A 72,089-nucleotide genomic window follows, 5' to 3' on the forward strand; every position below is an offset into this window, starting at 1 on the left:
TGAAGTCCAATGAAGTCTCGGTAGACCTCCACAACTGAATTGTGGTGAGGCATAAATCAAAGCAAATTTATAAAACTTTGAGTATTCCCAGCAGCAACATGCTCTCAGTAAATGTGAAATGGAAGACTTTTGGAACCACCAGGGGCCTCATGTATAAACGGTGCGTACGCACAGAAATGTTGCTTAAGAATGTTTCCACGTTCAAATCACGATGTATAAAACCTACACTTGGCGTAAAGCCAGCAACTTTTCCACGGTACCTCATACCCTGTCGTACGCAAGTTTTCTGTTAGGTTTTGAAGACTGGCAGCACCCAGCGTCAAAGCAGTGCTACTGTTCCTGTGTGGTTACCCTTTCTTAGATCCATATCTACGACGGCGGTTCAAGTGCTCTTTGTAGAACTGTTTGTATTCGCAAGTTACCGTGAGGTAATTGTACTTATGATAGTTATAATATTGCACATCCTGAGCCACTTTATAAAGCGCGTATTTACATATGATGACGATATCATTTTTAAGACGAAGTGCAGCAAAATATATTTATTATATTATACAGATAAAACTTTAACTTTAACTACACGGTGCCGCAGCTCTAGCGAGCTTGAGCTTCGTTCACGGTTTGTTCCTGCCTAGCGCTGTTTTCATGCTGTGGCTGGCGCGACACTGGAAGGATAGATGGATAGAATAATTAAACATTATGAAGATATTTCGATGTTCCTTAAGCATTTTGAAGAATCGGCGTTCTAAGCTTACAGATGGCTTAACGTCTATTACAGAGCTGATTGTGTGGCGATTGGGTATTTGGAGAAAGAAAAATAAGGACAGGAATTGGGGGTTAGTACGTTTGAAAAAGACAGTACTTCTGTAATAAAGCATTTCATTGAAGGTCGCGGATGGCGCAGCAAACATCTTGCTGTAAGACATGAACAATCACTGCGCCACCGTGTTCCCATGTTTAATAACATGCTTTAACTCATATCATCATGAAAATGATATCATGTATACTTCTCAGTATTTTAATTACTCAGAGAGCTGTAATATTACGAACATAATGGATTCTGTGTCCTGTCGGAGGAAGAGCACGTAGTGATTCGGGCACGTAGAGCACATAGAAGATGAAATACAAAACAAAGCATTTAACATGCTACTTTAGCTACGATGGGATTTGAAAAACTAGTAAATTAAACGATTTTAAGATGAAGTTTATGATGTTCTACTTTAATGACAAAATAAACTACGTGATTAAAGTGGAAATTTCGAGATTAAAGTTGACATTTCATGCTTTTTTCACACTGTGTGCCTTTTTTTTCTCTGTACCCTAATAAGCTTTCATATGACACTCAGATGGTGGGCTACGACTCGCCTTTTCACGTCGACTTTGATATGTGACAACTTTTTTATTTCAGGCACTGTGCAACTTTGTGAACTTGAGCTTTCGAGTTTCTCCGACACACTATGTCACTCAATCAAGTTCCTTTTGTTGCTTATATAACTGTTTAAACCAACAAATAGTACGTTTTTCTTTGCCTCCATTTGGTATTCGCTGAAATTCTTCTATTTTTCCTCATACTTTTGCCATTGCCTTTTCACAGAACGCTGGGCTTAAGGGCTATTTATATTGATTTGCGTATTCAAAGAAGCGTAATTCTGGGAGGAGTTGGGGCGGGACAGCAGGCGCGTGCACGTGTGTTTATTTCCACGCTGAACGGGATTTATGTAGCTGAAGAACGCGGAAGTTGGCGAACGCACAGATTCCTGCATCTGGATTTTTCTGTGCATAAGCACATTTCGGCTTTTGTGCTTACGTCATGTTATAGTGCAAATTCTACGCACGGCATTATGCATGAGGCCCCAGGACTCTCTCTAAAGTTGGTTTTGCCAAGCTAAGTAATCAGGCAAGAAAGGCCTTAATCAAAGAGATGACTAAGTACCCAACGGTCATTCTAAGGGCTGGTTTGTACTTCACGCTCAGAATGCGTACACGCACGCATCATGGCTGCCACACATTCCCAGCGTTCATTTGACGCGTCCTCTGAGCACATCCTCAGAAAGTGACGTGATGCGTGTGCAAGTTGCAGTACCAGCAAAAAGTCATTGTGTTCAAGTCGGAACGGGACATCAGAGTCTCTGTTTACTATCTACATGTGACAGAAAGCCACTTTGCAGATCCTACAGGATCTATGTGCGTGCATCGATGTTTGATGAATGGTTCGATGTGGTGAGGCAAAATGTCGATATACAAATGCATTCATGGTGCTTTTATATTCAAGTGACGCATATTCCCCAACGTAATAAAACGATACATTTTACTGCCTCATGGATGATATCTCGCACTGCCACCTAGCAGAATCTTACAGAATTACGTAAAGTACGAGTGCAAGTATAAACAGTACAACGCTTGTGTAGCAGTAACGTCCACTGGAGCATGAGTCGCATCGCATATAAACCCTTCCTTACAGAGCGTCAGGAGTTCTCTGCTGTGATGAGAGAAACCAGGAGGACAACCATCTCAGTAGAACTCCAGCAGTCAGTTACTGGATTATGGCAAAACTTGTGGGATAATGTAGTAAGGGGAGTCATCTGTATAGAATACATAAAAATGTTGGAGTTGTGGGTGAAGGTGGAATAATTCTGAAAACATTAAGAATCGTACACGCAATTCTTTATTATTCGTTGTATCTAACTGTTAGGGTTGTGTGGTCAAAATGAATCTGTAGAACATGCTGCGGTTTCCAAATGATTTTAAAATGCAGCTCTCGGATAGACATTCAGACACTACAACGACTTGTTGTGCAAAAAAAAAATACTCCACAGTCCATGTATCTTGGTTTTAAAAGATTTTTGTGAAATTCAAAGCCAACAGTTTACACAAAAAATAGGGAAAAATGTTAATAATACACAAAAAATAAAAGAAAAAAAGAGGAACTTATGATATTCTGCTTAAATATCTAGATTACGTTTTGTGACCGATAGAGGGCGCTACAACCGCCCAACCCGACATGCGCAGGAAGCACAAGTCTAGTGGTGCCTACAGACCCCAACAGGGCTGTATCCAACTCCAACTCCCATGGAGCCCTGCAGGAGTCCAAGGCACCGCTGTCATCCAGGCCGGCTACCACCTAGTGTTCCGGGGGAGGTAATATTCTGGCCACATCTCCTCCCCTGCTCCTTACGGAGTGCAGGTGTCCTGGCCAGGCAAGGGCCTCAGCCGTCCACAACAATCTCTTAAGATTTCTATGCAGCAGACAGTCAGAAAGCCATATGTCCTTAATATCTATCTGACCATTTCTTTCTAGCTGTTGTGGAAACCGGGGTGTTCCAGCTGCCCCAACCCCGACACAAACAGACAGAGAGATGAGTTTGCCACACAACACACATTTATTCACGTGGGAAATGCTTTTCCCTTTTTCTTCACAGCAGCACCGAAATAGCACAGTCCCTTCTTCTTCTTCTCTCCTTGTCATCCGCCTTCACTTCTCCTCTTGGCAAGCTCTTGTCTCTCTTCCTCCCGACTCTAGCTCTCCAATTGGAGTGAGGCGGCTCCCTCTAAAGCTGACCTTGGGGGTGTTCCAGGTAGCTTGTTTATCAGACCTGGAATCACTCCCAGGCGTGGTGAAAACCCCCTGTTGGGCTCTGTAGCTCCCCCTGGCAGCCCCCACGGATCCCACCAAGGCTGTATCAAACTCCAACTCCCAGCATGCCTTGCGGGAATCCATGGTGCCACAGCCGCCTAAGAAGGCTGCCCTCTAATGTCTCAGGGAAGATAGTGCGCTGCTAATACTCTCTCCCTTGGTTCCAGGAAATGGCCATAGCCGCCCATCACGCTGTCTAACTAATCTAATCTATGGGCCATTCTACTGTCACACAGACTTAAAATTATGAACATTCCATTTTCTTTATCTTATAGGGGGTCAAATTGAACCTTCCATTATTTATGTTAAGCTGTATTATATCCAAGTTCAAGTTAAGCAGACCAAAGAAAATTTACCATTTTCATTAACTTAAAGGATTTGGCTGTTGCGTGTAATATTTTGATGTGAAGCATACGACAAAAAAATAAGGATTCAACTTCAGGCACCAATACAAGCATTGGGGCGTAATAGTTCTACTTTGAAAAATATGAATAGCTAGGGGAATATCCATCCATTATCCAACCCGCTATATCCTAACTACAGGGTCACAGAGGTCTGCTGGAGCCAATCCCAGTCAACACAGGGCTCAAGGCAGGAAACAAATCCCGGGCAGGGCGCCAGCCCACCGCAGGGCAGATACACCCACACACCAAGCACACATTAGGGACAATTTAGGATCGCCCATGCACCTAACCTGCATGTCTTTGGACTGTGGGAGGAAACCGGAGCACCCGTAGAAAAGCCACGCTGACACGGGAAGAACATGCAAACTCCACGCAGGGAGGACCCAGGGAGTGAATCCGGGTCTCCTAACTGCGAGGCAGCAGTGCTACCACTGCGACACCATGCTGCCCTGCTATGGGAATAACTTTAGCTTATATCCATTGGGTATTTTTTCATTATTTGCAATCTATAAGGCTGCTGGATTCATTTAGTTTGAGTCTAAAAAAATAAATTTTTTTCTACTCCCTCCTTCATGCTCTGCAGCACACTCCCGTGCAGCTGGTGGTAGGATTGGGTCTGCCAGCCGCCATGAAAAGTCAAAAGAAAAAGAAGGTCCAGCTTGTGGGGAGTCAGCATGCTGCTCGAACCTACACAATGAAGACAAAAGACCAGTCCTGGTAACTTTCTGAAAAGCGGACAGAAAAGCCAAAGTCAGAGGACAAAAAAAATATTAAAGTCAGTAAATGCCCCTTAGAATCCAGTTAAATGGCAAAGCTGTAAATGTGCCTAAAGCAGGCTGTCCGCAAAATAAGTGATTGCGCAAAAAGAAGACGAGTGAGGGAGGCCACCAAAAAACTGAGGACTGCGAAGGAGTTGCAAGTTTCAGTGTGAAAAACTGACGAGTCTGTGCAGACCACAGCCATTGCATACAGCTTATCTGCAGCCAGCCCTGAAAAGCTTTTGTGGGTAAAATAAATTTGAAAAAATTACAAGGAAACCTGATGCAGTGTGCAAGAAGCCTGCACCTTGGGAGAAAAGTTGTCTTCCAGTAATTCAGTGACCCCCAAGAGAAAAGCCAAAGCTACACAGGAATGGATTCAAAACAATAATATTAATATGCTGGAATGTTCAAGTCCATCCATCCATCCATCCATCCATTATCCAACCTGCTATATCCTACCGACAGGGTCACGGGGTTCTGCTGGAGCCAATCCCAGCCAACACAGGGCACAAGGCAGGAAACAAACCCCAGGCAGGGTGCCAGCCCACTGCAGAGTCTTCAAGTCAAACTTTATATTTCAATCCGGTTGATAATTTGTGGATGGGCTTGAGAAAACCTTATACACAGATCTCCATGTACCCTGACAGAACTGGAGCAGAAGAATGGGGAGAAAATGGCAGCAGATGTGCAAAACTGATAGAGAGAGAGAGAGAGAGAGACAGACAGACCTGTGCACACAGGCTAAAGGCTGCCATGTCTGCCAAAGGTGCATCTACTAAATACTGACTTGAAGGGAGTGACTATTAATACTAACTCATCAATTATTCTCTGTTTTGTATTTATAATTAATTTAGATCACTTTGCAGAGATCCGTTTTCGCTTTGACGTTAAAATGTCTTTTTCTGTTGCTCAGTGTCAAAAAAACGCAAACTGAAATCTATCGAGATTTGTGTTGTGTAACAATGAAATGTAAAAACTTCCAAGGGGGTCAATATTTTTATAGGCAGCGTAAATAAATATTTTTAAGCAATGATCTGTGAATTTTATAACATTTATAGATCAGTATTTATTAATGGAATTTGTACAGTGGATCCTACTTCCTACTTTAAAATAAATTCTGTATGGGGACACAGCTGGAAACTTGCTTAGTATAGATTTCGCACAACTGTAAGAAAGGTTTTCTTCATACGGAGAACCATAGACACATAAATTACCAAATAGTGAGGAATTTAGGGACCTTCAAATCTTGACTTGATGTTATTTTGGACAAGCTCGATAAATAGGTTGGCCAAGCTTGTTGGACTGAATCGCCTGTTGTCATCAGAATTGTTTCTAATGTGAAAGTACTGTTGATAACCATTTCTTCTAAATCATATAACAAATAACATTTGGTATAGAGGATGGCCGTTTTGATGCACAGGTTTACGTTTTGTGGATCAAACTATTTGTCATCAATATTTAAGTGGAAATGATTTTGCGAGCTGTCATGGAAAATCACAGACAATGCTGTAGTAGCACTACTTAAATGGACTGCAAATACCAGCATCCTTGCATCAATGGGCAACTTAGGCGGTTGCTGCAAGGGCTGCTGAGAGAAATATGAGGGCAGTAGCTTTAATTTGTGTCATAAGCAGCTGACAGGACTGCAGTTGGTGGTGTTTTACATGCACAACTGGATTACAATTACACACATTGGACTACAGCTTTCTCCGAATTTATGTTCTTGTCCTCTGCCCACTTGTTCATGTGGTTTTGACTGGGTTATAAAAAGTCTCCATTTGGGAGTGCTCACAATTTCTATGAATCTTCATATACTTTGCCATCACGGTAGGACAAAACTTAACTTTCAGGAGGTCGTTCGCAGGGGACTTCATTTTATAATTACACCACCATTACCTGCATATGTGAAACTGGACTGTGCCGTACGTGATTATCTTTTTGTGCTTAGTGCTTTGTTGGATTTTTTTTTTTATCAGTAATATTAATCATTTTTGTCATTTACTACTATAAATATACACCCAAGGTTATTATAATAAGTTACATTTTGTAAAAAGTTACGCTTCACTAAAGAACATTTGAACTGCACGATTTATCTGGGGGATGCTACATATGTTTGTGTCAGCAGCCAGCCATGTACATGTGATTTGCTTGTGCAGTGATCATTGTATCTCGTGTTTCTTGGAACTTTTTGCACCTTATTTAGTGCAATAAATGTAGAATATACAGTAATCATAGGTCTAAAACGTATTCCTGGATTTTCCCAGGGGTACTGCACCTGTAACCCCAGCAAATCACAATGGATAACTGTATTTTTTTTAATTCATTATGATATCTATCTATCTATCTATCTATCTATCTATCTATCTATCTATCTATCTATCTATCTATCTATCTATCTATCTATCTATCTATCTATCTATCTATAAAAAAATGTGGGCCCCCTTGTAATTTTGCTGATTTAAATGCATGTAACTGCTCAATGCTGATTACTTACAACACCAAATTGGTGGATTAGCTCATTAAGCCTTGAACTTCATGGACAGGTGTGTCCAATCATGAGATATAAAGGTATTTAAGGTGGTCAATCGCAAGTTGTCCTTCCCTTTGACTCTCCTTTGAAGAGTGACAGCATGGGATCCTCAAAGCAACTCTCCAAAGATCTGAAAACAAAGATTGTTGAGTATCATGGTTTAGGGGAAGGCTACAAAAAGCTATCTCAGATGTTTAAACTGTCAGTTTCAAATGTAAGGAATGGAATCAGGAAATGGAAGGCCACAAGCACAGTTGCTGTTAAACCCAGCAGGTCTGGTAGGCCAAGAAAAATAGAAGAACAGCATATGCAGAGGATTGTGAGAATGGTTACAGACAACCCACAGATCACCTCCAAAGACCTGCAAGAACATCTTGCTGCAGATGGTGTATCTGTATATCGTTCTACAATTCAGCGCAATTTGTACAAAGAACATCTGTATGGCAGGGTGATGAGAAAGAAGCCCTTTCTGCACTCACACCACAAACAAAGTCGCTTGTTTTATGCAAATGCTCATTTAGACAAGCCAGATTCATTTTGGAACAAAGTGCTTTGAACTGATGAGACAAAACTTGAGTTATATGGTCAGAACAAAAAGCTCTTTGCATGGCGGAAGAAGAACACTGCATTCCAAGAAAAACTCCTGCTACCTACTGTCAAATTTGGTGGAGGTTCCATCATGCTGTGGGGCTGTGTAACTAGTTCAGGGACCGGGGCCCTTGTGAAAGTCGAGGGTCGGATGAATTCAACCCAAAATCAACAAATTCTTCAGGATAATGTTCAAGCATCAGTCACAAAGTTGGAGTTACGCAGGGGTTGGTTATTTCAGCAAGACAATGACCCAAAACACAGTTGGAAATCTACAAAGGCATTCATGCAGAGGGAGAAGTACAATGTTCTGGAATGGCCGTCACAGTCCCCTGACTTGAATATCATCACAAATCTATGGGATGATTTGAAGCAGGCTGTCCATGCTCGGCAGCCATCACATTTAACTGAACTGGAGAGATTTTGTATTGGAAGAATGGTCAACAATACCTCCATCCAGAATCCAGACACTCATCAAAGGCTATAGGAGGACAGCGTCTAGAGGCTGTTAGATTTGCAAAAGGAGGCTCAACTAAGTATTGATGTAATATCTCTGTTGGGGTGCCCAAATTTATGCACCTGTCTAATTTTGTTATGATGCATATTTCATATTTTCTATCAAATCAATAAATTTAATGTCATTGCTGAAATACTGGTGTTTTCATAAGGCATGTCATATATTAAAAGGAAGTTGTTACTTTGAAAGCTCAGCCAATGATAATCAAAAATCCAAAGAATTAAGAGGGGTACCCAAACTTTTTCATGTGACTGTATAGTGACTTTCATATATCTATCTATCTATCTATCTATCTATCTATCTATCTATCTATCTATCTATCTATCTATCTATCTATCTATCTATCTATCTATCTATCTATCTATCTATCTATCTATCTATCTATCTATCTATCTATCTATCTATCTATCTATCTATCTATCTATCTATCTATCAGTTGGTTAATAGTATGAGAGTGGTTATGTCTGTGAGTGACCCCTATGATGGACTGATACACCATCCAGGGTTGTTTCTTACCGAGCAGCCAATGCCACTGAAACACCCTTGAACCTAAACTGAATTAAATATGTTAAAGAATGTTATTTTAACTTTATGTTTGTTGTTTTACATGCATTAACTGAATGAACCACATTGTTTGAATATTTCTTCAGAACATCTGCAGGTGGTGCTCAATGGCTCAAGTAAAAACCAAAAGGTCATACGTTCCAATTTGTGACTTTGTAACCTTAAACAAGTCACCTACTGTAGCCTCCAAATGTAAGGTTGTAGCGTACGTTTAATTTATATCTGTTGTTTTTTCCTCACTTTGTATATTATGTTCTTTTTTCAAACATGAAATGAAAGTCATTTTTAACAACTCATTACATCCACTTAAGCAATGAAAATTAGTTCTTTTTTTTTCTTCTTTTTTAACGAAAAGGCACCTGGCACACAAGAATGTGGCATGTTATTTCACCAAAGGCTGCACTTTCTTCTTTATCTCATAATTCAATTTATAGGAAACTTCACATCTTAAAATCTGTCTCTCATTATTCTCACAGGTGCACAAATGCTATTAGCAGCTCCCCTGGAGTAACAAGACAGCAGCCTGGGTTCATAGCTTATTTCTACTGTAGTTTACACACATTAAATATAAGCATATTTAACATTCCAGACACAAGCATATTTACCGTGGTTCACTTAATGAAGCTAAAGCATATACACATCTGGTAAGCTGCTGGTGCTTTAATAGACCTTTCTTTTGTACTCATTTTATTTTTAAAGCATCACTTGCACTTATAAATAACTACCAAAATCTGATTACACTAAGTTATACCTGATTATTCACAGATCTGCAAAAAATAAAAAAAAATCCACTAATAACCCAAATGGTCTTTTGTGAAGATTTTAACAGGCACAGATTCAATCCTCATTAATGTTAAAGTTAGCTTATATATCTTATTTAATCCATATTTACACTTCGCTTCCATAAACAGGGGAATGGCCCCCATTTACTAGAGGGTGCTGTCATGGGTCCGCCTGCGACTCTTTTATTTTTCCTTGTTATGTCTTTGGACAGGGTTTCTTAAACTTTTTTTTGTTGTTGCAACCAAATCTTGCCCTTTTTAGTGTCTTCTAGACCCATTGCTTATGGAATGCACGGATGATCGTCATCATGATGTTGCATGCAGTAGGACCTCCTTGGGGAATCGTGGACGATCGACTAGGGGGAGTAATCAAGGACGATATTCAGAGGAATGTCAATTGCTTAATGAACCCATGGAAACTCACCATGACCGATTCCACAACCCATCCATGTCCCATTAACATTAAATACATTAGCAGTTTGTGACCCAATGGCAACAACCATAGATGAAGAAAATCTGTCTTAGAAGATCTTCACCATGTGACGTGGTGTTACCGGCCCAGCACGCCACACCAAAGAAAATCACACTGTCCATGAAAGAGTGTTAGAATATGGGAAGGATGTCACTACCCTCATTAAAGGAATGCAATCTCTTAAAAAAATAGAGTCTGCTCTTCCCTTTATTTGTACCGTTCCTCTCTGTTGCATCTGTAATCCCAGGCAATTAACTCTTTGAGGGCTGAATATTTTTTCCAAAAAACCTAGTTTCTGAAAAGCAATGTTTTCACACAGAAATCAACATAAAACATCTGTTGCTGCATGCTGTGGCTGCCAGTTTGCCAAAAATGTGCGGCAGGTTTGCTGCCAGACTGTCTTCGTGAGGCTGGGGCGGCAGCAGCGGTCACAGTCGCAGTGCATTGCAATGTTGTTTCTACCTCTGATAATTAAGTGGCAGTCATCCCTGGCAATCATTGTCAGTACCATGAGTAGCTGGGGACCAATCAGCTGAATCTGGAACCTCACATTCATTTTTAATCACTTATATCAAAATCGGAGTCGGACAAGTCATAGTCTAGTTCAGAGATAATAGGCAAAATGTCGTCCACTGAGTATTTTGCTTTACGCATTCGCTTTGGTCTCTTGCCAGATGTCAGTGCCATTTTTGCCGTTGTTTCCCCTTTGCTACTCACGCGAGTGCAGGAAATCTCAGTCAAACCAATGAAGCTAACTTTCCTTCTAGGAACGAGAGTCTAAACATAACGGTGGGTTTTGTCACAGTTTACACTTGCTTACCATCGTCAACTCCTCCTTTTGACAAAAGTCAACATTAGCCCTGAAAGAGTTAAACAAGTGCCAGAAAAGACAAGAGAGAAATTTGCACATGTCTTATATATAAAGAAGACTGGACTCCTTTGGTACTGTAGCTGCTGAAATATAAGGTGTCATCAGGCACGGGTAAGACGCATGTCAAAAGAATTCTCAGAGTCCAAGAGTTCGTTTTAAAGGTATTTAGTGAAAAGCCAAGCAAAATGACACCTTTTATTGGCTAATCAATCATTACATCTTGCCTGAAGAAGGGGCCTGAGTTGCCTCGAAAGCTTGCATATTGTAATCTTTCTAGTTAGCCAATAAAAGGTGTCATTTTGCTTGGCTTTTCTCTACATTCATAATGGCTAACACGGTACAACACCCTAGTACTAAAGGTATTTAGTGAAAGTTAAAAGCAAACAATCCACACAAGAATAAAAGAAAAAATAGTTTCACATGTAGAATAAAAGGCAAAAAAAAAAAAGGGAAAAATGTATCTTCTTTAAACTTAGCTTTTCTTGAAAGACTTTAGTTATTTCTATACTTAAAGGTTCTTAGTTTCTTCTTCTGTACGCCTTAGCGTACGGTGCGGTACTTAAGTAAACAAGTTTTCTTTACTTGTTATTTCTCACATTCAAAGAGCCCGTAGGCCATCGAGCACTGTTACGTGCGGTCACGTTTCTTCTTCTCTACTTAAAGGTTCTTAGCTTCTTCTTCTGTACGCTTTACGTATGGCACAACACATAAATTAAGTGCTGTTTTCTTACATATTTACTTCACACACTCAAAAGGCTCGTAAACCGGTTGGCACATTGGCAAGTGCCCAGGCACGGTCACGTGCAATCACGGTTAAAAACCGTATGCCTCTACACCTTATACAAGGCAAGGCTGTCACTAACTAACTGAAGAATAATGTTTACTCCAAGCTGTTAGAAATGGTAAGAATATACCAATACGATTCTATTTATGGGGGTTATAGGAACCTCCCATTATTTATGCATTGTCATCTAAGAAATATTCATGAATCTTATAGAACAAGGAAAATGGCTCTTACAGGTACTGTGTCTCTCCGAAAAATCCTTGGGAACCGCTGGCTTGACTTTGTGTTGCTCATGGAGTCCCGAATGAGGAACATTACCTGCATTATGAGGGAGCGTTCATTATGGCACTACGGCCATGTGGTGTGTTTCCCCGAGGGTGAACCGGCTCATAAGATCCTCATTGTTGGGGACCCAAGTGGTTGGACCAGACCAAGGGGTCACCCACATAACACCTGGATAGACAGTGGGTCATTTCCGGAGGATGGGACTAGACCTCATGTCTGCCTGGGGGGTTGCCAACCAGGATCCCAAGCTGATTCGTCATGTGGTGGGTGCGGAAACGTGTTCTACCAGTGCATGCTCCCCAACTTGACTTGACTTTATATATATATATCTACACGTGGAAGTGTGTGTGTCTTTCTGTCTAGCCTAGAAGAAGTGTGAGGCTACAGCATGAAGCTCAAAGAGCTGGCAACGTGGCCCCAAGTTAACGAGTCAGAAAAAGAAAGAAGTACGAGACTACAGGATGAAGCTGAAAGGAAGCGACTCCATCGCCAAAATGAAACTGTCGACGAAAGACAAACTCGTTTAGCTGCTGATACACAAGCGAGGAAGCACATTGGCAAAACGAAACCTCCGACCCTCCATTTCAATTTTTTTTCTGACGATTTCAAAAGTTTCGAGGAGCCCGGGCTTTTTATAGCACGGGCTTACCCGGCTAGTATTCTTATAATATTTCTAACCTTTCCAAAATATAAGCACAGAACAATGATTATGACAAAATAATGCAACCAGGATAATAGGTAACCAGATGGCTCTCGGTCTAAGTATGTTAATTGGTCTCTGGTCTGGCATGGCCTTCGGATGGAATGGTAGAAACCGAATGAACATGTCCATGTGCATAAGTTAGCAGCAAGAGAGGGAGAGCGCCAGTGTTAGCCAGACCAGTGGGATGGCGTAGTGCAGGGCTGACTCTCATGGTTCATTCCAGTCCTGTTTAGGCCCAATTCATTCCCTGTTCCACTCTATGCTTTCTTCCTGGGGGAAAATCTAAAAGCTAAAGAAGTTAGAGCTCATACAAACTAAAATAATGCTTCTGATGTGTCCGCAGAAGTTATAGCAAAGCACCCTTGTGAAACGAGTTAGAAGTAGACCTCTCACTCATTGGGGGTTTGTAGTGAAAGCCTTCAAACCATAAAGTTTAATGACAGGTCTTATTAGTTACTCCCAGAAGGCTGCTTTTTTCTTTTTGAGCAACCAATAAAAAATGATTCTTAAATAACATTATAAAATACAATTATCATAATGCTAGATATTGCAGATATACAGCAAAGTGAAGCAAAAGCAAAATAACAATAACAAAGAAATGCTTCAAAAAACAAATGCAGATTTCTGAAATACTCTGCTGAATATATTCATGTCTAAGCATATTTTAACTCTTTCAGAGCGGATGTCGACTTTTGTCGATGTTCAGGTGTAGAGTACAGTAATCAGCTGTAAACGGTGACAAAACTCGCTGTTACATTTTAGTTTGAAAAGAAAGTTAGCTTTGTTGATTTAACCTCGATTCTCAGTTCATGCATGATTAGCGAAGAGTAGACAACCTCTGCAGTAAAATGGCATCAACATCAGGTGAGAGACCAAAGCGAATGCGCAAAGCCACATGCTCTGTGGATGACGTTTTGCGTATTATCACTGAAACGGACTGACTTGTCGGACTTTTCATTGAGATCGGAAACAAAAGTGAGGTACCAGCATCAGCTGATTGGTCCCCAGCTGACTGTGGTGTCGGACACGTTTAAGCAGCTGATTCACTTTGTGGGAACGCCACTTACGATGACAAGAGGTGCAAACCAGATTGCGCTGCACTGCCACTGCCACACAAAGACAGACAAGTTGTCGGCCCGCTGTGCATTACTTCTGGCCATCAAGCCAACCCCGTACGGCCGCTGCTGCCAGAAACAGTGAATAGGCACCGACAGCAGCCACAGCTGGAACAACAGGCATTTTATGTTGATTTATCTGCATAATACTTCAGCATAATACTGAAGTATTGGTCAATGCCCTAGTCACATCACGTATAGATTACTGTAACGCTATTCTATCTGACATTCCACAAAAACTTATTCATCGCTTACAGCTTATTCAAAATTCTGCTGCCAGGATAATAACCTGTTCTAAATCCACTGAACATATTACACCTATTCTCTCTCAACTTCACTGGCTCCCTGTTAACTACAGAATACAATATAAAATACTGCTCTTAACATTTAAAGCTCTCCACAACCATGCTCCTCCCTACTTCACTGATGTCCTCCAGATTTACACTCCCTCTCGTTTACTCAGATCTTCATCTGCAGCTCTACTTTCTGTACCACACATCAAACTCAGTTCTATGGGAGCTCGAGCATTCTCTCATAGTGCTCCTCAACTCTGGAATTCTCTTCCCTCTTATATTCGTCAACTTGATTCAATAGCACAGTTTAAAACTACTCTCAAAACTTATCTTTTCAAGCTGGCATATCAATTGTGAATTCTACACTCTTACTGCCTGTCATATTTGTTTTGTTTACTAATTATTGCTTTGTGATTTATCATTTTCTTGTTTTTATTTTATTAATTATTGTTTAACTTTATTGTAAGGTGACCTTGAGTGATAAGAAAGGCGCCTATTAAATAAAATGTATTATTATTATTTATTACTATGTGTGAAACCATTGCTTTGTGTGCATTTCAGACATCTGAGTTTTTTGGAAAATTAGACACCCCTCAAAGAGTTAATATGCAACTGCAATGAAAACATTAATAACATCATTATTAGTGAACTAGCCATGTGCGCCCAACTATGTTGTGCGTGTTAAAGTTGTCTGTGAAGGGCTCCCTGTTGAAACGCGGCTGCCAGTCATGAACTGGGCCCTTCGTCACACAGCATTATGATTTTTTATAAGGGAAACAAAATTACAAAACAAAACCCTTGGACATTGATTCGACAGGAATGGCCTACTTGGAATCACTGTCCGAATAGTAATTATGTGGTGGTGGAGGAGCATTTCTGCTTCTCTCCGTTCACAGTCCGTCTCGTTTTCACGACGCTGTCGTTTCCTCTCACGATCTCTTCTCAACCTTTCTCCAATCTCGCAGGTTGCTTTGTGGCAAACCAAAGAGTAAGGCAATATACACGGAGCAATGGTTATGAAAGGGGGACACATAGGTATCCAGGCTCTTTAAAGCATAAATAGGGATCACTTCACTGACATGTGAGCAAGCCAGGGAACAACTGTGAGACACGCAGCACTCGCCGGCTACAACGTAACAATAATAATTACCGGAACGTGCTGTTACGTTGTCATTCATTTTACCCACTGTCTTTCTTTCATTCATATGTTACGTAGGCACGTACCTTTTATCTTCGGCAATCTCATTCTCTAACCAGGCCTCAGGATCTAACCAGCGTAACACTGTCCACCACCCCTTTCATTATTCCGGCACATTGTTGACATCCGTGAGTAACAACAATGTACTAAACTGGAAGGTGGTCTACGCATGCGTGGAATTCGCGGACAAACAAAGATCAAGATCCAAATGAAGATTATATATAAAGATTATTTAATTTAAAGCACAACAATTTGTTTAGTTTGAATGTCTGTGTTTTGAGGTGTGACTGGAGTACTACAGTCTTCAGTAGTATAAGCCTGGAGGAGATTCTTAATGCAATGCCTATGTTTTAGCTGTCTCTCTACTGCCATCTAGTGCTTCTTCTTCTAATTCATTCGCGGACAAACAAAGATCAAGATCCAAATGAAGATTATATATAGAGACTGAATAAATGAATACACTTCTAACATCATACCTTCCTTATTAATATTCGGCCATCCAATCCAGCCCACATCTAGCCCCACCCCATCCCCAGGTTTACTTGCTTCATGCAGCGGGTGTTTCATTATTTTGCCCTCAGGAGGCTGTGTCAAGCGTGTGAAAGATAGAAAAAATTAAAAATATACAAGTTGAAGTAACCACTCTCCAGAAAATAATTGACACAACTAACAAATCTGTAATTGAAGATGCAAAAAATATTTCACTGATAAGTACACAATTTTACTTTTCAATGGGAGAGTTTGAAATTTCAAAAATGTGTACTGTTTTTGAGATACTGTATCTGAACAAATATCGAACTGTCCCAACAAAGTTTCTTGAAGAATAAGTGTGTCAAATTTGAAAAAAATCAATCTGCTTGGAGCCAAGTTGATTCACACATAAGAAAAGTCCTGAATATTGTAGTAGGACCTGTTGCAATATATCCAACAACAAGGTCAATGTTTAACACTATGAACACGAGGTACGAGTTGCGCCTGTGAAGACAAAAGAGAAAGACCGTACCTCAGCATACAGTCACTATAGAAGCTTGCTCACAACCTTCTCTGTGGCATCTTGGTTACCTGCTACAGTGCTGCCATCTAGTGGGTAGCCATAAATTTTTATTTTTGGTAATGACACCTTGCAGAAAATTGTGTCATAAATAGACAGTCCGTAGTTACGTCATCGTGAAAATGTATAAAGCTGCTGATGTTTTTAAACAACTCAATTTGTTTCAAAATTAATATTTTGATGTTAAAGCCAGTGATCAAGACACTGACAACTAATTGAATGATGTGGAGCCTGTAGGCTCTGGTACTGATGTGGATGGCTGCCCCAAAGGCATTTCTTCATGACAAGGGTTCTGACTTGTCACGACTGTCAGGACAGCACTACATGGACATTCGGCAAACAGTCACCAACTACCAAATGTGTTGTGTGCAACAAGTGTGAACAGCACAAAGGAACGCATTGCATTTGTGGCACATGTGCTTCTAAGTCTACACTCTGCATGGTGCTACGCTTCTAGGACTCTCATTCAATTGGAGACTTTTAGTCATGTTCCTGGAGAAAATATAAGTCATTAATAACAGTTTCTTTCCATTTTTGACAGAGTTACTGTTGCTTTTTTTACGAGTTTTGATAGAGTTCATTATATATCACATATGCATAGACCTACACTGCAACATCCAGGTAACAGAGTAGTCAATGTGTTAAGGTTTTGAAAAGAAGAGTGAAATGTGCTTCAGATTCTAGGTGTATTGAAAATGTAAAAATCCCTGAAGTTGATGGAATTTTTTCCAGGATCACAGAAATGTACAAAAGATGTTTTTTATAGAAAGGTAGGAAATACAAGACAAGAGGTACCTGATGACTTAAAAGTAAATCTGAATCCCATTTACAAGATGAGGTGCAAAACAGACCCCAGTTATTGAAGGCAAAGCCTCCCTTCTCTCCTTCCACCATCTTGAACAAGGCAGCAACAAACCCTGAATAGGTTGTTGGTCCATTGCAGAATACTCTCACTCCCACACCCCTTCTCATTTAAAATGTGTTAATTAAAATTACAGACATTTATTGTACTTGGAGAAAATCCTAAATAGATAGAATGTGAAAGTGTAAACTGCACAAGGATGGTGAACCGATCAGGATTCAAATCCACTTACCTGGAGCTGAAGCAGCAGCATTAGCCACTGTACCAACGCATGATGAAGTAGAAACTATAAAGTAAATCAGAAGACTACACATGTGAAAACAATTTTCTCAATAATGGCAAGCTTATATTTAGAAGACTATGCCAAACAAATCTGTTAGACTTCTTTGAACAAGCAACTACAGTAGTAGTCAAAAGCAAAGCATATGACATCGCTCAGCTAAACTTTCAAAACGCCTTTGATGCAGTTCCACAGTAAACATTAATCCTGGAAACAACAATAACTTGCAAAATTGGATTGTGAGCTATTTAATAAACAGTCAAAAGAAGAATTCAGTTAAGAGGAGAGCGCTTGACATGCCTTTAGGTAATCAGTGGAGCCCCTTGGTTTAGATAGATAGATAGATTTGTGCTGATCAGCGAACAGCAGTGTTCAAGGTAATTTTTGTTCTCTCCTTAACCCAGTCTGTCGTACCAACATGCTTTAAAAGTTCCACCATTATCCCTGTACCTAAGAAACCAAATCCTGCCTGCCTGAATGACATGCTGCCCTGTTGAAGTAATGAATATCGCAATTAAGTGTTTTGAGAGGCTAGTCAAGAATTATATCTACACTTCCCTGCCAGATGAACTAGATAGATAGATAGATAGATAGATAGATAGATAGATAGATAGATAGATAGATAGATAGATAGATAGATAGATAGATAGATAGATAGATAGATAGATAGATAGATAGATAGATAGATAGATACCTTATTAATCCCAAGGGGAAATTCACATACTCCAGCAGCAGCATACTGATAAAGAAACAATATTAAATTAAAGAGTGATAAAAATGCAGGTAGAACAGACAATAACTTTGTATAATGTTAACGTTTACCCCAACGGGTGGAATTGAAGAGTCGCATAGTTTGGGGGAGGAACGATCTCAGTCTGTCAGTGGAGCAGGACGGTGACAGCAGTCTCTCGCTGAAGCTGCTCTTCTGTCTGGAGATGATACTGTTTAGTGGATGCAGTGGATTCTCCATAATTGATAGGAGCCTGCTCAGTGCCCGTCGCTCTGCCACAGATGTTAAACTGTCCAGCTCCATGCCAACAATACAGCCTGCCTTCCTCACCAGTTTATCCAGGCGTGAGGCGTCCCTCTTCTTTATGCTGCCTCCCCAGCACACCACTGCGTAGAAGAGGGCGCTCGCCACAACTGTCTGATAGAACATCTGCAGCATCTTATTGCAGATGTTGAAGGACGCCAGCCTTCTAAGGAAGTATAGTTGGCTCTGTCCTTTCTTACACACAGCATCAGTATTGGCAGTTCAGTCTAATTTATCATCCAGCTGCACTCCCAGGTATTTATAGGTCTGCACTCTCTGCACACAGTCACCTCTGATGATCATGGGGTCCATGAGGGGTCTGGGCCTCCTAACATCCACCACCAGCTCCTTGGTTTTGCTGGTGTTCAGGTGTAGGTGGTTTGAGTCGCACCATTTAACAAAGTCCTTGATTAGGTCCCTATACTCCTCCTCCTGCCCACTCCTGATGCAGCCCACGATAGCAGTGTCGTCAACAAATTTTTGCATGTGGCAGGACTCCGAGTTGTATTAGAAGTCCGATGTATATAGGCTGAACACACAAAACTGAATAGACAACAACTACTGAAGTGGTAGCAAAATAAGTTCAAAAAGACTTCAATAATCTTCAAAAGCAGGAAGACAGATAGAAAGTGTACTTTAATTTGATGAATAATGAAATCTGCTACAGTACAAGCAGGCAAAAGGAGCATTCATTATAAGTAGAAACTTGTCAACAACTTGACAAGAGCCATGCAAGACCAAGAGAAGGAAGCGGTTGGGGGCATGCGCTGATTACACCCACCACACGAAGAACCACCTGGATTGAGATCTGAGTGCATCTGTGCAGCAGGTGACACCTTGGCACCACACTGAACAGTGTGAGGTTTTTGACGGTGGCTGGAGTGCCAATCCTGCCACCAACCCCCAAGTTTTCCCTGTAAGTTGGAGAGCCTGCTTGTAGGGATGGGTGCAGATTAACATCATACCCAGGATGACATAATTGCAGGTTAAGGGCCTTGCTCAAGGGTCCAATGGAGTAGAGTCATTTCTGGCTTTTACAGGATTCAAACTGGCAACCTCCCAATTGCCAGGGTAGATCTTTAGCATCAGAGCAACCACTCCAACCCACTCCATAAAAAAATAATAAACGATAATAACTGTAAAAATTGGAAATTTGAAGACAAGTACACCATTGAAATAATATACAGGTGCTGGTCATAAAATTAGAATATCATGACAAAGTTGATTTATTTCAGTAATTCCATTCAAAAAGTGAAACTTGTATATTAGATTCATTCATTACACACAGACTGATGTATTTCAAATATTTATTTCTTTTAATGTTGATGATTATAACTGACAACTAATGAAAGTCCCAAATTCAGTATCTCGGAAAATTAGAATATCAATTAAGACCAATGCAAAAAAAGGATTTTTAGAAATGTTGGCCAACTGAAAGGTATGAACATGAAAAGTATGAGCATGTACAGCACTCAATATTCAGTTGGGGCTCCTTTGGCCTGGATTACTGCAGCAATGCGGCGTGGCATGGAGTCGATCAGTCTGTGGCACTGCTCAGGTGTTATGAGAGCCCATGTTGCTCTGATAGTGGCCTTCAGCTCTTCTGAATTGTTGGGTCTGGCGTATTGCATCTTCCTCTTCACAATACCCCATAGATTTTCTATGGGGTTAAGGTCAGGCGAGTTTGCTGGCCAATCAAGAACAGGGATACCATGGTCCTTAAACCAGGTACTGGTAGCTTTGGCACTGTGTGCAGGTGCCAGGTCCTGTTGGAAAATGAAATCTGCATCTCCATAAAGTTCGTCAGCAGCAAGAAGCATGAAGTGCTCTAAAACTTCCTGGTAGACGGCTGCGTTGACCTTGGACCTCAGAAAACACAATGGACCAACACCAGCAGATGACATGGCACCCCAAACCATCACTGACTGTGGAAACTTTACACTGGACCTCACGCAACATGGATTCTGTGCCTCTCCTCTCTTTCTCCAGACTCTGGGACCTTGATTTCCAAAGGAAATGCAAAATTTACTTTCATAAGAGAACATAACTTTGGACCACTTAGCAGGCGAGATGCTTCTGACGCTGTCTCTTGTTCAAGAGTGGCTTGACACAAGAAATGCGACAGCTGAAACCCATGTCTTGCATACGTCTGTGACTCCAGCTGCAGTCCACTCTTTGTGAATCTCCCCCACATTTTTGAATGGGTTTTGTTTCACAATCCACTCCAGGATGCGGTTATCCCTATTGCTTGTGTACTTTTTTCTACCACATCTTGTCCTTCCCTTCGCCTCTCTATTAATGTGCTTGTACACAGAGCTCTGTGAACAGCCAGCCTCTTTAGCAATGACCTTTTGTGTCTTGCCCTCCTTGTGCAAGGTGTCAATGGTCGTCTTTTGGACAACTGTCAAGTCAGTAGTCTTCCCCATGATTGTGTAGCCTACAGAACTAGACTGAGAGACCATTTAAAGGCTTTTGCAGGTGTTTTGAGTTAATTAGCTGATTAGAGTGTGGCACCAGGTGTCTTCAATATTGAATCATCCATCCATCCATTTTCCAACCCGCTGAATCCGAACACAGGGTCACGGGGGTCTGCTGAAGCCAATCCCAGCCAACACAGGGCACAATGCAGGAACTAATCCCGGGCAGGTTGCCAACCCACCACAGTCAATTTTGAACCTTTTCACAATACAGTAATCCTTCGCTACTTTGTGGTTCACTTTTCGCGGATTCACGACTTCGCGGATTTTATATGTAAGCATATCTAAATACATAACACGGATTTTTCGCTGCTTCGCGGGTTTCTGCGGACAATGGGTCTTTTTACATGCTTCCTCAGTTGGTTTGCCCAGTTGATTTCATACAAGAGATGCTATTGGCAGATGGCTGAGAAGCTACCCAATCAGAGCATGCAGTTAAGTTCCTGTGTGCTGCTGATTGGCTGAGCGACGGAGTGTTGCATTAACCAGGAAGTCTCATCTCACTCATTCATCATTAACGTGCTAATGCTTCATGGGCCGTGTCCAAGCACCAACAGAAGATGCAAATGATTGCAGAAAAGGTAAAAAGTTTGGATATGTTGAAGGACGGGAACAGCTACACCGCTGCAGGACATCAATTCTTTTTATTTAAAAAGGAGGAAAAGCATATAAGATCTACGGCCGCAGTGTCCTTTAACCAGGGTGCAAAACGAGTTGCAAGTGGACGTGATAAGGCAGTAGTCTGGATGGAATCTGCTTTAGGAATCTTTGCAACAAGGTCGACGACGTCATGACTGCCTACAAGCTGCTACGTGTACTTCGCTATACAGTAAGTGTAAACTTATCTACCGATTTCATATTGCTTAGTAGTTGTCCCTGTTTTTAATAGAGTAAATGGTGGGTTGTAAACAATACAGGGAGGGTTTAAAAACGTCCAAATACACGTTAAATAATTAAATAAATATAGTGTCCTTACTTTGCAGAAATTCAGTTATCGCGGTCGGCCTTGGAACCTATCTCCCGCGATAAGTGAGGGATTACTGTATTCTAATTTTCCGAGATACTGAATTTGGGACTTTCATTAGTTGTCAGTTATAATCATCAACATTAAAAGAAATAAACATTTGAAATACATCAGTCTGTGTATAATGAATGAATCTAATATACAAGTTTAACTTTTTGAATGGAATTACTGAAATAAATCGACTTTGTCATGATATTCTAATTTTATGACCAGCACCTGTATTTATACAACTGCATATGAATGAGTTAATGACAACTGCTAGTCATGTGAAAGTCATAATTTCGACCACGGATTGTTGTGGTATTCTATTTATTTTTGTCTAACCCCAAATTAGAAGGCTTGGGACGGTATGTGTGATGGGTGTCTGGTCACACTTATAGACAATCTAACCTAGAAACAGTTATAACAATCAACTTATGAAGGGTGCGATCGCTATACTTCATCGCCCATAAGGGAAGTGGACGATGTTCGAAAGATACACTAGTAATAAAAATATTCGGTCCTTGACCCCTCTTCCCTCCTCCCCTTCCCGCCAATACTCAAAAGAAACCTTGATGACAGGTAAAATTGATCAAATAGGAAAGCGTATTGTAATCAAAAAAAGTAGTGTTTATACATGTAGTCTTTTTGTGAACCCATTTCCCATGGACGCCATCCGCGCTCAACTAGCCAAACACTTAATCCCCATTCCAATTTACAAACACTGAAAATAGAGAAAAATAAGAAAGGGAATGAATAAACACAGTTACAGTGAAATGTCGATGAATATCCTGGCGTAAAAATGATGTAAAAAAGTGTCACAGCAACGGGTCTGAATACTCAATGTGATATTGCAGGGTTTTTTTTATTTTAAATAAATTTGCAAAAATTTCTAAAATCCTCTTTCATCATTCTGGAGCATTGAGTGTGTAGCTTCATGTGGAAAAACAATTTCAACACAAGGCTAAAGAAATAAAATGTGAAAACTTTCTGGATCTAATGTATATTAAACTGTAAATATTTTAAATATGCAGTTTTAGATTTAGAAACATGTGAAATGAAGATGTGCTATTTAATTAAAGACTGCATTTGATGAAAGAATTAACAGCTAATTAACAGCTTATTTGGAATTGAAACTAACATCCAGCGAAACCCCCTGAAGCTCAGTTTAAGGCAAATCCATAGTTTCAAACTTTAAACAGCCATATTTGTAAGTAAAATGTCACAGGTGACAATAGGACCTGATTTGTATGCTGCCTCAGTGCGAAATGCATTGTTATACTGCAAATGTATTTCAAGGTCAATCGTTATCAGATCTTCCATAAACGTGAGTGTTTCACCTAAACCTGAAGACGCTGGATTTATTTCTGCCTGTTACAAAGACAGACAACAATATTCTTCTATTGTTTATTTTTTTTAAATGGCAGACGTTGTAAAACATGAAAGCTAATTAGGAAAGGAGTTTTTTTTTTTTTTTAACAGCCATGAATGAGCCCATGATGAGTACAAAAATGTTCATCCAATGCAGGGAGCAGCAGCCTTGACATTACAGTATGTGGGAAGTTTGAAGAGTTGTTTTCCCTGCAATCAAGGTGAAATCCACAATGTGTGTGTGTTAATAATTGAATTACCATTACAAAACTGAGTGGAATGAATAGCTCAATTTTATAAAACTGTGGCAAGATGATCCCTCCAGTTATTTGTGCAATTTTAAAAATTCATTTTAACAATCCTAATAATCCCTAGCTGAAACTGTTCAGTGTGACAAATACTAAATCTACACATTTGAAAGTATTTGGCTTACTGATTAAAAATGGTAAATAGGAATCATATTTAATATCTTTGAGGAAATTTCCACAGTTACAGGCAGGTAAATATAAAGTTTAACAGACTGAACTAATGTCAGATTGGACCTGTACTGTATAATAAATCTTAACAAGCATTACAAGAAGTTGTCAAGAATGCTGTCTCAAAGGTTAAAAAAATAGGCGTTTTTATGGGTGCTTAGCTTATAAATGCCCCCAAAAAATGTCAGTCAGCTGGTTTTTCCCCCCAATTACCATATTTTTTGAAAAAGAAATTGGAAGCATCTGCTAATAAGTATTATATTTCACAGTTATAATTTTGCCCAAGGGGTGGCACGGTGGCACAGTGGAAGTGCTTGCAGTAAGGAGACCAGGGTCAGTATTGAGGATCCTCACCGCATGGAGTTTGCATGTTCTCCCTGTGTCTCCGTGGGTTTCCTTGCGCAGTTCAAAGACATGCAGATTAGGTGGATTGATGAAATTAAATTGGCCCTCATTTGTAGTTGGGTGGCTTGTGTGTGTGCACCCCGTGCTGGACCTGTCCAGGGTTTATTCCTGGCTTACTTCCAATGCTAGCTCCAGCAACCCCTCATGACCCTGGTCTGCACTAAATGAGTTAGAAAATGACCAACAAAATTATGACCAGTATTTGTCAATATGGAGTGTATGCAGAATGTCTTTCCTTTTAAAACGAGTAGTCCTCCCAAAAATGATTTTTTTTTCCTTTCTGACAAACCACCCACAGTGGGTTAAACTCTGACCCTCATCTCTCTTCTTCCCTTTTGCTCAACACAGGATCTCCACAAGGCTGTGTGCTGAGCCCACTACTTTACACTTTGTACACATATGACTGCACCTCAGTCCATCCCACAAATAGTATCATTAAATTTGCAGATGACACCACTGTAATAGGGCTCATATCAGAAGATGGTGAGTCGGCCTACAGAGGCGATGTCCAGGGACTGACAAAATGGTGTTCAGTGAATAACACCACAAAAACCAAGGAACTCATTCTTCTGGACTTCAGAAAGCTCAGCACAGAACCAGTTCCTCTTTACATCAACGGAGACCATGTGGAAAGGGTGCAGACCTTCAAATTTTTGGGAACTCACATTTCGGAGAACACCACAGCAATGGTCAAAAAAAGTGCAACAGAGATGGCACTTTCTGAGAGGAAATACAACTTGGAGCAAGAACTATTGGTGGCTTTTTATTGTTCAATCATTGAGAACATCCTCGCATACCGTATTGCAGACAAGAATGCTCTCCAGAGAGTCATAAGATCAGCACAGAAAAATCACAGGTTGTTGTCTGCCCTCCATGGAAGGTATTGCCCGCTCCTGCTGTCTCACCTGAGCCACAAACGACCTTAAGGATCGTTCACACCCTGGTCACCACCTGTTTGAACTGTTGCCCTCTGGTCGGCGTTATAGATCTTTGAAACTACGGACCAATAGATTCAGAAATGGTTTCAATCCAATTGCCATAAAAACATTGAACAAAAATAAGCAAATTAAGGAAGTTTAAATCATTTTTGGTCAGTGCTGGGAAAGAGGCTCATACAGTACATACTGCTGCTGTTGCTCTCGTGCAGCTCCTCCCCAGAGGAATGGTATTTTTTTTACCGTATTACTCCTAGTCCATTGTTATTTTTATCTCATTTCTTTTTAACTGCATTTTTACATATAATATTACTGTCTTTTTTCAGTGCTTGTATCATGTGTTGTAGCATTGGTTGTGATTTATGAAAAGTAGTGCCGTTTTTGATTTTTATGCCCAGTTGGAGAGACGCTCGTAATTTCGTTGTAATTATTTTACAATGACAATAAAGGCATTCAATTCAATTCTATTCAATTATAAGTTACTCCATGTCATTTATAGTGATGGTTGAGAAAAATGTTTAATCTTACGTTTTTATGCAGAACAGAGATACCATTTCTGATGGAATAAGGGTCTATGGTGACCAACAATTGATGACAGCAAACAATATGCAAAACATCTAAGAAAAAATAATCATGTTACTCGTATCGCATAAACCACATGTCACGTCATATCGTCCAGTCACATACTCGCAATATCCCAATATTTTTACTAAAATAAACTCTTTCCAGAAAATGTTCTCATGAGGTAAAAATGGAATGCACAGAGACACGCCTGAACTTTTGAATTGTATTTTCTGTTGTACCCTCTTGTGCTTTTTTTGAATCCACAACTGTATTATTCAATTATTAAAAGGATTTTTTTTTGTTTGTCCTTAACCAAAGAAGTCCAATGAAATCACAAGACAGAGAGCAGAACCTGCAAACATGAGTGAGGCATCAAATCTAGTAAATCCAAACGAAGATAAAATAATCACAAAACAGAAATCCAAAACACAGTGTAATGCTCAAGCTGCTAAAACATCAGCACCTTCAGTTTAAATGCCACTATACTAGTATCCCAGTTTCATAATTAGGTGGCCTCGCCTCCTTAGGTTTAAATACCAAAAGGCTAGCATCCTACCTGCACAATTAGGTGGCCTCGCCTCCTTAGGTTTGAAAACTGCTTGGCTAGTATGCCAGCTGCATAATTAGGTGGCCTCGCCTCCTTAGGTTTAAATTCTGCTAGGCTAGCATCTTACCTGCATAATTAGGTGACCTCGCCTCCTTGGGTTTAAATTCTGCTAGGCTAGTATCTTACCTGAAAAATTAGGTGGCCTCGCCTCCTTAGGTTAAAATATTGCTAGGCTAGTATCCCAGGTGCTTAATTAGGTGGCCTCGCCTCCTTATGTTTAAATACGACTAGGCTAGTATCTTACCTGCATAATTAGGTGGCCTCACTTCCTTAGGTTTAAATACCACTAAGCTAGTATCCTGGCTACATAATTAGATAGCCTCACCTCCTTAGGTTTAAATATCGCTAAGCTAGTATCTTACTCACATAATTAGGTGGCCTTGCCTCCTCATGTATAAATACCATTAGGCTAGTATCTTACCTGCATAATTACATGGCCTCATCTCCTTAGGTTAAAATACTGCTAGGCTAGTATCTTACCTGCATAATTAGGTGGCCTCATCTCCTTAGGTTTAAATTCTGCTAGGCTAGTATCTTACTTGCATAATTAGGTGGTCTCACCTCCTTATGTATAAATACCACTAGACTAGTATTCTGGCTGCATAATGAGTTGGACACACCTCTTTAGGTTTACATAGTGCTAGGCTAGTATCTTACCTGCATAATTAGGTGGCCTCGCCTCCTTAGGGTTAAATACCAATAGGCTAGTATCTTACCTGCATAATTAGGTGGTCTCGCCGCCTTAGGTTTAAATTCTGCTAGGCTAGTATCTTACCTGCATAATTAGGTGGCCTCGCCTCCTTGGGTTTAAATTCTGCTAGGCTAGTATCTTACCTGAAAAATTAGGTGGCCTCGCCTCCTTAGCTTTGAAAACTGCTTGGCTAGTATCCCAGCTGCATAATTAGGTGGCCTCACCTCCTTAGGTTTAAATTCTGCTAGGCTAGTATCTTACTTGCATAATTAGGTAGCCTCACCTCCTCATGTATAAATACCATTAGGCTAGTATCTTACCTGCATAATTAGGTGGCCTTGCCTCCTTAGGTTTAAATACCACTAGGCTAGTATCTTACCTGCATAATTAGGTGGCCTCACCTCCTTAGGTTTAAATTCTGCTAGGCTAGTATCTTACTTGCATAATTAGGTGGTCTCACCTCCTTATGTATAAATACCACTAGACTAGTATTCTGGCTGCATAATGAGTTGGACACACCTCTTTAGGTTTACATACTGCTAGGCTAGTATCTTACCTGCATAATTAGGTGGCCTCGCCTCCTTAGGTTTAAATACCAATAGGCTAGTATCTTACCTGCATAATTAGGTGGTCTCGCCTTCTTAGGTTTAAATTCTGCTAGGCTAGTATCTTACCTGCATAATTAGGTGGTCTTGCCTCCTTAGGTTTAAATTCTGGTAGGCTAGTATCTTACCTGCATAATTAGGTGGCCTCGCCTCCTCCTTGGGTTTAAATTCTGCTAGGCTAGTATCTTCCCTGAAAAATTAGGTGGCCTTTCCACCTTAGCTTTGAAAACTGCTTGGCTAGTATCCCGGCTGCATAATTAGGTGGCCTCGCCTCCTTAGGTATAAATTCTGCTAGGCTAGTATCTTACCTGCATAGTTAGGTGGCCTTGCCTCCTTAGGTTTAAATACCACTAGGCTAGTATCTTACCTGCATAATTAGGTGGCGTCACTTCTTTAGGTTTAAATTCTGCTAGGCTAGTATCTTACTTGCATAATTAGGTGGTCTCACCTCCTTATGTATAAATACCACTAGACTAGTATTCTGGCTGCATAATGAGTTGGACACACCTCTTTAGGTTTACATACTGCTAGGCTAGTATCTTACCTGCATAATTAGGTGGCCTCGCCTCCTTAGGTTTAAATACCAATAGGCTAGTATCTTACCTGCATAATTAGGTGGCCTCGCCTCCTTAGGTTTAAATTCTGCTAGGCTAGTATCTTACCTGCATAATTAGGTGGCCTCGCCTCCTCCTTGGGTTTAAATTCTGCTAGGCTAGTATCTTACCTGAAAAATTAGGTGGCCTTTCCTCCTTAGCTTTGAAAACTGCTTGGCTAGTATCCCGGCTGCATAATTAGGTGGCCTCGCCTCCTTAGGTATAAATTCTGCTAGGCTAGTATCTTACCTGCATGGTTAGGTGGCCTTGCCTCCTTAGGTTTAAATACCACTAGGCTAGTATCTTACCTGCATAATTACGTGGCCTCATCTCCTTAGGTTAAAATACTGCTAGGCTAGTATCTTACCTGCATAATTAGGTGGCCTCACCTCCTTAGGTTTAAATTCTGCTAGGCTAGTATCTTACTTGCATAATTAGGTGGTTTTACCTCCTTATGTATAAATACCACTAGACTAGTATTCTGGCTGCATAATGAGTTGGACACACCTCTTTAGGTTTACATACTGCTAGGCTAGTATCTTACCTGCATAATTAGGTGGCCTCACCTCCTTAGGTTAAAATATTGCTAGGCTAGTATCCCAGGTGCTTAATTAGGTGGCCTCGCCTCCTTAGGTTTAAATACGACTAGGCTAGTATCTTACCTGCATAATTAGGTGGCCTCACTTCCTTAGGTTTAAATACCACTAAGCTAGTATTTTACTCACATAATTAGGTGGCCTCGCCTCCTTAGGTTTCCTATACAGGAGGCAGTGCTGATAACAAAAAAAAAAAAAACCTCAGCTATACCCCTAACATAATACATAACAGCAAAACTAATAAAAAATATACTACATAAGTAGAAAACAAAAACAGAATTAATAACACAATAGACAAAATTAAATAGCACAAAGATTACATGAACATAGCCAATGAATGAATATTTGTATCCTATATTTGTGACAATCCATGTTTACTGTTTTCTGGAAATTCTCCTGGGCTGTAAATGAAAGGAAGACATGATATAATCAAGCACATATATAATCACATGTTTTCACCATAAATTTAAAATACATTTCATTTCAATAAAGTGGCAGATACAGAGTCTTTGCATTCAAAATAGTCAATATACAGTCATGAGGTCTGCTCTCACTCTATTCCTGCTTCTTTCATAAATGTATGCTTCACATAACTCTCGGGATCTCAATTTTAGTGCAAAATAAAATTTAAATCCCCAGCTCTAACAGTTATATTTAACCCTGAATTATTAATAGATTCAATGAATTATGCATAAAGCCATGATCTTCTTCAGAGGTTGGTAAACATTTAATAAACTGACATGCGGTTCTGCCGTTTTTTTCCCCCACATACCACCCAATACGTTTCCTCCTTACCAGACACTCAAAACGCCAGAGAGGAGCAAGCGATTTAATGGAAAGTTGGTGTATACTGTGCAGCCTCTGCCAGCTGGTGACATTCTGTGACTGAAATGCGACCCTTCGGTAATCATTTTCAGAATTACAGTTTTTATATATCTGTGTGTGTCTGGTCAGACAGACACATTCAGTATTGCCATGTTACCACCTTCTAGGCCCTCTTCCCAGGAATTTCAATATACTACTTCCATGCTCACATTGTTTTTTAGTTTCTTTTTTGTTTGTTTTAGACTCTCTAACACAGACTGAAGGGGCAACATAGAAAATACACTTTAGCAAAGCCTCCCAGACCACGTTACATGAATCATGATAGTTATAGAAATAGGGATGGAAGTTTCCAGTGAATTCGTAATTCTATATACAAAGAAAATTTTAACTAAGTACATTTATATACCAGTTTTCTAAGCCAGGGGTTGGCAACCTAACAGCAGGGTCATGGCGAACCTATGTTACAAGTTTATTCCGCGTGCCGGCATAATTCTATCAATTTTGTTATATATAGTATAAAAATTAGCCTGGTTATAAAGGGCTTCAAAAGTATATATTATTATATTTTACTAGACATTAAGCCCGTTACAATAACGAGCGCTAGAACAGTAGTCTATAAACATTAGTAGGAACAGTCTATATTAAATGGCAAGGTACCTTTTACCTCATTAAATTTTTTCCGTAAAATGCCTGTAATTTTCTCTGACAATAATACTGGCTTTGCTGTCTGTAATATGCGTTTAATTTTCTGTCACAACAGTGGGCAATCAGCAGATTCTCCCCAGCAACTGATGTAATGTGCGCGAAAATAAATCTACTTTTAAAAGTCATTGTATTGTAATATCATGAAAATTCGTATATTTAGGAAAACCCCTTTAACGACTGACACTTTACACTTTACCGAGCCAAGCTTCTTAATCGCAAATCTGTCATCCTCAGAGCGAACTCTTGCACAACAACAAACACTAATCCCACCTCTTTGGGGAAGCTGGTCTCCGCGTCTCAGTACCTGATTGGATTTTTCGTGTTTTATGTTTTAGGTCTTACCTCATTTACCGAAATCCGATTGGATCGGCCGCGCGATATTTTATAGGTCCCACCCTCTCTGTCTTGTGTGACGCGTCAGGCGGCGTTTGAAGCATCTGCATTGAAGCATCGCACCGTGCCCCGCACATGTGCACTTCACCAGAAGATACACACACACACAGACACTGAACGCACATACTGGTTTTATTAAAGAGGATACTTTTGAAGCCCATTATAACCGGATCTTATATTATTGGTCATTCAGTATTTTAAAATACATATGATCATCTGTGAAAAGAATGTTTTGTCAAATGTTTGTATAACTACATTCGTGGCTTTATTTTTGGTTCCAATTATTTGACTAAAATAAGTAGTTTGTTTCTTAAAGCCAGAAACAGCCCTTTTTATAGCTTCACTTTTCTCATCAGAGTTTTTAAACATGAACTAATGTTTAGTTTGATAATGTCTTTGTACACTTTACATACGACACACAACACTTTCACAGCATAACACATAGTTTCCCTTTACATGTGAGTCGCATGCACAAATCGTAGGTGAGGGTGCGAATGCTGTAATTAAAATATAATGTGTTACTATATTTCAGTTTATTCAGAGTGCCATTGAAAATCATTCCACGTGCCATGCTTGGCACGCATTCCATAGGTTGCTGACCTCTGTTCTAAGCTATTCAAAGTGCCTTAAATAGACAATGAGGAACCACTTCAAATACCACCACCTAGGTGATTTGATGGCAGCCATTTATGTGCCAGTATGCACAACACATACTGTATTACCTATTAGGTGAATGGGTGAGTGAGATAGTTAGTCAATAAGGAAAAGGGAATGATTAGGGGGGCGAAAATAACTAGGACATGGTGGACAATTTAGCCGGGACATCGGGAAACACTCTTTTTGAAAGATGACCAGGAATCTTTTATGATCGCAGAGTAACAGGACCTCAGTTTCATATCTCATCCAAAGACAGGTGCCAGTTTTTACAGCACAGTGTCCCCTTAACTGCACTTGAACATTGTGATCCACACATACCCCCGATGGCTCCGCCAAAACACTTCTTCCGTCAACAACCCAAGCTTTTTCCTAGATGGTCTTCCTTCCAAGTACGGGACGGCCCCAAACGTGCTTAGCTTTAGATGGATTACCTGTTGTGAAGTGCAGGTGGCATGGCTGCAGACAGTTTATTCTTTGATCCATTGTCTCAACCCAGTTAATTCAGTTCAAGGCTGAAGGGAGCTGGAACCTTTCTCAGCAGCAGTGATTGCAGGATATCAATTGTACCACTATGACACACATTTTTATTCAGTCTTAGTTTTGTTCTGCTCTGTAATAATAATCGATGTTGCAAATATTATTATAATCTGACATGTACACTACATAAGTTTTAATAAAGCCACCATTTACAAGGCACAATATTTTATTTCTGTATTCATCTTTTTTTAACATTTAATGTGGAACATTTGTATTGTGCATGGACAGATATCAAGGACTATGAATTTATTATTTGGTTTTTATTTTCAATCTGACATCCAAGGGCTTCACCCCATCATGACTCTTAATAGGACAAGAAAGCCAGCTTTCATGAGTCACATAAAAATGTTTGGCCTGCTGTTGACTTACCACAAGTAGCATGAGTTATAATTTGTTTTTTTTTATATTTCTTTTTTAACATTTTATTGAATTTATTAAAAACAACATTCCACACAAACAATTTTGGAGTCACAGTCATGTCAAAAAGCGGTGTGATGCCTCCAATAAGAGTCACAAAGCAGACCAGGAACTTTACCAGCCTGCCCAGATGAGGCTACACCCTAGGTAGCCAGTCTCAACTACTACTGGCAGGCTTTGGTCTGCTCAGGCCCAAAATGGGGAGCTGGCTTTAAAAGTTCAATATTAGGATTAAGAGGAAACTGAGTGGACAAAGTGAAGGTAATTACCCACCAGGTCAGGGGGTGGAAGGGTGCACCAAACCTATTTCTGTTGTCTCTGCAAGCCAAATACGGGAAAACCTATCTGATTCAACATCGACGACATCACTTACGGTTCTGGAGCCAAGACTGACGTCAATTCCGGTGCTGACACCTAGAATAATGTCACTTCCAGTTCCGGCCATAAGATGACATCACTTCTGGGTTTGGCTTTTAAAGCTACCATCTTTTCACAACTCAATTAGTTCAGTCTGGAACTCCAACATATGTACATCAGTGCCTCTTTTCAAACCCTTTTGCAGCCAGGGACAATATACGGGTGGCTGCCCCAAACCTTTTTTTATGTGTTGAGATTCTTTTTACACTTCTTAATAGTCCCAGAATATACAAAAATGCCCTACAAGGGAGAGGGTAACTGTAAACCTTTGGCTTGCTGAGACAATTCAAACAAAGTATCTTTACGAATGAAGACTCCATTCAGAAAAGAACAGAAAGAGTCAACAGGCTAAAAAATAGAAGGTAAAATGTATTTGCCTAGAAAAGGCAATCAAAAGCAAACTAGTCTCAATATTCTCTCTCTTTTTCTAAACACCATGTTTGATGAAGACGTTGGTGATTGTGGTCTTCCACCTGTCCCTTTCTCATTGCAGTTCTTGTTGTTCCTGAGCCATCTCACAACATTTCCACTGATGGTGTTTCTCTTTCTTCCTCTGCTCTCTTCCCATTGATTTTACCCTGAGATGCATCACTTTCAAAGCCTTCTTCTCTGATAATGGGTCACAAATATTTTCCATGTCTATTCTTTATCTCGTTTAATAAAAATATTCTTGATATTCATTTACTTGTTACTTTGTCTCACCACAAAATATTTAGCATTCTTCTAAAAAAACACATCTCACTGCTGTCTAATCTGCCTTCCATTGCTTTGCTCACAGTCCAAGTTTCACAACTGTAGATTAAGACAGGCCAAACATAACACTTCAGAACCTTCATCTTTGTATTCACTTATAAGTATGTGTTTTAACTACATAAAAGCCGTTTTTTGCCAAAGCAATCCTTTCTTTGATTTCCTGATCACTTCTTCCATCTTGTGTTAACATGCCACTTAGTTAACAAAAGTGATCCACTTGCTACCCATTTTTAGTCCTAATAATCAATCCAGAAATCATAGCCCAAAAACGGGGCAAAAATCCACAAAAAATCCATGGCAAATTTCCTAACGACACTTAATACTGCACTTATGGACCCGTCTCTCTGACCTCAATAAAGAGGCAGAGGAAGAACCCAACAATAGGTCTGGTGATGTGAATTATTATACTCATTAGTCGTCATTTAGCTAGTTTGCCTGCATTTCCCTACTTGGTCAAGGGTGTCCCCAGGACATCTCATTATGTATATGCAACTATTCCAATATCCGAAACTCTTCTGGCCCCAGAAATTTTGGATTAGGGATATTCAGCCTGTACTTACAAAACTCCTAACAGCACTCACTGATCCATTACTGGTCCCCTCTTTCTCTGAACTCAATAAAGAAGCAGAGGGAGGACTCGGCAGCAGTGATATCAGGGTGGTCTGAACTATTGGTATTTCACCCACAAAACACGGGATGGAGAAGCATTTTGAGAAACAAGACATACATTGTGGCAGATGGCCAGGGCCCTGGCCTGACAGCGACACCTTCTTAAAGCAAGAACCAGGCAAGAGAGCGTGCACAGGGCACTATTTCCCCCAGATGGCTAGATGGCAGCACCCCTGGGTTGTGGCAGCTCCACAGATTCCCACAGGGCACACTGGGAGATGGAGTTTGATACCTGAGCTTTGTTGGGTTCTGGGGGTGCTTCAGGGATTGTGGGGCCCTGCTTTCTTTGGATGTACTCCCAGGTGCAGAATAAAAGAAGCCCGCTGCTACTGCTAGAGGAGCCAGAGTTGGGAGGGAGAAGATGAAGCTTGCAGGAGGAGGAGCAGAAATGGAAGCTGAAGAAGAGACAGAGAGAGAGAAAGTGCTGTTACTGTGTACTGCTGCTGCTGCACTGTACTGTGCTGTGGGAAATGATTGAAAAGTGTTTCCCACTGAATAAAGCCTGTGTTATACTTGAAGAACTTGTGTCTGAGTCTGTCTGTGTCGGGTTTTGGGAGCTGGTGCACCCCCTGTAGGCCACAACATACTAAATAATAAAATCAACAGGGAAATATTAATGAAAAATACATGAAAAGATGAAAAATACTTCAAACAACAACAACAAAAAGGAAAATAAATATAATTCAGGAAATAAAATCCAAGCTGTAATACAACAGCATGGAACCAGCAGATTCACACACCTAAAAAAAAAGGAAACTAAACAGCAGCGCTGCATTGAGTCCGCAAGGACTTGCTTCATCTCTATATATTGTGAACGTGATGAATGTGGCCCCAATGGGACGCAGCCGCTCCTTCGAAACCCCCTCTTAAACAGTGATTCAATGGGAAACAAACACAGCATTTCTTCTCCTCATTGCGGGATCAGTTGCTAGCCTGCTGCTTGCTACTGTGCTGCGTGATCTGCATCTTGTGCAGGGCTTCGAACATTTAGAAGACCGCGCCGCGGCTGACCTAGTGTCTCACTGCCTTGTTTCTCTTCCTCCAGACACCCTCTGCTCCGGCCGGGGCTCCCGAGCCGCTGCACCCCTGTAAGGAGGAAGATTTTGTGTTCTTTTGACTGAAAGGTGGAGCAGAAGCAGCCGGTTTGACAGTTGTCCCTTGTGCGGCCGGATCACTCCTGAAAGAGACTTGTGTTTGTTCCACCTGTTTTGGAATAAAGTTTCTGTCTCTTGGAAAACCCTGAGTGTAACTTTATGACCCTAGCGTGACAATATATAAAATCCAACGTCTGTCTGTCTGTCTATCCGCTTTTCACGAGAGAACTACTTAACGCATTTAGATAATTTGCTTGAACATTCTGGTTGGTTTTGTGATCTCTCTCATCATGCTAAGTATGATAGGTTGCTTGTGGTACCGATTTATTTATATGAATCCGAGTGAGAGAAATGCAGTGAGCCGAGGTGAAGTGGGCGGAGCCCTCTTCACCCACACGTCAGCCTCGGGGCGTATCTTGCATCTGTTTAGCTAGCGAATGGGAGAACTAATTAATGGATTTAGATCTGTTTTTTGTCTAGAATTTGCTGGAATATTCCGCTGAGTTTGTGACTTCTTTCATCACGCTAATCCAAGACAGAGGCTGTGGGTTGAAGGGAAGGGGGAAGCGTGACGTCAGGTGTGGTATGTCGGTCTGCCTCTGCATTTTGTAGCGTAACTTTCCTCCACTTAGCTAGCGATACCGTTTTGTTTATTGATTTTTAAAGTTTGTCCTGTTTCACTATTACACGAGTGGAGCCATATGGAACAGCAAGTTTATCATATACTGGTCAGCCACAGAGCCCAGTCTAGCTAATTTTCTCCTAATGATCACAGAAAGCTACAAGAAAAGAGATAGAAACATGAAAAACAAAACACACACACACAAGAAAACCAAAAAAATGAACCACCCAGAAATATCTATTACTTTACTGACAATGAAATGCGCAATAGAAATATGCTAATGCCATCACTAGAGGAATAACGGTATTTGGCTTTCCAATAAAGATCAGAAATGACAGTTTTCCTACACTATTAAACCCCTTTACATAATCTTGTCCGCTGCACACATGCACTGCAGTCTTATTAAGGGTGTGCATATCTGTATATGCCACAATCGCAAGAGAATGGCGGTCACCAAAGAAGCCTTCAATAGCAGGAGACTGTGATCTGGTAACAAAATAAGAAATAACAAAACTATCTGAAAACTACATGAAAACACTTAAAAATGGCTCTTGAATGCAACAATGAATATTCTGAATTGTCTGTGTTCCTTGTCATTGCTATAGGAAGTGTTTAGAAATGGTGTTTTCACAAAGAATGGGTAAACAGAATAGCAGAGGAAAGGTAATTATGTCTGCTTTGAAATTGTCAGTTGAAGTATTTTTAAATAATGAGTACAATCTGGATTGAATTTGAATGGCTTTATGAATGTTTTAATTGTGAAAGACCTTGGCTGAAGAAAGAAGAAGGTCTGTAAACCCATCTGGCCTCCCTAGTCATTGGTAGGCAGGTGGAAAAGGGAAAAACCACAAAAATATTATCCATCACCACTCACAGCAACTTGTTAGGACGAATCTTCTTGTTGGGATCTTGGAGACACCAGTCATTCTTTAATTTCTTTAAAAAATATATTTAACATTATTGTATCTCAATACTTAATGACTTTTTCTAATTTTATGAAATCTGTTTATAAATATGAGTTTGACTTAATAGCATTTCTTCCATGACAAAGTATATGATTGGGTCTCAGAAATTCCAGCTGTAATGTTCAAATGCTTTGATTCTCCAATTTTTGTTGAAGGTACAATGAGAAAATTTGTAAACGCACACTTGACCACATGCACAGATGCATATGTCTGTAATCATACACAAATATTCATAAAATCTCCATCCCTCTTGCTGTTACTCACACACACAAATAGAGAGTAAGAATGTTACTTTTACAGGGATACCATATGAGGAGCAGAACCAAAAATTCCCAGAATTGGTCATAAGTAATTCTGTAGGAGTTAGGTGTAAATTATTGAATAAAAGTTACTGTAACCCTATTTTATGGTTAATTAATCCATTGAGTGAAATTGTGCTGCGTAGATCAGGTGCATATTTCTGGCATTTATTCACCAATGTTGCCCAAGACTTGGACAATTGTTTTTTTCTCTAATCCACCACGAGCAGATTTCAAAGAAACAATGAAAACAGCGTTTTCCGACATCGATGAACTTGTCCATTGTTACACATGTGCTTATGGGAGGCAGCTAAAGGGCTCAAGTGATTGTAATCCCACGCCAGACCAGAGGGTGTCAGTGTGCACTAACCCTTATACTCTTTCTCCTGTAGACCACCCAAGTGAAATTCTGCCTGGGCCTGTTGACATCACTTCCAGCTCTGGACCCTATGACGTCACTTCTGGTTCCGGGCTCTATGATGTCACTCCTCCACCTGACTTTAAAAGTGCCATTTGGTTAGCCATGAATCAGTTCTGTTTTGTACTCAACTCTGTAAAGACTAATTGATGGTTTTTTGCTCTCTATTTCTGGCCAGATCTTCAAGTATATGGGGTGGCTACCCCAAACCTTTTTCTGCATTCTTCTTTTTAATTTACAACATAAAGAGTTTGTTCCCTGTGAGCAGACCATTGATCAGCAACATCACATTGAACCGCTGAAGTGTCTATTGGAAATCATCAGGAAGAAACGTCTGTAGAGGAGGTGCACGCAAAAGCTGGATTTTGCACAATGACAGCATGCCATTATATCGATTCAAAAAATCTCATTACTAAATCTCACTCCTTGCAACTGCTTTTGCTCATAAACTTAAAGTTGAGAATCGGTAACATGGAAGAAATCCAGGAAAAAATACAAGAAGATCTAGACATGGTAAATGAAGATGAGTAAATGTATTCCAGAATGGGAGAAGCACTGGTACAATAGTATTGCATTGACATGTGACTAAAAGTGAATTTCTGTGAGTTTTGTAATACATTTAAGAATACCAGGAATTTCTGTTTGTCATTATAAGTGTAGAATGATGGACAAAAATAGCAATTTATTCATTTAGAATTAAATGTACAACACAATAAAGTGTACAGAACGTGAAGGAGTCTAAATACTTTTTGAATCCACGGTACATGCATGTGCTGTCTGTCTCGGTGATATGCTGTTCTGGTGTAGAGTGTGCCATTAATATCTTGTGATGTTTAAAGCCTGCAACGTGTTTATTGGCTGGTTGTATTTTTGCTTTGGTGGTCTCAGTTGAATGCCATTACTTGATTTATTCAGAAAAACTACAAAAAGAGTCAAAAGGAAAAAAGAGAAGGTGGAAAGGATTACATGATCCACAGCAAAAATAATCAACAGAAAACCAAATACTTATAAAATCTCCTGACAACATTCAATGATCCACTGCTGGACCCCTCTGTCTGACCTCAATAAAGATGCAGAGGAAGGTCCCAGCAGAAGTGACATCAGGGAAGCCCAACTCCTGGGGTTCCAACCTCAAAACACAAGGATTGGTGAAACATTGTAAGAAGCGGAACATAAACATTAAATAATAAATAAACATGACAACATTAACAAAAAATACATAAACACATGAAAGATACTTCAAACACAACAATAAAAAGGGGAATAAACACAAGTCAGGGAGTAAGCCTGAAAGACTGAGGATATACTTAACGCTACGTGACATGTGTGCTTGAGATTGCTGCTGTTACGCCAGCAGTGTACTGTCTATTCTTATGCAAATATTTTACGTAAATCTGGAGGATTCCACCAGGTGGCAGTGTGGGAAATCATCACGGTGAGAAAACAATGTCTGGTTTCACTGTGTTGTGAGTCGGGGGAAGAAAGATGTTGAAGATAAAAATTCTTTGTATTCTGATGCTGTTGAAAAAAGAGAGCAACAGTGACACAGAAGATGGTATGTGAAACCTTTAAATGTATCGCGTCATTACGGTGGAAAATATGCAATGCTTGTATTGCCTATGTGAGAAGTGGATGAAGAAAAGCACCATGTAGACATTTGCATGTCAGTTTGATGATTTACTTCACCACATCAAACTATTCATCAAACATCAATGCACGCAGACTGATCCTGTTGGAGAAGCTTTGCGGCTTACCGTCACATGTTGATAGTAAACAACGATGCTGACGTTAGGTATGAAAACTTGAAGACACATGCTACCCATATTTTTTTTCTGGTACTGCAACTTGCACACGTTTTGCATTCATTTCTGATGACGTGCTCAGAAGACGCATCAAAAGAGCACTGCGAACAAGTGGTAGCCAAGATTCGTGTGTGTATGCGTTCTGAGTGTGAAGTATAAACCAGCCCTAACACAACAGCATTGGCCCTAACACAACAGCAATCCCTGACCTACAAAAAGGAAACTGAATGAGAGCCAACAAGGACTTTCTTCATCTACCATACCTTGGGCAATCACATAACTTAATATTCTTCTAATGATCGCCAAAAGTTAGCTGGTTGTGTTTTTGTTTCAGTGGTCTTGACTTAATGCTGTTCTTTAGTTAACTCTGTAGTAGAGCATCAGAGTGATGGGTCTGCTCTGTTGATGTGAGCTCATCTGCTGCTCAAAGTGGCACCGAACTCTTCAAACTAGAGTTTGATTGATACAGCAACTATACCAGGGGTGTCCAGCTCTGGTCCTTGTGGGCCACAGTGGCTGCAGGTTTTCATTCTAACCTTTTTTCTAATCAGCGAGCAGTATTCACTGCTAATTAACTCCTTTTCCCTTCATTTTAGTAGCCCTGTTTTTAAGGATTCACTCCTCTGAATTGATTCATTTCTTCATTAAATGGCAGCCAAACAGAAATGAGATGTGAAATGAGCCAACAGATGACCAGCTAAATTGGAACGTCAAACTCCAGCCAATTTCACTCCAACCAGTTTCTTAATGAGAAGCAGATTCTTGCTGTTAATTAAAGCCGTTATTGAATATCATGACTTGTTGCTGCTCTCATTCTGCCACAGCAGACTGTTGATTTTCCGGTTTTTCTAAGACCACCGTCAAGATGTTTTGGTGACCTGGACAGACCAACATGACCGAGACCTTTACCTTCCTTTATTTTCAGACTAGTGGGTTTGCCCCCTGCTCGCTTCACTCGCTAATCTGGCCTTTACTATATACCAGCCACTTCGTGTCTCTGCTGCTCGTGTTGTGATGAGGGGGGCTGAATGCACCCCAAGCAGACGTGGTCGCTCCTCCGAAACCCCCTCTTAAATGGTGATACAATGGGAAACAAATACAGGGGTTTTTTTTACCACCTCTTTGCTCGATCAGCTGCTGGCTTGTTGCTGCTGCTGCTGTGCCGTGTGATCTGCATCTCGCACGGCACTTCAAATGTTTAAAAGCCTATACAGCAGCTGTCCTACTCTTTGTCTTTTATTTTTCGGCCCTGGGGGTGGTTAAATCTCTTGGCACAAAGTCTTGTCTCACGGGACGTGAGTTCTTGTATTTTTTAGTTTAGAATTTAAAAATGGAATGAGAATCTGAAAATCTAATGACATCACATTAAAGTTCAATAAATTCTGAAAAGAATGATACCAAACATATATACAGTATGTAGGTTTTAAAATAAGCCCGATTTAAAGTGTGACAAAAAATGTGACATAAAAACGTCACATAAAATCGTTGCACTTTTAGGCTTAGAATTTTAAATATTTAGAGTAAATTAGCTGGTCATGTGGCGGCTTGTTTTGTGTCTCATTATTATTTGACTGCTCATTAAGGAAAAAGACACAATTGAGGGGTCTGTGTCTTGTCAATTAAACCTAAAGCAAAACAAGTTAATCAGCAGCAAAAACAGCTCACTAATTAAGAAGATGGTTAGAATGAAAACTTGCAGCCACTCTGACCCACCAGGACTGGAGGTGGACACCCCTGATTTATACCGTTCATTTATTTTGACATCAATGCTTTGTTAAAACAGGTTAATAGAATTCATGTTACTTTAAATTGGAAATTCATTTTGACTAGTAGCCGACCACAGAAATGCAAATGCCCATCTTAAGATCTGGTTTGGACGACAGGTGCACTTAAAAACGCTCTCTGGTGCTCATTTTGATCTTGGTAGTCATGTTATCAAATAAATCAAACAATAAAAGTACACGTTAGCATGTGTGACAATTTTCTACAATAAAGTGTGTAAATGTGTTCTCCTAAAAGTGTAATTTGTTGCCTTGACAGCAATCAGTTTGAATACATTATAAGCCCCCATTAATTGAGAGACTGCCCTTGACTACTTACGGATGGCTATATAACCATGATTCATGATTATGTGACAACTTAAAGGGATTTTTGCTATGAGGCAATGTGAAAGAGTCATATTTTTTCCTTCAGTGTTTGGTGAATATTAGTACTAAGGGGCAAAGAGAGTCATTAATGGGGTTTACGGAATGTGTGGGCAGTATCTAAAGGTTTTTATTTGACAACAGTATTTGCTCCACTGTGCTGGCCATGAAGCGATTTCTTCTGTGGTACACTATTTCACCAGATTCGCTCGCGTGGCACTGATGATGCAGGAGTACAGAGGTCTTAAGTTAGCAACCTGAAACAGGTAGGGATAAATTTCCTTATGGGTGACCCAATAGTTCAGTGGGTCCCTCTGACTTTTCTATATTAGGATCTTTTAAATATTTAGATGGACAGAAGTAAAATATTGTCATTTAATTAGATGAACTGTAATTCAGCAGCAGATAATAAACATAGGGCATACGTTAGCACTGACACTCGCTGCAATGCATTGACATGACTGTCAAAAAGGTCTCAGCAATCCTAATTCTGCTGCTGAGCAGTTTCTGGTTTTGCTGGTGCTACTAATTCATGTCATGGTACAGGTATGCATTTAGCATATTCTCGTCAGCCTTTGTGCACTTAGAGCTACATTATTTATATGAAAATGTGCTATATAAATAAATGTTGTTGTTGTTTGTCACACACGTGCGATTGGGAGACAGTTGTCAGGCTCAAATCAGTGCATTTACCTGCTGTACCAGGGGTTGGCGCTGCCTTCTAACTATTTCTCCTCTCTTCCTGCACAACAACCAACGAATCCTCAACATAACAGTCACTTCCGTTTCTCAGACAACAACCATCACTTCTAGTTCCGGTCCTCAAGATCCCGCCTCCTCCTGATATCACTTTTCCATTCCCAGAATGCCATTTGCTCATGACGTCATTTCCATTCCGCCGACTTTATATACGACCTCCATTTTTGTTGTTCTCAGTTCTGTTTTGGACTCCAGTCTATAAAGACCTCATTTCCTTACCTACTGTACACTGTGCAGTATACGGGGTGGTTCCCCAAACCTTTGACGTTGTTCTTGTGTTTATTTTATACCTTTCAACTGCTGCCTGATCACAGCTGGCATTACAGAAACTCAGATCTTTATATCTTGGGTACAGCAAAGTAGCAAAAGACAGGGTATTCATCTTTTCTATTACTTGTTGTTACACATGTGCGCATGGGAAGCAGCTAAAGGGCTTGAGTGAAGGCAGTTCTGAGGCATGCCGGGATGAGGCAGAGTGCACTGACTCTTTATCTCCCTTACCTGTAGACCATTCACGGGAGATTCCATCTGGCTCTCTTGACGTCACTTCCGGGACCGAGCCAATGGAAGGAGACCTTACCGGCTCCAGCCCCTGTGATGTTACATCCGGGCTCGAACCAATGGCTGAAGAACATGAGCCCGATCCCTATGACCTCACTTCCTGTCTTCCCCTTTAGAAGCCTACACCTTTTCCATATTCCCTCAGTCTTGTTTTGGACTCATTTGTGTGCACATCAGTGCTGTATTATGAAAAGAAAGCAACTTTGCAGCCAGGAGAACAGATTATACGGGTGGCTGCCCCAAACCTTTATGTGATTATGTCTCATTTTTGTGACATTGGCATAGCCGGCAGGATAGAGAAGTCCTGGAAGAGAAGGGGACAGGACCTGCAACACACCCAGGTGGGAGCGTACCGGGGCCGAGTTCCCAGGCGGGGAGGGTGTCCCGTGTTTCGGAGTGACCCGGTACAGGCTCTGCGCCCGGCATGCTTCACTAGGCAACCTAGGCAGGCCAGGAAGTGTGCAAGAGGGGCTCACAGAATTGGGCTGCTTCGGAAGGGGAAGGCAAAGAGGGCTGTTTATGCTCTCTTGGAGGAGAGTGCCCGCCTCCCTGTGAAGCCAAAGCCCCGATTTCCACCTAGGGGTGCCCTAGACTGGCAGGTGAGTAGTATGAAAAACTGGAGGTTCGACCCAGAGCGGCCGACCCCTCAACAAGCCTGGTCCTTATGGGCAAAGGTAGGGCAGTGGCCACAGGAAAACAAGCCCTCACATGTAATAGAGCAGGTGGCCTGCTACCTGCTTCTGAACACACTACCCCATGGCTTCACCCAACCGGTCTGGGGTAAACAGTTCAGAAATATGGCAGAGCTCATAGAGCTCGTAGAAATACAAAGGACGGCCTCACAATCTGGGGGAGCTGAACCGTCCCTTGGTCGAACTCAACCGGAGTACGTCCCAAAACCTAGCCCCCCACCCTGTACAACCCAGAGCTTGTGCCGACGTCCCCGAAGCCACAGGCGTGCAAACCGCTTGTGAATGAGGAGGAATGCAGGTGGAGGGGGAGGAGGGGTTGGTGTGCTCTGACAAACCCATTGGCGGTCCCACACACAGGCGTGGTGATCGTTAACGGGTATAAAACTTCTGCTCTGTTCGATTCCGGTAGCAACATTTCCATTGTTGCCCGCCGATTTGTGCTACCGCAACAGTGGTTGAAATTTAAGACTGGTATAACCTGTGTCCACGGAGAAATCCGCTGGTACAGGTCCGCCGCTTGTATCATCAGTTACGGAGGATCAGTTCAGAAATTAACCGTGGCGGTCCTCCCAGATCCTCCACACCCGGTGATACTAGGGCGGGACTGGTCTAATATCAAAAGCGGTGAGACACATACCACTCCTAAGGTTAACTTGGGCCTAGTTATGGACGGGGATGAGCCGTCTCAAGAGAGAGATGAAGCGGCTGCCCTGAGTGATGTGGCAACGGGAGGAAACCACGCCCCTTGAGGTCGGTTCAGATCCTCTCTCCCTTTTACGGTTCCAATTTAGAGAGACGCCGGCTTCCTTTAAAAGAGAGCAGTGGAGTGACGATTCCCTGAAATCTGCAAAAAATGCAGTGGTCCTAGTCAACAGCCAGCGCACTAACCAGTCGATGCCACAGGGTCCTCACTTTGTGTTAGACAATGACCTTCTCTATCGTGTAGCAATGCATGATGGGCAGGAGAGAAGGCTACTGCTAATCCCACGAACCTTCCGGTTGAAGTACAACATGTCCTGGGATGTTCTTACTTGCTCTCCTCTGCAACAGATTCAAGTGCTGCTATGTCGTTTTTGTAGTGTGGTGACCAGAAGTGCACACGACACCCCACATGTGGTCTCACTAGTGCACTCTGAAGTCTGAGCATAACATTACTCGATTTTATTTTCAACCATTAATACAATATAACCTAACATTTTATTTACCTCTTTAATAGCTTCTGACTCAAAGGAACTCAGTATGGTTTTGGAAAGAAATTATATTTGAAAATACACCTTTAGTTCTGTGATTTCCATTATTCTTGCTGAAAAAAAGCCAATCCATAATTTGTTCAGCAATGTCTAATATACAATCTAAATCTATTATTTATTAAGAAAAATGTGACGTGAATATCTGAGGAGCCATCTGTTCAGTCTGTTGTGCGCACACACAATAACATTTTCTTCTTTTCCTTTTCTTGACTCTGTTCCCAGAACAATGTAATGTTTTATGAGTCCTTTGTGAATTGCACGTTTTTAAATACAGTAGCATATGCTAGCACTGTTACTGTACATATTACAAGGTTAACGTTTTTGGAGAGCATAAAGGAAAATTAGGTATATCCTTCAGATGTTGCCAGAAGAGGTTATTTGATCTGTGGCCAACAACATGTCAAGGTTACAATAGGTATTTTTATTATTATGCTATTAAGTTGGCGTGAACTGATATATGTGCAGTGGACCTTATGTCAATTGCTTGCATGTACAGGTCTCATCAGCTTACAGATATACATGTCATATTTCATTATGATTTATTTTTTTATAAATCACTCAATGATGTGAACGTTCATGAAAGCCTGAAGTAAAGCTGTAATAAGTTTTAGTCAAGGAGAGTTTACTGTTGTTTATATCTAGCCTTTTGCTTTGTCTTTTACTCAAAAAGGTCAGTACTTTGCCTTCAAAAAACAACGTGCTTATAAAAGCAACATCTTGTTTTATGTGTTTTTTGATCATCGAATATCAAACTTTATTGAACGTGGATAAATGTGCTCTTGTGTTTAGGGCAAAATGATCACGGAGTAAAGTGCTAACCACCATAATGACAGGAAGAAAAAGACCAGTGACATCGGCAAAACAAAGTGGCTTTGGAAAAGAATGAATTTCAAAACAAGTACTTAAAAAAAGTTGTGAGAAGTCAAGCAAAATGACCCCTTTCATTGGCTAACTAGAAAGATTACAAAATGAAAGCTTTCGAGGCAACTCAGGCCCCTTCCTCAGGCAAGATGGCTGAAAGCTTGCATATTGTAATCTCTTTAGTTAGCCAATAGAAGGCGTCATTTTGCTTGGCGTCTCACTACATCCATAATGGCTAACATGGTACAACACCCTAGTACTTGAAATAAGTTAACATTATGATCGCAGAATTAGATTCCTTGAGTTGGAAAACTCCTAAAATGACACCAAAATTAGGATTCTAGCATCCGGGAAGCCTGAAACATTTTTGAAAAGGACACAAATCAAACACTTGACCATGCTGCTTTGACTACAGTATGTCTTGTTTCCTGTTTCTTCTCTTTAAATTGCTGCCTCCTACATTCGAGACTCCTGGGTCTCGTAAACCCCCTAAACCATTGGTTCCCAAAGTGTGCGCCACAGCGACTTCCTCACAGGGACACCGCAAAATATTAAGAAGTTTTCATAATTTTATTTCCATTTTTGATTCAATGTGATAGGATGTGACATCTGGCGGACCTGCTGCAAACCAGTAACTCACTTAGTAATAACTGCTTGCGGAAGCCTCTACAAATGGTTACTAGATGGCACTCTACAATAATTAAGTTTCTCGATTGTTGTAGTAGTTTGTCGAACTTTCTCGGAACTTTGTGTTCGCATATAAATAGCTGTCGGTTTTGCACGGTCTTAGTATTTCTTCTCGTATGTATTTTTAAAAATGGATCAGTTTTTACTAAACAGTAATAAGCGTTGTGAGACCAGTGGCAACGTCAACCAGAGTGTAAAGAAGCGCAAATATCGAAAATATGATGACAGTTATTTAGACTTTGGTTTTACGTTGACAAAATTCAATGGTGAAGAGAGGCCACAGTGTGTACTGCATATGAAAGTTTTGGCACCAGAGTGCCAGCTACCAAGCAAGTTGAAACACCATTTAGAAACCAATCATCCCAGCACTGTTAGTATATCTCGTGACTACTTTACCAGAAAGTTAAAAGAGTTAAATCACCTAAAAGGTAGTTTTTATAAGCAGGCATCAATACCAAGCAATGCATTGCTAGCATCTTACAAGGTGGCACATAGCAGCGCGCCGACTTCTCTCATTCATGCTGGCTGGCTGGCTTGTCCTCTTCTTTCACCCCAATGCCACGCTCTTGCAGGCTTTTTTCTTTTCTTTTCGTCTCTTTTTTTCCCTCTTCTTCTGTGCCGGCCTGTTCTTATATGGCACCGTGTGTGCAGCGTCTAAATCGTGCACTACAGGAAGCCGATTAAGCAATTGAGAACAATCGCACCCTCACGTGCCGGTGCGACTCACCCCCAATTACTCCATCAACTCCCAGCGGCTGCACGATTGCACCCATGAAGACTGACAAGGCGAATGGATTATTTAAAAGCCATCAATCTTTCGTAGCCTCGGACCCGCTAAACCACAATTCCACTAATTATAATTAGTTGAATTTATTCAATTACATTTTTTTGTGATCTTAAATATGTGTTTTATTTATTTTTACTTAGCCCTTTAATTTAAAAAAAAATTATTGGCTATTTCGCAAATGAGAATTTGACGGGGTGGAGGAGCGCCTTGGGAAAACCTGGATTCAGTAAGGGAGCCAAGAATCAAAAAAGTTTGGGAAGCACTGCTCTAAACAATGAATACATAAATTTTGGAACTCCAGGAGTCATTTACAAAAATTAAAAACAAGTGTCAAGTCATACCAATGATAATGTCTCCTAGTGTTTCATTCTTTTGTGATTTTGTTGTTTTGCTGTCTTTGTTTTGCGTTTCTCCTGCCTCTTTTGTAGCTCCCTGTTTCAGTTTCACTCCATGTCCTCCAATATTCCTTTAATATTTTGCTCCCTATTTGCTAACTATTAATTAAGGGTTTGTGAAGGACAGCCGGGTCCCATGCCTGGCAGGGACGCCCCTGCTGCATCTGTTCCGGGGGAGCCACCATGGGCAGCTCAATTCCTCCCCCGGGACGCTTGGTGGCAGCCTCCCTGGCGGACGATGATTCCCCAACCTGGCGCATGGCTCCATGGGACATGGAGTCCGCCTCAGCCTGGTTGGGGGCTCTGATGGCTGCCAGGGGGAGCTGCATGGACTTTGCAGCCCGGCTGGTCAATTCCTCAGCCCCACCCGGAAATGCAATTAGGCCCAGGTGATCAAGCACCTGGAATGCTTCCAGGTGGGGTATAAAAAAGGCCAGCCACCACCACTCAGGAGAGCCAGAGTCGGGAGGAGGAGGACTAAGCCTGAGGAGTGGTGGTGATAGAAGGACTGTTGTGGTATTTGTGAGTGTTTTTGGGACTGTGTTAGGTCTCTGAGACACAGGGAAGGCGTGCCCCAAGGCTGAAGAAAAATAAAAAAGTATTTTATTTAAGTACGTGCCTCTGCCTCAGTCTGTGCCGGGTCGGGCGCTATATAGCGCCTTTCACAGGTTTTATTAAGGTTCAAGGTTCTTTTATTTGCCATTTGTGCATAAAACCAACAGTCAAAGCACATTGGAATTCTTGTGTAGAGCTCTGTCCGAGTCATAGTAAAACATTTAAAAAATTTAAAAAAAAAACAGTAAAACAAAATAATAAATAATGTAGATTATACCAGCACTATACAGAAAGGTGGTGATATCTACACAAAAAAAATATAATATATTGTAGCTATTGCCCAGTTAAAATATTGCACATTTTTACTCGTCATTTACATGATAAGTGAAGTGAAGTAGCGTGAGGTTATTACACATATTCAATAATTTTGTTTTGCCATCAGTCTGAGTGTGGCGGGGAAAAAGCTATTGAAAAACCTTGTTTTGTGAGAGATGATGCTGTCCGCTCTGCTGTGTCTCAGATTGTACATACGGTTTTTGTGTCTGAGCAGAGAGTGAGCTGGATGGAGTGAGTCCCTGATAATTCCCTCTGCTTTTTTCTGACAATGATGTGCGTAAATAAAATCCATGGAAGGAAGTTTTGTCCCTATGATCCTCTCCGCAGTTCTTATTTGTCTTTGCAAAGCCTTCCTCTCTGCCTGTGTGGTGTTCCCATACCAGACAGTGATGCCTGTGGTGAGAATGCTCTCTATCAGTCCTCTGTAGGCCTGGGTGAGAGGGTTATGGTTCAGGCCGGCCGAATAAAATATAGCCTTTGTTGGGCTTTTTTCACTGTGGCTGTGGTGTTAAGAGTCCAGCTCAGGTCTGATGTAACCTGCAATCCCAGGAATCTGTGGCTGTCGACCCTCTCCACCTCAGTCCCTTTGATGATAAGAGACCCTCAGGCTCAGTGTTTAGGACGAGCCCCAGCACAGTAGCTCTGGTGTGTCACCACTGGATCATTGAACTAGTTAGTTTTTTTGTGTTTTTCGTGTTTTGCTCCCCTTATTCCCTCTTTGAGTTCAAGTTCATGATTTTGTAGGCATTTTGGCCATTTAGACTTTAGTATCCCAAGGATTTTGAGTTTTGACTTGGTTATAGTTTTTGGATTTGGATCTTGGACTAGTTTTATTATTTTTGGATTCTCCTGTAAAACAAGCAAACTTTGAAGTGCAAGTTACAGGAAAATCAATCAATTTAGTGTCAGGATTTGTTCAAGTGTGTGTGTTTTTTTTGTCTATAATTTTTCTTTAGCACTTTGGCTCTGTTTTTTTATTTTTGAAAGCTGTTTCTGTTATTTTAGAGTCTGACTTTTCTATTGACAATAATTCATTAAGCTCCTAAATGTTTTCCTCCATTTTCTTGTATTCTTCTGGCTAAAATTTTACTTTGAACACCTGCTTTGCCTCGGCTTTGCCATTTTGTATTTGTGATTATTGTTATTTCTCTTTGTGGCTATAATGTCATAAGAACTATTTCTATTATGTGTTGAAATTTCAGTGGCATCATTTTTGTTTTCATTTTGGGTGTCACTATATTTTAACACTTTCAGTTTAGGATGCGCTCTTAGGTTGTTAGGTCACAGTTCCTAGGAATCGTGTCAAGCTACATCATCAGTACTCTAGGTGAGGCCTCCAAAAACAAACTAAGGAGCAGGCCAGAATCCTAACTGGTCTTCCCAGCAGAGTGTCACCTGACTTCAGCCAGGCCCCAAAGGCAACCCAATAGCAAAATAACTAGAAAAGGCCCAAAATAAAGCAATACAGTGATCCCACGCTATATTACGGTTCAGCTATCACGCCCCTGCTCCATCGCGGATTTATTATTATTATTATTACTAGGGGGCTTCGCCCCCTGCTCGTTTTGCTCGCCCACCCCCGGGTTTGGTTTACCGGATAAACAATTTAAAGAGATTGTTATTTTTATGGGAATTGGTACATATGCATTATTTTCATTTTTACTTTTAAAACTTTTGTAAAAACAATATTTGTCCTTTATTTCCGGCCCCAGGCATGGTTAAATCTCTTTCTCGTGGGACGTATAATGCTGCTCGCGTTGTGAAGGGGGGATCTGAATGCAAGCTAAGGAGATGCGATCGGTTCAGCTGATGTCTTGCTGCTGCTGCTGGCCAGCTGTGTGTTCTGCTTGTCGCACTTTGCGTCAATCATTTAAAAGCCTGAACAGCAGCTGTCTTTTTGCCACTTTGCGTCTCTGCAAGGTGAGGGCTGTGGGCACTCTAAGGAGATGCGGTCGGATCATCTGCTGGCTTGCTGCAGCTGCTGCTGGTGTGCTGCGTGTTCTGCTTGTCATTGTTTTAAGAGCTGAGAGCACAAGAAGTGTGTCTGCCAAAAGCATTCCAACAACTGCTAGGTTAGATGTCCGTGAACTTGTTTTAAATTGTTTGTAAGTAGGGCATGACGTGCAAAAGTCACCGTCTCACGGGTTTTGCTTCCTAAGGTTGTAATGTCTAGTCTCGCGTGTCGTCAAAGTGCCTCTCTGAGATGATCTGGTCTTGATCGCTTTGCTCAACTTCCCTGGAGGAGCGCTACGCTCCTACCACTTTTCGTCTCTCCCGCTCGTGTTGTGAAGGGGGGGGAGCTGAATGCATGCTAAGGAGAAGTGGACAGATCAGCTACTGGTTTTGTGCTGCTTCTGCCAAGGTGCGTGTTCTGCTTGTCGCTCTGCGCGTTGATCATTTAAAAGCCTGTACAGCAGCTGTCGTTCTGTCTCACTACCTTGTCTCGCGGGAAGTCAAATTGTCTTCTGAGAAGATCATGTCTTGTCTCCTTGGTCTCCCTGCCAAGATTTTTTTTATAATAGAGAGATGTTACTCATATCCTTAGCCCGACATCCACATATCATATGTGTTTACAAAGTGAGTTTTAATAGGTTTAAATGTGTTTAAAGCGTGTGGGAGGGGTATTTTAAGGCTTAAACTATTAAAAAATGTTTATTTATGTGGTCTTTCTATATCATGGATTTTCACCTATCGCTGATGGGTCTGGAACATTACTTCTGCAATAGGTGGGGGATCACTGTAGCCCTACAAGGAAGAGGATAACCCACCAATCCCTGGCTTGTGCACAAAAAAGACAACAAAGAATCTTTGATGTACTGTTTAAAGATCTATTAGCAGAAAATATGGCACCAAAATTGCCACAAGTATAAATACATTTTGGTTGTTGACAGAGCACATGTTTGATATCACGGTGTAGGTGCAAGTTTAATGCAATAATTATAAATAGGGCTTAACACAGCAACTGTGACACACGCACATCAGAGGATCATCTTCCAGGTTCACAAGAGGTAAGCATTACTACATTGGTACACGAGGAGGCGCGACCAATGACTGTCTTGTCCCTTTTTCCACCCTCAGCTCCGAGAAGACGCCCAGTGAGGGCAACTAACTCCGTCCCTTCCTGTGCCTGCACCATAAAAGCAGGACACTCCTGGAGGGAGACATCTTATTTGGGTACGGAGCTTCATCCTGAAGCCTGACTGCTCTTCAGAGCCTTTTTGCACCAGCCAACAGCCAAAGAAGCATTGTGTTGTATTTTGTATTGTTTTGTATTTATTTTGTGCCACAGGGCACCTGTTATTTTGTTTCAAAGTATTATTTCTGTAAACGGGGTGACCAAGTTACCACCCCAACCAGGGCCGGATTTATACATTTCTACGCCCTAGGCCAAAGCACATAATTCTGTGCACCCTAAAAAAAAAGTTGATTTATAATTTTCAGTTTAATATCCATCCATTATCCAACCTGCTATATCCTAACTACAGGGTCATGGGGGTCTGCTGGAGCCAATCCCAGCCAACACAGGGCGCAAGGCAGGAAACAAACCCCGGGCAGGGCGCCAGCCCACCGCAGTGAATTTAATATGTAATAGTTTATTTTTGAAACATATAAGCACTTAATACAATCTTCCATCCATCCATCCATTTTCCAACCCGCTGAATCCGAACACAGGGTCACGGGGGTCTGCTGGAGCCAATCCCAGCCAACACAGGGCACAAGGCAGGAACTGAACCACATTATATTTTTAATTCAAAACTACACTAGTACACTGCTTATGAAATTGCATAACATTAACACCTACAAAAAAACTTTCCATCGAATTTCTTCAAGTCGTCTTAAATACCTATTAGAATTTCTTCCTTCGTGCTTTTGTCCATGAAAAGGCTTCAATTGTTTCATTGAAGTCGACAGATCTTGTTAAATCTGCTTCATTGCAAAGAAGTGCAAGGGCAATTCAACTTATTTTGCTACATCGTAGATTTTAAATGATCCTTGATTCTTTTCAGAGAAGAAAAACACCTTTCAGCCGAGGAGCACGTCACTGGCATGCAGACAAACATTCTTAATAAAATGTCAACGTTTGGATAAACTGTTTGTAGTCCTTTTTCTCATAGCCACTTGCAAAGTGCTAAAGGGTTTTTGGTCCCAATGTTGCAATCAGTTATGTGAGATTTCAGATGGACAAGTTCATCGCATAGAGCGGGTTCCAGATCATCTTTGAAAATCAAAAGCAAGTTTCTTCCCTCTTCTTCAAGTTCAGGAGGAGTCATGGCAACGTAAATGTACCGCTCAATTTATTTAATGTATATGGATGTAAATTTAAAAAACAGCATTTTATATGGCCTTTTCAAAATAATACTGAAACATTTTTTAAATAATTGGTTGTTATTTCTTCTGTATATATGCCCCCCCCCCCGACTGCTGCGCCCTAGGCCATGGCCTAGGTTGGCCTTATGGCACCGTTTCTCAACCTTTAAGTATTTGCGACCCGAGTTTTCATAACAGTTTTAATCGCGCCCCCCCTAACATTTTTTTGAAAGGAGCCCACTAATACCAATTTGTTCTTTTTTAATTAATGATATATCCATCCATCCATCCATTTTCCAACCCGCTGAATCCGAACACAGGGTCACGGGGGTCTGCTGGAGCCAATCCCAGCCAACACAGGGCACAAGGCAGGGAACCAATCCCAGGCAGGGTGCCAACCCACCGCGGTAATGATATATCATAGATGCTTATTTTATTATACCTACTTAACTTTTATCGACATGTATCTAACGCTATATTTATTTTTCTAGTATCAGAATGTAGTTTAAGTTAATTTGTTTTGGTTTCAATAGATGTATTTTTCATATTTTTGATTCTTGTTTTTTTCACATCTTTGCGCCCCCCTTTTTGTTACTTTGCGCCCCCCTAGGGGGGCCCGCCCCACAAATTGAGAACCACTGCCTTATGGGAAATCTGACCCTGACCCCAACATTTCATTTGGGCTTATGCATTCTTCTCGGTCAACGACATAACAAACTCTATTTCCACTTGTGTAGTTTCTGTCTTGATGAAAGGTTCCTTGAGCACCTTAATTGCATACCCTATTATTATTATTACTAGACAATGAGCCCGTTTCGACAACGTAAGTTGAAATGGGCAAGAGTGGAATAGTAATAAGTATAAGCACCACAAACCTGATATAGGTGTATTGAATGAATGCGTAATTAGGCCTGAAGCTGTAGTCGAAATCGCCTTTCAGGACTCTAGAGCTTTAATCGAAGTCACCTTTCTCTTTAAATTTTTGCGGCCTTAAATCCGCTGCCTGCCGCAATGTTGGTCGAAGTCGCCTTTCTCTTTGAATTTTCACGGCCATAAATCCGCCGCCTGCCGTGATGTTGGTCGAAGTCGCCTTTCTCTTTGAATTTTCGCGGCCGTAAATCCGCCGCCTGCCGCGATGTCGGTTTCGTAAGGTTTTTCGGGCAGCTGCGCAGAAGGCGACTGCACATTCGGCTTCAGACGGACATGAGTGAGTGAGTGAGGAGACTGGCGAATTATATATAAGATTATTATTATTGCTGTTGTGTTTTTATAACAGCACTTTTAATGAGGAAATCAAAAACTACCCTAGATAGATAGATAGATAGATAGATAGATAGATAGATAGATAGATAGATAGATAGATAGATAGTACAGTTGTCATTGTAAGTTTTTTTATTTTTATATCTATTAAAATTAATACCCAACCTTCATTTCAAATAGAGTTTTAATGAGTTTATCTTTTCCAGTTTTTTTTCCATTTGTGTTATTTGAAAATCCTGTGAGGTTAAGCTTTGTCTCAGTCCCATCACATAAATAATAAATACAGTTAAAATGTGTTGGTTGACAGGCAGGCCCGATTAAAGAATGGTGAATCTGCCAGCAAATGTTCATGCATGACAATCAAATGCATTGAAAGAATGGAGCTGGTTTGACTGTAAACACAGCTCCTGGCATATGTGTATTATTTATTTATTTAATGCATTTAATGACTGGGATATTGAAAAGAGTTGAAGAGAAGGTCAGCCTACTGTGTCTCCACAGGAACCTGTTAAATTTGGCCTTTTGCAGCTTGTTTGCACCCTGAATAACTTCATATGCTAAAGATTGATCTGGGGCTGATGGTTTATTTAGCAGAGCTTGGTTCCCAGTTGACACGCTGGCCTTCTTCGGTTAAATGGCGTGGAAGAGACAATGTAAGGACTTTGTGAAACACCTTGAGAAATGGTAGACTTAAGGACAAACAAGATGATGTTCAGTGTTTTTTTTTTTCTTAATGGATACCAGAGTTAGTTAAATGTTCTATCTGTTGTTACTGACCATACTTTAAACATTCAGGTGATTCTTGGTTCATTCTTCCATTTTGATTAGGGATTTAATAATGTCAGTCCATTCAAAGGCATACTCACTTCTACAGGGTCAGAATGCAATTGCTTATTAACCTGAAGTGCATAGCATTATGACAGTTTTCTACTCAGACAGTCACTGTGTCGACAAGACTTGTACCCAGACTCAAGGAACTGGGAGACTGCAGTGCTGACAACTTGCATCTCCCTTAGATAGATAGATAGATAGATAGATAGATAGATAGATAGATAGATAGATAGATAGATAGATAGATAGATAGATAGATAGATAGATAGATAGATAGATAGATAGATAGATAGATAGATAGATAGATACTTTATTAATCCCAAGGGGAAATTCACATACTCCAGCAGCACCTTACTGATACAAAAAACAATATTAAATTAAAGATTGATAATAATGCAGGTAAAAACAGACAATAACTTTGTATAATGTTAATGTTTACCCCCCCGGGTGGAATTGAAGAGTCGCATAGTTTGGGGGAGGAAAGATCTTCTCAGTCTGTCAGTGGAGCAGGACAGTGACAGCAGTCTGTCGCTGAAGCTGCTCTTCTGTCTGGAGATGACACTGTTTAGTGGATGTAGTGGATTCTCCATAATTGATAGGAGCCTGTTGAGCGCCCGTCGCTCTGCCACAGATGTTAAACTGTCCAGCTCCATGCCAACAATAGAGCCTGCCTTCCTCACCAGTTTGTCCAGAAGTGAGGCATCTTTCCTCTTAATGCTGCCTCCCCAGCACGCCACCGCATAGAAGAGGGCGCTCGCCACAACCGTCTGATAGAACATCTGCAGCATCTTATTGCAGATGTTGAAGGACGCCAGCCTTCTAAGGAAGTTAACCGGCCCTGTCCTTTCTTACACAGAGCGTCAGTATTGGCAGTCCAGTCTAATTTATCATCCAGCTGCACTCCCAGGTATTTGTAGGTCTGCACCATCTGCACACAGTCACCTCTGATGATCACGGGGTCCATGAGGGGTCTGGGCCTCCTAAAATCCACCACCAGCTCCTTGGTTTTGCTGGTGTTCAGGTGTAGGTGGTTTGAGTCGCACCATTTAACAAAGTCATTGATTAGGTCCCTATACTCCTCCTCCTGCCCACTCCTGATGCAGCCCACGATAGCAGTGTCGTCAGCGAACTTTTGCACGTGGCAGAACTCTGAGTTGTATTGGAAGTCCGATGTATATAGGCTGAACAGGACCGGAGAAAGTACAGTCCCCTGTGGCGCTCCTGTGTTGCTGACCACAATGTCAGACGTGGTCCATGTGGAATTTGTATTTGCTCCATGTCTGAACAGATTTGTCCCCAGGTGCTCCAGTTTTCCTCCAATATCCAAAGCTATATGTGATCTGTGCCTCAAAACTGACCCCTGAGTGGACCCCCATCCAGAGGTATTTCCTGCCTTGTGCCTAATACTGCTAGGATGTGACCCTGAATTAGATTACGCAGGTTTGAAAATTTTATGTTTCTATTATGTTGTTTTGCTATTGTGAAGCACTTTGAGATTAATTTGTTAATTATGTATATTATATAAATAAAATGTATTATCATTATTAAATGTATAATTACCTATTCTGACAGTACTCTCCTGCACAGTAAGTGCATCCTAGTAATGCATAATTAAACTATTCTTACACAGATAGCAGCAGAATAATTACTCCTTAAGTGCATATAAAACTAAGCTGTAAAATAAGTCCATACATTCACATGACTCCTGAATCCTGTTGTGTGGTCATGGTCAACATGGAGCTTGAACTCACCAAATACAATTTCAGGATCCTGGCAGAAATGACAGAAGAATTGCCTGATTTATTTATAATTAAACAAAGCTTCCCTCCTGCAGTATGTCTTTACCCCTGTCCTTGCACCCATTTTCTAATGTCACTTGTGAGGTGCACAAGAATTTAAGAGGGAAATCTGGCTGTGCGGTGGTTAACACTGCTGCTTCATGGATCAAGCATGTTGTCCAGCACTCCTCAGTGTGGAGTTTGCACATTCCCCTGCACCTGCATGGGTCTTCATCTGGATATTATAATTTTATTCCTACATCCTCAAAGACGTTCATGTTAGGTTAACTGGTGATTCCAGATTTGCCTGTAGTGGTATGAGTGAGTGGGCCCAGCGATGGACAGGCACTCTGTCCAGGGATGTTCCTTGCCTTGTGCAAAATAATGTTATGTTATAGATAATCTAAGAAGGATAAACGTTTAGACCCTCACAATTAAAAACAACAGGTTCAGAAAATGACTGAATGAACCCATCTACTCTCTGCTCAATCAAAATGTCCTTCAGGTTGTAAGCACTCTGAGTGTGGGAAAGGTGCTATAAAAATAAAATTTATCATTATTATTATTATTGTAGGGCAGCATGGTGGCACAGTCAGTAGCGCTGCTGCCTCGCAGTTAATTCGCTTCCCGGGTCCTCCCTGCGTGGAGTTTGCATGTTCTCCCCGTGTCTGCATGGGTTTCCTCCAGGTGGTCCAGTTTCCTCCCACAGTCCAAAGACATGCAGGTTAGGTGCATTGGCGATCCTAAATTGCTTGGTGTGTGGGTGTGCCCTGCGGTAGGCTGGTGCCCTGCCCAGGGTTTGTTTCGTGCCTTGCGCCCTGTGTTGGCTGGGATTGGCTCCAGCTGACCCCTGTGACCCTGTAGTTAGGCTATAGCAGGTTGGATAATGGTTGGATGGATTATTATTGTAGCAACCAACAGTAATGAAAGAAGGTACTTGCACCAAGATGAAGATCAACAAAATAAATGCAGCATTCCTGCTGTTTATTCAAATATAGCAAATAAGCCCCATGAATTATGACACTGTAACAAAATTCTTGTGAAGCTGGAACTATTTAACTACCCCCCACCCTGTTAATGGCTGAGAGGAACACCCCATTTGTTGTCTGGTGTTGCAGCCCTGGAACACACAGCATAAACTTTACTTCTACTACTACTACTAAAGTCGTTCCAGTGTTATGGCCCTGAAATACGCCACACGTGTCACGCTGTGCACTAAGCTTTTCGTCAGCCCTTCAGATAGGCAGAATGAACGAGCACATGTCCCACCCCTCTTTTTTATACCTCTTGCAGGGAGAGTCTCCCCCTGTGATGTCCAGCTGCCCTCTTTGCATCCAGAATCCGCCCCTTGTTGGCTGTGTGACAGTGATTGGTCCGTTTCTGTTTACAGGTCGGCTGCCTCATTTGACATATTCAGTAGTGCTCCGATGTAGCAGGTGCACCACTTCTCCTAGTATTGTTGTATAGTCCTACTGGTTACTGGCCCCGTAAAACTTAACTTCTCTTTCACATCATTACATTATTATTATTACGAGGGACGTTCAAAAAGTTTCCGCACTTTTATATTTTTGTTGGAAACGGTAAAGGTGGGAGGAGTAGAAATCGGTCATGTCTGAGAGTGTCGTGACTGGGAAAATTGCATCGCAAAGGAAGGTGACAATGTAGAAAAGTGATGTAATTTATTTTTGAAAATCTTAATAAATAAAGTTAAAAAAAGTGCAGAAACGTTTTGTACATTCCTCATATTATTATTATTATTATTATTATTATTATTGTTATTGTTATTATGATGATGTTTCTTGTGTCAGGTCTCTACACAAATGCACACTAAATCAAAGACTTATAATTTGTAGACAGCAGATATCTTGACCTAGAAAACACAGAATGGGAAACTGAAAATGAAATGAAATGAAAACAATGAAAACATAAATAATAGATGGTGTCATTTTAGAACATTGTGATTCAAGCCCAAAAGCAATACAGGGTATTCCAAAAACAAATAAAACAAAAAGATCACATTGTCAGAATACAACGTAAGGAGAGCTTTCAGGAAAGTGAACAACAGGAAGGCAGAAAGTTCATAAGGCATTACAGGACATTGCAGGGTGTTTTTAAGATTTGTGCTGATCAGCGAACAGCAGTGTTCATGGAAATGTTTGTTCTCTCCTTAACCCAGTCTGTCGTACCAACATGCTTTAAAAGTTCCACCATTATCCCTGTACCTAAGAAACCAAATCCTGACTGCATGAATGACTTGCTGCCCTGTTGAAGTAATGCATATAGCAATTAAATGTTTTGAAAGGCTAGTCAAGAATTATATCTACACTTCCCTGCCAAATGAACTAGATAGATAGATAGATAGATAGATAGATAGATAGATAGATAGATAGATAGATAGATAGATAGATAGATAGATAGATAGATAGATAGATAGATAGAACTTTCATTTATAGTTTACATATCACTCCAGTAGATCCACACAAGATGCTATCACCTTGATCCTTCATACAGTACTGGCCCATCTGGACAACAGGGGAGGATATTGTGTGTAAATGCTATTCATGGACTATAGCTCAGCATTTAATACACCAAACTCCTCTAAGCCCATCACCCACCTCAGGAATCTACTGTACATCTGAACACTTTACTGTACACCTGGGTTTTTAACTTCTTATATGGCCAGTTTTGTCAATCCTCCATACCCAACTCCAATTCATTTGGATGAGGTTTTTATGTTGGATCTTGGAGTATCTTCTGGTACTAGGGGCATAGCCCAATGGAAGCACTTCTGGGTCAGTCAGAAGTCACACAAAGTAGGGAGCATAACTCCATGTAGCTCCTCAGCAGGGCTGTCCTACTGTAGTTTCATTCCAAGCATTCTCTGCGAGTATTTGAATGGGTACCAAAGCCCAGTGATGCTGTCATCTAGCAGGACCGGAGAGCATACAGTTTTGGAATGGAGCATCTCCTGATCTTTTTGTTATATTGGCCTCCCAGCCACTTAAGGTTATGGGGCCAATCCCAGCCAGGACACCAGCCCATGTGTGCTGTCCTTCACAATATAAATAAAAAAGTTTTTGAAACTTGACATTTTGGGAGATGCACTATTATTGTGTTGACCTGACCTCTCATGATGCTATCTTGTTTTCATGTCAATTCCCTGGTCTCTAATGTTCTTATTTCTAATTGCCTACTGTGGTAAAAATATCAACTTTGAGGACATGTGTCTGAGCAAAGTGAAATGAACAAACTATCAAAATAAAGATATCTTCAATGGCTAAGATCATCTGTGCACAACCATATCTGTAACATGAACTATAAATTAACAAAAATGTTATATGTAATCGATATTCCTTACATACAGTAAATCATTATGTTATGGTACTGATATATTTTTACATCCATGTAATTTCCTGGGCGGCACAGTGGCGCAGAGGGTAGTGCTGCTGCCTCACAGTTGGGAGACCTGGTGACCTGGGTTCGCTTCCCGGGTCCTTCCTGTATGAAGTTTGCATGTTCTCCCTGTGTCTGCGTGGGTTTTAAATTAACTTTTTTATCCCAGTTCCCCATGATGTTTTGTAATGTTAATATGACACCACAGAGCCGTAGCAGCCATGTTCCTTGGGGAAGTCACTACCTGGTCTGAAATACCTGCCTGATGTGTGGCACAGATGTGCAGAACTTTCACACATGCATACTGCAAGCATACTCCACTGCAAAATTTACGACAACTCCTGATCTGCTTTATGCATGCAAGAATAATTTACACAGTATTTTCATTTAAGGGGTACATTAATTGACCATAATGAGAAAATGAAAAAAAGAGTTTGTTGTTCTGCATAGATTCATTGTACATCATATCTTCACTGTTGGATTAAGAATGTTGTGCTCTTCACTATGTAGTGCAGATTGGGTAGTGACAGAGACAGTGCCCCAGTACTTAAAACTGATCCATTGCATCACAAGTTCTGTGTTTGTTAGTTGTAGTGATAGAAGATCTGGAGATGCAGAGAGAGATAAAGAACTTTGAATATTGTTGACTCATACAGTTTTATCTAAGGGAGAGTTGGTATTACAGTGGTTAGAACTGCTGACTCACAGCTCAGGTCATATTTTTGCCCACAATAATCAATCCATCACACGAGTAGTTGGCAGAGATATCCCTAGCCCCCAGAGTTGCTTAACATACCAATGAAGCATTATAATCCATTGAAATGTAGTTCAGTTTCTCCTTCTACCATTGACTTCAATTGCATTTTGCAGAGTTTATTAAAATTCCCAAATAGTTTTGTGTTCACACCAAACTCAAGGCGAAACTAATTCAGCTTGGTACACTCATCACTAAATGCCAGGTGAGACCACTTTTAATTGAATTAAGTGACAGAGATTTTGGGTAAGTCAGATGTTGCCTTGGTCAAAACAAAAAAGTCAAAGAGATTGATCATCAGGTATAAGGAGTTGACTAAATTTGTGATCAATAAAAAACACAATCAATACTACAAAATTATAGACTAGAACAGGGTTTCCCAAACTATGGGGTGCTGCTATTGGGTCTAATAGGGTTGCAATTCACCGTTGTTTTTAATGTGAATGGGTCAAGGATGGTTTGAGAAGTATGTTGCGCTAGGTCACAGCTGGCCGATTAAGCAATCAATTTTTGGTTGGTGGATTTATCTCCATGAGCATGAGACACCCCACACTATGACAATCATAGTCAGCGATCCTCCAATGGGGACCCCCTGCTCTGACGACTGTGCAACGAATGTTCAAAAGGGGAAACGCCATGATGACCCCCGCCTTCTCAAAATGGAAAGTTCTAGCAATTGTCAAGGAATGGGTCTTGAAGACACTAAGAACAGAAAGGTTGTGTTGCAAGAAAAAAAGTTTAGGAAATCCTACACCAGAAGGCTACTTAATTAGCCCTCAAAAAGTAATATTTTTGTTTTTGATGAAAGTTTGATAGTATAGAATACTTTATAGTAGCTTATTTATATGCAGTACATTTGTTATACTTGTTACTACTGCTGTTTTTTATTTTTAGTTAATGTTATTAATTATTTTTACTATTTAAATTAATATCTGTTTACTTACCTTTATTTATTTGTTTGATTGTTTATTGTATAGATAGTTTCTTCTCTGTCTTGCACTTGTTCTTTGTTAATGTATATGTTGCACCAGAAACACGGTTTTTCGTGCTTACTGTATGCTGCAATACAGAATACGGATGTTATGACATTAAAACCACTTGACTTGACTAATGTGGCCACAATGATGTCATGAGTCACATGGTATGTGCATCATGTGACTAACAACCACACAGCCTTCTAGTGATAAGAAACGTGAAATGGTGGCACTACAGAAGATCAAAGACACATAATGGAGACTTCCATATTAACAGAAACACTAAGTGGAATCACCCATGAAAAGATGGCAAGAATGTTGCATCACTAAAACAAAAAACTACATAAAGAAAGGGATGTTTTAATGGAAATTCTTCTTACCTAGTTTTTGTATTTTAAAATTAATGAGTTTTAGCTAACAATTTGGATAGTGGCCACTCTAGTATTTTTTTCAGAAACATTTTGGAGGAATTGTATTTTTAAGGCATCCACATTTTTTCCAAAATATTATATTTTCCACTTTTTTCTGTCCCTCTTTTCCTTTTAGTAGTGTGTTGCTTGCCCTCACATGCCTCAGAGAGGGTACACTGGGAGTTAAGAAGTGCCAAAGCCAATTTGGGAAAACCACAGGGAGTTTCGAAACATCTGGCTCTCATGGTGTAAATAAGCATTGCCACTGTGGTGCTAAGGTCCCTCTCACTTATTTATTATATTATTATTATTATTAGATTTATATTGTTTAGATTGATCTTTTAGACTTTTTTTTCTTTTTAGCTATTATTATTTTAGATTGATCATGGGCAGAAAGGACACATGCCCTAGAACTTGTGATAAATCGATGCAATACACATTTACTTTGTATTATTATGATTTTTTCCTTCTGCTTCTTTTCAGTTGTTTTGTTAAAAAAAAATAGTGTGCTTTTACAATGTTGTATTTGAACCCAGGACCAAATGGTCAATTGAGTAGATTATGGTTATTAAGGAATTATTCTCAGGATCATTGTTGTGTGCCAAACCACTAGATGGCACAGGTGGAATAACTGTTAAAAATACAAACTGTACTAGGGAAGGAGTTGAATTAATAGTTATGTTATCAGAAACATTTGCTAAGTCTCATGTCTCTTGTGTTTGAAACCTGAATGTTCACATGCTACTTTCACAAAGCGGAAAAATAAAAAAGAGTTTGCCTTATCAATGATTGCTTATTTTATTTATTAGATATCTATCTTCAGGGCACTGTACAAGTAGCAGCCTTTTATAGAAGCTTTGTCCATCCATCCATTTTCTAACCCGCTGAATCCGAACACAGGGTCACGGGGGTCTGCTGGAGCCAATCCCAGCCAACACAGGGCACAAGGCAGGAACCAATCCTGGGCAGGGTGCCAACCCACCGCAGTAGATGCTTTGTACTGTATGTAAAAAGACAAATTACCTCCTCGGGACAAATAAAGTTCTATCTATCTATCTATCTATCTATCTATCTATCTATCTATCTATCTATCTATCTATCTATCTATCTATCTATCTATTATATAGTGCCTTTCACATCTATCTATCTATCTATCTATCTATCTATCTATCTATCTATCTATCTATCTATCTATCTATCTATCTGTTATATAGTGCCTTTCACATCTATCTATCTATCTATCTATCTATCTATCTATCTATCTATCTATCTATCTATCTATCTATCTATCTATCTATCTATTATATATTACTTTTCACATCTATCTATCTATCTATCTATCTATCTATCTATCTATCTATCTATCTATCTATCTATCTATCTATCTATCTATCTATCTATCTATTATATAGTGCCTTTCACATCTATCTATCTATCTATCTATCTATCTATCTATCTATCTATCTATCTATCTATCTATCTATCTATCTATCTATCTATCTATCTATCTATCTGTTATATAGTGCCTTTCACATCTATCTATCTATCTATCTATCTATCTATCTATCTATCTATCTATCTATCTATCTATCTATCTATCTATCTATCTATCTATCTATCTATCTATCTATCTATCTATCTATCTTTGTACTCTACAAAATAGTCAAAGAAGTGCCAATGCATACTTTCAAAATAAAGAGCACAGGATCAGCACCAATCTTAGATCATGGCATGAACTTACCTCTGAAAAACAAAAAGAGATTTCCCTAAGTACTATAGCTGACAATGTTGTGCCCCAGCTTTTATTCTTTACCTTCCCTAGAAAGCCAAAACTGTACCTAAACTGTTCAGTTGTCCCTTTACAAAATCCAACATTTGATAAGCATACTGTGTTCTTCTTCATATCTTAGATGACACGGTCCCTTGAGAAACATTTGATGTACCTTTTATTGTCGACCGAGGGAACACAGTGGTCACAGAGGAAATGTTGGGGTACAATCCTTTTTAATATTTACAAGAGCCGAAAAATACTCAGGTGCCCAATGATGTGCCAAATAAAAGCAAATCAACAGCAGAGTGAATTTAAGGAATAAACAAAAGGATTTCAGCATTCAGGTGGGAGCTCCACTCTCTGGTCTGCTTTCCCTGGAATGAGATGAACCGTGCCGGGAGTGCCTCAGCTTTATAATGAAGGGACTGGACGGGGCGGAGTCATTTTCCCTCTGTAGGTTGTTTCTCGGAGCTGTGGGAAAAAAAATGTGATGATATCGTCAGTGACAGCGCCCCCTCATGTCCCGTAGTGGTAGTGCTTACCTCCGATGAGCCTGGAAGGTGAACCTCAGACATGCATGTATGACACCTTTATAGTGCACCCTCCCACACACATCTCTTGGTTGATGCCATATTTTTACGCATATCAGCAAAAACCACAGCAAAGAGTACAAGAAAAGGAAAACTTTAAAGCGAGCACTTATGAAAAACAAGGAATCAAAAGACGAGTCAATTAATAATAACAGGAAAAGTACTCTGGCTTTATTAAGGACTGAAGGTGACCCTCTAGCTGCAGAATTAGTGGGGCCCACACCCTCAGGTTCATTATATAAGAAACAAGAAATACATACAAAAGAATTACAAAATAGCCATACCTGAAAAATAACACAATCATAAGAAATTCAAAGTACATTAAATGGAAGTACTAAAGGAAATGAACTGATAAAAACCCTAACAAACACAATAGAAAATAGCTAAATAAACAAACTTAAACCAATGTCACAGTATGTGACTTTTAGTTGTTGAGTATGTCAGACTTGCCGATTGCATTTGCTGATCTCACTGCCAGGTCATATCAGTTTGAACAACTGAAAAGCACTGGGCATATCAAATTTAAAGACTGCATGACAACTTTCCAGCACAGTCATGCTTCCCCGCTTTTTCTTACAACCAATAGCATGCTGCCTGATGGAGCCAGTGTTATACAAAGGGTTAACAGATACAAGAAGTTCAGTCGATCTCTCTGCCCTTTTTTTTTTCATTCTGTCGTGGTATATAAAGCATGAGAGATCAGATAGACAAGCTGCTCTTCTGTCTGTAAGGTCCTAAACAACTGCGCTCCTTATGTCGCTGCATTATATGAGTTGTACTTCAAGGTGAGCATTCATTGGTTGTCAGCTCTCCAAATGCAAAATCAAACCTGTTTGTTTTTGTCAGGGTGAGTCGTGTTCAAGTTAGAGTGAGTCTCTAGGTATGTCAGACTAGATGTCCGATCATCACAGCAGTGCGCCGCCAACTGCTTCCGACTCGCTAAGAGTATGTAAAGGACCATCTATGACAGCAAATCGCTGGAAAAGTTGTTAAGTATTTAACAAAATATAACAGAGGTTAGGGTTAGAACCCTGGTTGAACCATAACAGGCTTCATATAGTTTTATATGCTCTGTCATAAATCTTTATTCTAGCTAAGATGTGACTAACACTCGGACTTGAAGCTCAGTTGAAGGGTAGAATCTGAAAGAGTGGTGGGTCCGTGAGGTAAAGTTCTCCATGAAGATGAAGTTGACACTGCAGGTAACAGGGTTTTCCCAATCTCTTCACTCTACCTATAAGTACAGACACATATTCTACGTGAAGTTCTCCTGTTTTTTCAGTGTTTATTATTAAACCAATAACGATAACGTGCAGTGAATACACTTCACTTGAGCATTCTTAGTTTTCCTACTCTTTCTCTGTACGTTTAGCATTCGTTTGCTCAGAGGCTGATACGCTTGCAGCTTCCTGAGCAGATCTTCTTTTCTCCACCCTAGCAGCCCGCTCCTTCTCTTCTTTCGTTGGCATCTTTTCGCGTTGAAACTGATTAAGTCAGTGTTTGTGTTGCAATTACTTAGTACGTTTTCCTTAATTTTTCACTCAAGCTGGAACTTAAGTCTTCAATCTGCCTCAAGAATGATTTAAGATATGAAGGGGTAGGGCAAGTGATGGCGAAGGTGGTAGGGATGCGAATGGCACCTGTATGCATGAGCTACATAGCCTTCCTGCTGGCCGCTGCCGAGAGTTGATTCTCCAATAAAATAAAATAAAAAGAGGAATAACTTTGGAGGTCAATCATCACCCCAAACACAGATAGTAGACGTCACGTAATATATTTGTACCAAATTTCAGGTCAATAGGTCAAGCTACAGGTGATTTAAAATCCTGGACAGACAAACGAATAGCCACGGTAGCGTATTATAGATAGATAGATAGATAGATAGATAGATAGATAGATAGATAGATAGATAGATAGATAGATAGATAGATAGATAGATAGATAGATAGATAGAACTTTATTTGTCCCCAGGAGGTAATTTGTCTTTTTACATATATAAAGATTGTAGATTACTTTGCATGTACGGTAATGAAATTCATATGAAGACTTTTCAAGTAAAACTGCAGCATTTCAGAATTGGGGGTTCTTCTGCTTTGTTCCTACACCCTTACTCCACCTATTGTTAATCCATTATAAATTGAATTTATCATGCTGTGGACTATACATTCTTACGAGGAGGAGTCAAGCTAAAGTTAGAAAATGGGATTTATTAGAAAATGGAATGAACCTTAACAAAACTGATCATGTCATTTCTCAGTGTCATCTCCACCCTTCTCAATGCACTTGCGTCACCTGCCTGGAAGTGCCAGCAGAATAAAAGGTTTTGTCTTGTCCTCGCCACCACCCATGCACCCGAGTTCTTGTCAAACACTACATGCCGAGGGGTATTCCAGTCACTAGTGCACGTTACTGTGACTTGCTGGAGACCAACGTGAAGCCTGCTATTCGATCCAAGTGGTGGGGACTGCTGTCTCAAGGGGTCCTTTTGCTGCAAGACAATGACACACTGCTAAGAACACCAAGGATTGTATGGAGAAACTGAAGTTTGAGGTATTGCCACATCCTCCTTATTCACCAGATTTGGCACCAGGTGATTTCCACCTTTCCAAACATCTGGGTGGTCAAGACAGATGTTGACATGAAGAAAGTGGTGCACGAGGGGTGGCGAGGACAAGACCACAACCTTTTATTCCGCTGGAATCCAGGCAGGTGGCGCAAGTGCATTGAGAAGGGTGGAGACTCCATTGAGAAATGACATGATCCGTCTTGTTAAGGTTTATTCCATTTTCCAATAAATCCCATTTTCTAACTTTAGCTTGACTCCCCCTCGTATTCTTGCATGTGCACAATGCGCACAAATATCAGTCAATTTCCACCTTGTCGTTTTATCGGCGCATTGAATTCTGCTTTACACGTGCAGGGCTGACAACTTAATGCATATGTAGTAGAGTTTAAAAGCAAAAGACTTTTGTTATATCTTCACCACACAACAATTGCTGTTGATAATTATTTCCACTAATTTGTTATTGTTTGTTTGAAAAGTCTGCCTCCAGCTTGGCAGCTAAATTACACAGATTGCTACTCTCCCAAATCACTCTAATGTTTCTTCGCTCGTCAGAGTCATTGTTAGTTAGATCACCTCTTTTTGTGCTTAATTAATTGTTTCTGGCAACTGAACTGAATATTTAATGCGAGATTCTGACAAAATCAGAATGACTTTTATCATCCAATCTTTTTGAATTTAGTATCATTTAAAATAGACAACAATGGATGAAAGGCACCCTTCACTCAGCATGTCTAGAGGTTTCCCAAAGAAATGGCTGCCTTGTATTTTGACAGACACCCTTGTCTAGGGTTAGTTCCTGCCTTCATAACAGCCTGTCAACCCTGAATTGAATTAAGCAGAGATGGATCAATGGACAAAGAAATTGTTTCAATACTTTAGGTCAGCTGGTTCTAATTTCAACCTAACTGATCCCTAGTGCTTCCCAGACCTTAGTGTTCCTTAGTGTTTCCATACCACCTGCACTTCAGAGCAAGTTGTAGCAAACCCCGACTTCTAGGAGAACGTGTCTAGCGATGAAGTTGCTATGCTTTTAAAGCCCTACACTGTTTCCACCCTGACATCCGAATATTAACACCACACCTGAAAAAATGTCCAAATAGATCTATACTTATAAAAGGCAAAGCCCTCACTGACTCCTCACTAATTCTCCCACTTTCCATATAGGTGGGAAGCTGAAATTTCGTGTGCTCATTACTTGCAGTGTACTTACAAAAGTTAGGTATGTTTCATGTCCTATTGCAACACCAAAGGGGGAGGGGGATTCAGGTGTACCCCCTAAACTGTATATATAGATAGGGGAAACCTGTCCTCACTATTTCTGTGACTTCCAATATACGTAGGAAGCCCAAATTTCCCATGCTCATCCTTTACACTGTACTTACAAACGTTAAGTATGTTTCATTTTGCGCCGTGCCCCGTAACAAACTTTCCAAAATAATGTCTTCTTTTTTGGCGGTTCTCACCATTATGCTGTAAGGAACTTTCGTAACTGACTTCTCCTTTTGGCGGTTTCATTCCTTATTTCCATTAAGAGAGGATTTATTTCACGGCAGAGATGCACTTTTTCCACACGGCTGCTGTCCGCGCACCTACCACGTGGTTGGCTCCCTGCCTATAAACATTAAAGACATCACGCGTTCATGTGCCTCCTCACTCACTTACTTACTTTCCTCAGCTGTTCGTCGTGCTCACTGCTCCCTTCTTCTTTAGTCCACCGCTTCAAGCCTGGTTAGTTGTGGTACACAGCAATATGAATCTCTGTCTTTGAGCATTGCAATCCATCTCTGGCAATCACTCGCCTTATCTTAAATCTTTATTGTTTAATGTACACTGGCTGCTACAGTATGTACTGCTTTGTAAATCATTACTTCTTATTTATTGTCTTTGGTTGTACACCTGTAAATACCTGTATGTTTCTTTTGTATATATTTCAGTTTACAGTGAGGTACATCCAGTAAAAGACTTCAAGAAAGCCGACCCTTATCATTTTTATGTGGATGTGCTGAGTTATTTAAGCTCTCTGCAGCCGCGATACACACACATGGTGTGAAGTGGGCAGAAAAACTGTTATTAACATTCTACAACAGCAAATGGGACATACCTACAAATAAATGAAACCCCCTTTGTGGCACTGCTACAAGATAGTCCAACTAAGCTAAGCCTGTTCAGCCCCAGCCAGTACTTGGATGGGAGACCAACTAGGAAAAGCCTGGGTTATTGCTGGAAGAGGTGTTGGTGAGGCCAGCAGGGGGCGCTTACCCGGTGGTCTGTGTGTGGATCCCAATGTCCCAGTGTGATGACAGGGACACTGTGCTGTAAAAATGGTGCCGTCCTTCAGGTAACTGTTGGAAGAGGTGTTGATGAGGCTAACAGAGGACGCTTATCCTGTGGTTGATTTGTTGTTTCCCAGTGGCACAGTGCAGTGACGGGGACGTTGTACTGTAAAAGTTGTGCAGTCCTTCTGATGAGTTATACAATAAAACTGAGGTCCTGATTGTCAGCAGTAATAAAATATATCTGGGCATCTTTTGAAAAGACCATGGTGTTTCCTGATGCTCAGCCTAAATTGCCCACCATTCCTTGGTCATTCTGACCCCCTAATCATCACATGTCTCTAATTGGCTGTCTCCAGTTCACCACCTAATGGCTAATGTGTGGTGAGTGTTCTGGCGCAAAAATAGGTGCTGTTGCATCATCCAGGTAGATGCTGCACATTGGTGGAGGTTTGAGTGGCACCACGCTGTCTATGAAAAGTGCTTTGAGTTCTTAGAAAAGTGATTTATAAATATGATGTCATCATCATCTTCTTCTTCCTTGGGCTAAATCTGTCAGCAGGCTACTGCTGAATAGTGTTGTGGCAATGCATTAAAAGCAATGTGATGTAACCACAAGGGGGCACCATTTAGCCCCAAATCACAGACACAATGTCACCTAACACAATACAGGGCTTAAATAAAATGTTTTTATTTTCAGTCAACACTTTTAAATACAATTACCAGCCACTTACTCCTTCCATCCCCCTGATGAGTATCACCCGCTGCCTCCCGACTCTGACTCCCTGAGGTGAGATGGGGTGGCACCTTTTATCTCAGACCCAGGAGCTGTTCTGGTGCCAGGACAAAGTCCATTGGAAGCAGGTAGAAGTCCAACAAATTTGGGAATATAAACCCATGCAGCACCCCCTGGTGGCACCCATGGAACACAACAGGGCTGTACTCCGGGACTCCAGTTCCCAGCATGCCCTGTGGGTAAGAGAATGGACACCAAAGCCTAGGAATGCTGCCATCTAGCATATTGAGGAAGCAAATATTCATTAGACAACATCTACCCGGGTCCTTCCATTACACTGGCCTCCCAAAAGGGTAAGGATCCCTGCTCAGCCCTGGCCAGGATGCCCGCCCATGTGTGATATCCATTACAGTGTGTTACATAATCAGTTTTCTTTTTAAAGTACTTAAAGAAAAAACAGATTTCAGTTACTGCGTTACTTTCTTTTTTTTCCCAGGCCTTCTGACCGTTTCTGCATCTGCTTGAAATAAGACGGGTGTGAAGGCTGCTTGCCACAAAGGCGCCAAAGATATCAATTGAAAAAGACACATTCACTTTTTTTTATATTTCAGACATTTTAATTAACACTACATTTCTACACATATGTTTTTGGCTGTACATTATATCAAAGTGGCAGCTTGATAATCGTAAAAAACATGGTGCGCAGCCACAGGTAGAATTTAAATTAAAATTTTATTGCCTGGTCCCCACAACGGATATGCTAGTTGGCGGTTTCCAGACCCTGGTTCACAAAGGGTCTTCTATGATTCTACAAAAAAAAATGGAAGGATCTACTATTTTATTACATTCTTTATGTTGTCAAACTACACATTTCAATGATACACTGCTTGTCTGTATGTTAAATTGTTCAGAATACAGCACAATGTATCATTGCGAAGGCACAATTATTAAGATTGGCTTATTTCATATTGGAGTGCCAAGCTGCTGTGGTGCCTGCTGAAGCCAAGTGCCAGTGGATTACTCCCCTTGGTGGCTCGCTCACCATCGCTGCACTAGTTGGTATTCTTATGCGACACTGACAGGCTTGCCATCTGTTTTGGCTCCTGTACAACTGGCACTGAAGCTGCCTGTGAAAATAAATAGCCTTGACACATGAAAGAGGGTTTGGGACAGCCACCCATATACTGGTTGCAAAAGGCAAAATAGGTTGCACAGATGTGTACAGAGTTGAATCCAAAACAGAACTGAACACAAGTGGAGGTTGTCTTGCTTTTAAAGCAGGTTGGCGGAAATGACGTCGTCGGGGGAACTGAACCGGATGGGGGTTCTTGAGGTGGAAACCGGAAGTGACATCCTTGGGGGCCGGAACAAGACAGTGATGTCATGGGCCCGAAACTAGAAGTGACGTCATCAGAATCAGGTAGAATTTCCCGTGTCTGGTCTGCAGACATAAGAAGAGAAAGGTTTACTGCACCCCACCACCCCCTGGCCTGGCATGGAACTAACTACCTTCTTTTGGTTCTTCTAGTCCCCTACCATGCACACTGTGACCGTTGCTGCAGGGGGACGTGGCGGCCCTTCAGAAACCCACTCTTAAATAGTTTTTCAATGGGAAACAAACTCACTCTTACAGTTCCTCTTTGCGAGATCAGATGCCGGCTTGCCGTGCAACATGCTCCTCACGCGGGGCTACTAACATTTAAAGGACCGAACCGCGGCCATCCTGAGGTCTCTCACTCTCCTGTCTCTCTTACTCCAGACTTCCTCCACTCCGGCCACTGCTATCGGCCCACTGGAT

This window comes from Erpetoichthys calabaricus, chromosome 13 (assembly GCF_900747795.2).
Source record: "Erpetoichthys calabaricus chromosome 13, fErpCal1.3, whole genome shotgun sequence".
Lineage (NCBI taxonomy): Eukaryota > Metazoa > Chordata > Cladistia > Polypteriformes > Polypteridae > Erpetoichthys > Erpetoichthys calabaricus.